At 54.9% G+C, this 71,137-nt stretch overlaps 1 long non-coding RNA gene across 1 annotated transcript; it reads right to left on the reverse strand.

The window, feature by feature from the left end:
• Positions 1-21,029: 21,029 nt before the first annotated feature.
• On the reverse strand, positions 21,030-25,585 carry LOC145527446 (uncharacterized). The gene is made up of 2 exons (XR_014069756.1): positions 24,938-25,585; positions 21,030-24,311 (listed from the first exon to the last, which is right to left on the reverse strand). It is a non-coding gene; the product is annotated as an uncharacterized LOC145527446 (long non-coding RNA).
• Between the last annotated feature and the right edge of the window lie 45,552 nt (positions 25,586-71,137).

The following is a 71,137-nucleotide window of genomic DNA, read 5'->3' on the forward strand; positions in this document are numbered from 1 at the left end:
TCCCTAACCCTGTCGACGAGCTGCGGGTGCCCGCGGGTGCACCTGCGGGCAGGGCCTCTCCCACTCGCGACCTCGCCCGCCGAGCCGGCAGCGCGCGCCCGTCGCCCGGCTGTCAGGCTGTCTGCCCCTCCCCCCCTCCTCCCCTAACTCGGCCGCAGAGCCGCTTGGAGCCGCGGGTCGACGAGCCCGACGGGGCTCTATCCCCTCCCCCCCTTCCCTAACCCTGTCGACGAGCTGCGGGTGCCCGCGGGTCCACCTGCGGGCAGGGCCTCTCCCACTCGCGACCTCGCCCGCCGAGCCGGCAGCGCGCGCCCGTCGCCCGGCTGTCAGGCTGTCTGCCCCTCCCCCACTCCTCCCCTAACTCGGCCGCAGAGCCGCTTGGGGCCGCGGGTCGACGAGCCCGACGGGGTTCTAGCCCCTCCCCCCCTTCCCTAATTCCCCCCCTTCCCTAACCCTGTCGACGAGCTGCGGGTGCCCGCGGGTGCACCTGCGGGCAGGGCCTCTCCCACTCGCGACTTCGCCCGCCGAGCCGCCAGCGCGCGCCCGTCGCCCGGCTGTCAGGCTGTCTGCCCCTCCCCCCCTTCCCTGACTCCCCCCCTTCCCTAACCCTGTCGACGAGCTGCGGGTGCCCGCGGGTCCACCTGCGGGCAGGGCCTCTCCCACTCGCGACCTCGCCCGCCGAGCCGCCAGCGCGCGCCCGTCGCCCGGCTGTCAGGCTGTCTGCCCCTCCCCCACTCCTCCCCTAACTCGGCCGCAGAGCCGCCAGGAGCCGCGGGTCGACGAGCCCGCCGGGGTTCTATCCCCTCCCCCCCTTCCCTGACTTCCCCCCTTCCCTAACTCTCGACGAGCTGCGGGTGCCCGCGTGTCCACCTGCGGGCAGGGCCTCTCCCACTCGCGACCTCGCCAGCCGAGGCGCCAGCGCGCGCCCGTCGCCCGGTTGTCAGGCTGTCTGCCCCTCCCCCCCTTCCCTCACTCTGCCGCCGAGCTGGCGGTGCCCGCGTGTCCACCTGTCGGCCGGGCCTCTCGCACTCGCGACCTCTGGCGCCGAGCCGCCAGCGCGCGCGCGTCGCCCGCCTGGCAGGGACTCCGCCCCTCCTCCCTCCTTCCCTCACTCTGCCGCCGAGCTGGCGGTGCCCGCGTGTCCACCTGTCGGCCGGGCCTCTCGCACTCGCGACCTCTGGCGCCGAGCCGCCAGCGCGCGCGCGTCGCCCGCCTGGCAGGGACTCCGCCCCTCCTCCCTCCTTCCCTCACTCTGCCGCCGAGCTGGCGGTGCCCGCGGGTCCAGCTGTCGGCCGGGCCTCTCCCACTCGCGACCTCGCCCGCCGAGCCGCCAGCGCGCGCCCGTCGCCCGGGTGTCAGGGTGTCTGCCCCTCCCCCCCCTTCCCTCACTCTGCCGCCGAGCTGGCGGTGCCCGCGTGTCCACCTGTCGGCCGGGCCTCTCGCACTCGCGACCTATGGCGCCCAGCCGCCAGCGCGCGCGCGTCGCCCGCCTGGCAGGGAGTCTGCCCCTCCCCCCCCTTCCCTAACTCGGCCACAGAGCCGCCAGGAGCCGCGGGTCGACGAGCCCGACGGGGCTCTATCCCCTCCCCCCCTTCCCTAACCCTGTCGACGAGCTGCGGGTGCCCGCGGGTCCACCTGCGGGCAGGGCCTCTCCCACTCGCGACCTCGCCCGCCGAGCCGGCAGCGCGCGCCCGTCGCCCGGCTGTCAGGCTGTCTGCCCCTCCACCCCTCCTCCCCTAACTCGGCCGCAGAGCCGCTTGGAGCCGCGGGTCGACGAGCCCGACGGGGTTCTAGCCCCTCCCCCCCTTCCCTAACTCCCCCCCTTCCCTAACCCTGTCGACGAGCTGCGGGTGCCCGCGGGTGCACCTGCGGGCAGGGCCTCTCCCACTCGCGACCTCGCCCGCCGAGCCGCCAGCGCGCGCCCGTCGCCCGGCTGTCAGGCTGTCTGCCCCTCCCCCACTCCTCCCCTAACTCGGCCGCAGAGCCGCCAGGAGCCGCGGGTCGACGAGCCCGACGGGGTTCTATCCCCTCCCCCCCTTCCCTGACTTCCCCCCTTCCCTAAATCTCCACGAGCTGCGGGTGCCCGCGTGTCCACCTGCGGGCAGGGCCTCTCCCACTCGCGACCTCGCCAGCCGAGGCGCCAGCGCGCGCCCGTCGCCCGGTTGTCAGGCTGTCTGCCCCTCCCCCCCTTCCCTCACTCTGCCGCCGAGCTGGCGGTGCCCGCGTGTCCACCTATCGGCCGGGCCTCTCGCACTCGCGACCTCTGGCGCCGAGCCGCCAGCGCGCGCGCGTCGCCCGCCTGGCAGGGACTCCGCCCCTCCTCCCTCCTTCCCTCACTCTGCCGCCGAGCTGGCGGTGCCCGCGTGTCCACCTGTCGGCCGGGCCTCTCGCACTCGCGACCTCTGCCGCCGAGCCGCCAGCGCGCGCGCGTCGCCCGCCTGGCAGGGACTCCGCCCCTCCTCCCTCCTTCCCTCACTCTGCCGCCGAGCTGGCGGTGCCCGCGGGTCCAGCTGTCGGCCGGGCCTCTCCCACTCGCGACCTCGCCCGCCGAGCCGCCAGCGCGCGCCCGTCGCCCGGGTGTCAGGGTGTCTGCCCCTCCCCCCCCTTCCCTCACTCTGCCGCCGAGCTGGCGGTGCCCGCGTGTCCACCTGTCGGCCGGGCCTCTCGCACTCGCGACCTATGGCGCCCAGCCGCCAGCGCGCGCGCGTCGCCCGCCTGGCAGGGAGTCTGCCCCTCCCCCCCTTCCCTAACTCGGCGGCAGAGCCGCCAGGAGCCGCGGGTCGACGAGCCCGACGGGGCTCTATCCCCTCCCCCCCTTCCCTAACCCTGTCGACGAGCTGCGGGTGCCCGCGGGTCCACCTGCGGGCAGGGCCTCTCCCACTCGCGACCTCGCCCGCCGAGCCGGCAGCGCGCGCCCGTCGCCCGGCTGTCAGGCTGTCTGCCCCTCCACCCCTCCTCCCCTAACTCGGCCGCAGAGCCGCTTGGAGCCGCGGGTCGACGAGCCCGACGGGGTTCTAGCCCCTCCCCCCCTTCCCTAACTCCCCCCCTTCCCTAACCCTGTCGACGAGCTGCGGGTGCCCGCGGGTGCACCTGCGGGCAGGGCCTCTCCCACTCGCGAACTCGCCCGCCGAGCCGCCAGCGCGCGCCCGTCGCCCGGCTGTCAGGCTGTCTGCCCCTCCCCCACTCCTCCCCTAACTCGGCCGCAGAGCCGCCAGGAGCCGCGGGTCGACGAGCCCGACGGGGTTCTATCCCATCCCCCACTTCCCTGACTTCCCCCCTTCCCTAACTCTCGACGAGCTGCGGGTGCCCGCGTGTCCACCTGCGGGCAGGGCCTCTCCCACTCGCGACCTCGCCAGCCGAGGCGCCAGCGCGCGCCCGTCGCCCGGTTGTCAGGCTGTCTGCCCCTCCCCCCCTTCCCTCACTCTGCCGCCGAGCTGGCGGTGCCCGCGTGTCCACCTGTCGGCCGGGCCTCTCGCACTCGCGACCTCTGGCGCCGAGCCGCCAGCGCGCGCGCGTCGCCCGCCTGGCAGGGACTCCGCCCCTCCTCCCTCCTTCCCTCACTCTGCCGCCGAGCTGGCGGTGCCCGCGTGTCCACCTGTCGGCCGGGCCTCTCGCACTCGCGACCTCTGCCGCCGAGCCGCCAGCGCGCGCGCGTCGCCCGCCTGGCAGGGACTCCGCCCCTCCTCCCTCCTTCCCTCACTCTGCCGCCGAGCTGGCGGTGCCCGCGGGTCCAGCTGTCGGCCGGGCCTCTCCCACTCGCGACCTCGCCCGCCGAGCCGCCAGCGCGCGCCCGTCGCCCGGGTGTCAGGGTGTCTGCCCCTCCCCCCCCTTCCCTCACTCTGCCGCCGAGCTGGCGGTGCCCGCGTGTCCACCTGTCGGCCGGGCCTCTCGCACTCGCGACCTATGGCGCCCAGCCGCCAGCACGCGCGCGTCGCCCGCCTGGCAGGGAGTCTGCCCCTCCCCCCCCTTCCCTAACTCGGCCGCAGAGCCGCCAGGAGCCGCGGGTCGACGAGCCCGACGGGGCTCTATCCCCTCCCCCCCTTCCCTAACCCTGTCGACGAGCTGCGGGTGCCCGCGGGTCCACCTGCGGGCAGGGCCTCTCCCACTCGCGACCTCGCCCGCCGAGCCGGCAGCGCGCGCCCGTCGCCCGGCTGTCAGGCTGTCTGCCCCTCCCCCCCTCCTCCCCTAACTCGGCCGCAGAGCCGCTTGGAGCCGCGGGTCGACGAGCCCGACGGGGTTCTAGCCCCTCCCCACCTTCCCTAACTCCCCCCCTTCCCTAACCCTGTCGACGAGCTGCGGGTGCCCGCGGGTGCACCTGCGGGCAGGGCCTCTCCCACTCGCGACCTCGCCCGCCGAGCCGCCAGCGCGCCCCCGTCGCCCGGCTGTCAGGTTGTCTGCCCCTCCCCCACTCCTCCCCTAACTCGGCCGCAGAGCCGCCAGGAGCCGCGGGTCGACGAGCCCGACGGGGTTCTATCCCCTCCCCCCCTTCCCTGACTTCCCCCCTTCCCTAACTCTCGACGAGCTGCGGGTGCCCGCGTGTCCACCTGCGGGCAGGGCCTCTCCCACTCGCGACCTCGCCAGCCGAGGCGCCAGCGCGCGCCCGTCGCCCGCTTGTCAGGCTGTCTGCCCCTCCCCCCCTTCCCTCACTCTGCCGCCGAGCTGGCGGTGCCCGCGTGTCCACCTGTCGGCCGGGCCTCTCGCACTCGCGACCTCTGGCGCCGAGCCGCCAGCGCGCGCGCGTCGCCCGCCTGGCAGGGATTCCGCCCCTCCTCCCTCCTTCCCTCACTCTGCCGCCGAGCTGGCGGTGCCCGCGTGTCCACCTGTCGGCCGGGCCTCTCGCACTCGCGACCTCTGCCGCCGAGCCGCCAGCGCGCGCGCGTCGCCCGCCTGGCAGGGACTCCGCCCCTCCTCCCTCCTTCCCTCACTCTGCCGCCGAGCTGGCGGTGCCCGCGGGTCCAGCTGTCGGCCGGGCCTCTCCCACTCGCGACCTCGCCCGCCGAGCCGCCAGCGCGCGCCCGTCGCCCGGGTGTCAGGGTGTCTGCCCCTCCCCCCCTTCCCTCACTCTGCCGCCGAGCTGGCGGTGCCCGCGTGTCCACCTGTCGGCCGGGCCTCTCGCACTCGCGACCTATGGCGCCCAGCCGCCAGCGCGCGCGCGTCGCCCGCCTGGCAGGGAGTCTGCCCCTCCCCCCCCTTCCCTAACTCGGCCGCAGAGCCGCCAGGAGCCGCGGGTCGACGAGCCCGACGGGGCTCTATCCCCTCCCCCCCTTCCCTAACCCTGTCGACGAGCTGCGGGTGCCCGCGGGTCCACCTGCGGGCAGGGCCTCTCCCACTCGCGACCTCGCCCGCCGAGCCGGCAGCGCGCGCCCGTCGCCCGGCTGTCAGGCTGTCTGCCCCTCCCCCCCTCCTCCCCTAACTCGGCCGCAGAGCCGCTTGGAGCCGCGGGTCGACGAGCCCGACGGGGTTCTAGCCCCTCCCCCCCTTCCCTAACTCCCCCCCTTCCCTAACCCTGTCGACGAGCTGCGGGTGCCCGCGGGTGCACCTGCGGGCAGGGCCTCTCCCACTCGCGACCTCGCCCCCCGAGCCGCCAGCGCGCGCCCGTCGCCCGGCTGTCAGGCTGTCTGCCCCTCCCCCACTCCTCCCCTAACTCGGCCGCAGAGCCGCCAGGAGCCGCGGGTCGACGAGCCCGACGGGGTTCTATCCCCTCCCCCCCTTCCCTGACTTCCCCCCTTCCCTAACTCTCGACGAGCTGCGGGTGCCCGCGTGTCCACCTGCGGGCAGGGCCTCTCCCACTCGCGACCTCGCCAGCCGAGGCGCCAGCGCGCGCCCGTCGCCCGGTTGTCAGGCTGTCTGCCCCTCCCCCCCTTCCCTCACTCTGCCGCCGAGCTGGCGGTGCCCGCGTGTCCACCTGTCGGCCGGGCCTCTCGCACTCGCGACCTCTGGCGCCGAGCCGCCAGCGCGCGCGCGTCGCCCGCCTGGCAGGGACTCCGCCCCTCCTCCCTCCTTCCCTCACTCTGCCGCCGAGCTGGCGGTGCCCGCGTGTCCACCTGTCGGCCGGGCCTCTCGCACTCGCGACCTCTGCCGCCGAGCCGCCAGCGCGCGCGCGTCGCCCGCCTGGCAGGGACTCCGCCCCTCCTCCCTCCTTCCCTCACTCTGCCGCCGAGCTGGCGGTGCCCGCGGGTCCAGCTGTCGGCCGGGCCTCTCCCACTCGCGACCTCGCCCGCCGAGCCGCCAGCGCGCGCCCGTCGCCCGGGTGTCAGGGTGTCTGCCCCTCCCCCCCCTTCCCTCACTCTGCCGCCGAGCTGGCGGTGCCCGCGTGTCCACCTGTCGGCCGGGCCTCTCCCACTCGCGACCTCGCCCGCCGAGCCGCCAGCGCGCGCCCGTCGCCCGGCTGTCAGGCTGTCTGCCCCTCACCCCGTTGCCTCACTCTGCCGCCGAGCTGGCGGTGCCCGCGTGTCCACCTGTCGGCCGGGCCTCTCGCACTCGCGACCTCTGGCGCCGAGCCGCCAGCGCGCGCGCGTCGCCCGCCTGGCAGGGACTCCGCCCCTCCTCCCTCCTTCCCTCACTCTGCCGCCGAGCTGGCGGTGCCCGCGGGTCCACCTGCCGGCCGGGCCTCTCCCACTCGCGACCTTGCCAGCCGAGCCGCCAGCGCGCGCGCGTCGCCCAGTTGTCAGGGTCTCCGCCCCTCCCCCCCTCCTTCCCTCACTGGGCCGCAGAGCGGCCAGCGCCCGCGGGTCGAGCACCCGGACGGACCTCTCCCACTCGCGACCTCTGCCGCCGAGCTGCCGTGTTGATCCCGCTCGACCTCACCCGAGTGGGCTCTCGGCTCGCCCTGCCTTCCGGGGTTGATCTGGTCTCGGCGACCGAGCCGCCAGATCGACCCGTTCTCTTCCGTTTGCTTTTTCTTTTTCAGGTGCGTCGGGTTTGTTGGTTGCGGTTATGTGAGGGACGAGTGCGTGCTTTTGCTTTTGAGGCGCTGCAATATGAACGCGTCGTTTCAAATCCAAGTCTCTTCATTTGTGCCGTTGCTCAACGTTGCTTTTGCCGAAAGAGCCGTCGTCCGGGTCACAAAAGGGCTTTCTCCTGGCGTGCCCAAAGATGGTGACGGGGACACGGACGGGGATGCTGGCGAGTTGTTGTTCTGGGGCGTGTGCTCACACCGTCTGACGTGGGCCTGCGATCCCCCTCGGATGGGAGTGCATTCCGCTGCTCCGTGGGTGGGGAGTCAAGAATCCTTCCCGTCCCGTCCGTCCGTGCGTCCGTCATCCCTCGCCCAGGGACGTTCTCGAGAAGTGTTGGCGGATCCCGTTCTCCTGTCTGCGCCGTTGACTGAGCGGAGAAACGCGAACTAGGATGGGCTCCGTCTGGCAACGAGTCCCCGTCGGTCGCCCACTAAGCTCCTATGCTGGGGCTGGCTCACTGGATAGCTGGTTGGGGGTCGGGCGCCACCTGCCTGTCGGGCGCTTTTTCAGAGGGTCTTGGGGCGGGGCGACCACGGATGGAGCCGGCCCGGGCCGGCTAACTCTTGAATGCCTTGAGGCTGTGGAAGGAGGCGGTGTGGGAGGGGCACCTTGGGACAGAGGTCAAGGGGGCGGGGATAGGTAGCCACTTCGGCTTTTCGGTTTGGGTGGGAAATCTTGACGAAACTTAACTGGATTCGAGAAAACGGGCATTGGATCCCAAGGGAATCGACTTCCTTCTCTCTGGCCTGATCACTTCGCATGGGGGAATCTTAGTTCTCCCGCCAAGGATGTTGAAACCAAGACGTGACAGGTCACGCGGGTCCAGTCGCTCCAGTGAGGTTCAGGGGCAGAACACAAGGGTCAAAGTTCGCCTCGTGACAACGAAACCCTGCGCACCCACCCCACTCCTCCGCCACCCCACCCCCCCCCCCCGCGCCGGCCAAATCGGAACACTCCCTTGTCTGCCCAAGACAAGTGCTGGCCGGTGGTGGCTGAGGTGAGGGGGGCAGACTCCCGTTGCACGGGAGTGAGCTTGATCCCGGAGGTGATGAGCTCAGAAAACACAAGCAAATATTCAGAAGAATATCCGTGCACGTTGTCCTTTGCTGACTGTGTCTTTCTGTCTCTGCCCGCACCACCTACACACGCTGCCCACGCCCCCAACGCGTACACACACAGCGCACGCACTCCCGCACGGCCCTACGCAGCACCCGCACACACGCCGGCCACACCCTGCACACCCACTCACACACACACACAGCGTTGTCCTTGGACTGGCTCTGTCTCTCTGCCGGCCCCCCCCCACACCCACGTGGCGCACAGACACACCACCACCCCGACACTGGCCCCCTACACACACGGCCCTATGCGCCACCGCACACAGGCACACACCCCGCACGCACACTCCCACCCGCCCCACTATGTTGTCCTTGGCCTGGCTGTGTGTCTCTCTGCCTCTGCCTCTGCCTCTGCCCCTCCCCCCACTCACAACTACGTGGGACCTGCACACAGCACAGACACACACCCCCCACACACACTGCCCTCCCCCACACGGTCCTATGGGCCACCGCACCCACGCACACACCCGGCACCCACACTGCTTCTCACCCCCCCGCCCCTCCCCCACACACTATGTTGTCCTTGGCCTGGCTGTGTGTCTCTCTGCCCGCCCCCCCCTTAACAACCACGTGGCACCCGCACACAGCACAGACACACCCCCCACCCACCCCCGCCCCTCCCCCTCCACACACTATGTTGTCCTTGGCCTGGCTGTGTGTCTCTCTGCCCGCCGCCCCCCTCACACCCACGTGGCACCCGCACACAGCAGAGACACCCCCCCCTACACACACACTGCCCCCCCCCGCGCGGTCCTAGGCGCCTCCGCACACACGCACACACCCCGCACGCACACTCCCCACCCCGCACCCCGAACCCGCCCACCCACACTACGTTGTCCTTGGCCTGGCTGTCTCTCTCTGCCTCTGTCACTGCCCGCCCCTCCCACACCCGCACCCACAGGCGCACACACCCCCGTGGCATTCGCACACAGCACAGACACAATATCCCCCCACACTGCCCCCCTACACACACGGTCCTAGGTGCCATCGCACACACGCACACACCCCGCACGCACACTCCCACCCCCCGCCCCGCCCCCCCCACACTATGTTGTCCTTGGCCTGGCTGTGTCTCTTTGCCTCTGCCTCTGCCCCTCCCCCCACTCACCCCTCCGTGGGACCTGCACACAGCACAGACACCCCCACACACACACACACTGCCCCCCCCACGGTCCTATGGGCCACCGCACACACCCCGCACCCACACTCCCCCCCGCCCCCTCCCCCACACACTACGTTGTCCTTGGCCTGGCTGTCTCTCTCTGCCGCTGTCACTGCCCGCTCCCCTCCCCCACACCCGCACCCACAGGCGCACACACCCACGTGGCACCCGCACACAGCACAGACACACCACCCCCCACACACTGCCCGCCCCCCCGCACGGTCCTAGGCGCCTCCGCACACACCCTGCACGCACACTCCCACCCCGCACCCCGACCCCGCCCACACACACTACGTTGTCCTTGGCCTGGCTGTCTCTCTCTGCCTCTGTCACTGCCCGCCCCCCCACACACCCGGACACACCCCCGTGGCATTCCCACACAGCACAGACACAACACCCCACACACGGTCCTATGTGCCGTCGCACACACGCAACACCCCACACACGGTCCTATGCGCCATCGCACACGCGCACACACCCCGCACGCACACTCCCACCCCCCCGCCCCCCCCCACTATGTTGTCCTTGGCCTGGCTGTGTCTCTCTGCCTCTGCCCCTCCCCCCACTCACACCTCCGTGGGACCTGCACACAGCACAGACACCCCCCCCCACACACACTGCCCCCCCACGGTCCTATGGGCCACCGCACACACGCACACACCCCACACCCACACTCCCACCCCCCGCCCGCTCCCCCACACACTACGTTGTCCTTGGCCTGGCTGTCTCTCTCTGCCGCTGTCACTGCCCGCTCCCCTCCCCCACACCCGCACCCACAGGCGCACACACCCACGTGGCACCCGCACACAGCACAGACACACCACCCCCCACACACTGCCCGCCCCCCCGCACAGTCCTAGGCGCCATCGCACACACGCACACACCCCGCACGCACACTCGCACCCCCCACCCCGACCCTCCCCCAAACTATGTTGTCCTTGGCCTGGCTGTGTCCCTCTGCCTCTACCTCTGCCCCTCCCCTCACTCACACTTACGTGGGATCTGCACACAGCACAGACCCACACCCCCACACACACACTGCCCCCCCCCCACGGTCCTATGGGGCACCGCACACACGCACACACCCCGCACCCACACTCCCACCCACCCCCCGCCCGCTCCGCCACACAGTACGTTGTCCTTGGCCCGGGTGTGTCTCTCTGCCCGCCCCTCCCCCCCACCCCCCGCTTAACAACCACGTGGCACCCGCACACAGCACAGACACCCCCCCACACACACACTTGCCCCCCACACACTGCCCTCCTTCACACACGGTCCTGTGCGCCACCCCCCCCACGCACACACCACGCACGCACGCACCCACCCACCCCCGCCCCTCCCCCCACACACATTATGTTATCCTTGACCTGGCTGTGTGTCTCCCTGCCTCTGCCTCTGCCCGCCTCCCCTCACACCCGCACCCACAGGCGCACACACCCACGTGGAACCCACACACGGCACAGACACGCCCCCCACACACACTGTGTGGTGTCCCTGTCCCTCACTTTCTCCTTCCCTTCTTCATCGTCCCTCTGCCCCTTCCTCCCCACCTCCAGCTTCACAGGACAGGGTGCCTCTAAGGTGCCTCTGCCTGTTAATACACCCTTGACAGGAAGATTTCTACAGTCTGACCCGTCACGCCTGTCACCTGGGGGGGGGGGGCGGGGCGGGTGCGTGGTCAAGCATCCTTGGTATGCTAGGTAGAGCTTTCTCTGTGGAAGGTAACGCTGTTTGCCACTTGGGGCATACCTTCCACGGTCCCTAGTGGTTGACACGCCACCCACTTCACTGAGCAAATCCTAGGAGCCTTCACCGAATCTCTTGCAAAATTCTTCAGAACTGTCAGTCTTCCGGTCACCCCCCATCATCATCAGGCGACGTGTAGAGGACCGATGGAAAAACGGGAGGATTGACTTCTTCCATGGGATCGGATGACCTGAGGAGTAGGATGCTCAAATGGATGCCTGACTTCTTGACGAAAATACGTTGGGGCGGGGAGGGGCAGGACGGTCCACTTAGGAGGTCGGGTTGAACGTGTACACATACGACATGTACATCATACAATCCACAAGCACCTACCAGGCAGCACAGGAAATGTAGGCTTCCTACTTTGGATTCACCTCTGAGGGAAAAGAATCTGAAAACCCGAAACGAGCACGACTTTGTAAACCCACTCTATACTTCATTTCTGCCATAAGGGTGGTGTCATCTGCATATCTGAGGGGATTGCTATTTCTCCCAGCCATTTTGATTCCAGCTTGTGCTTCATCCAGCCCAGCGTGTCTCGTGATGCTGTACTCGGCATATAAGTTAAATAAGCAGGGTGATGATAGAGAGCCTTGATGGACTCCTTACCCTATTTGGAACCAGCCTGTTGTGTTCCATGTCTAGTTCTTACCTGTTGCTTCCTGACCTGCAGAAATACAGATTTCTCACTACTTTTGTTGTTGTTGTTGTGAATTCCCTAACCTGAGTGAAAAGCGCGAGAGACAGAGAGAAGAGGGGGAGGGACAGGCAGACAGGCAGGGGGGGAAAATAATCATAATCATAAAAAAAAAAAAAAAAAAGGACCTTACCGTTAACTCTGTTGCTTTCCAGATCCAAAGAGACCACAAAGGACCGGAAAGGACACAATGTTTAAAATGGGAATTGGAAAAGACGGACATCCACTTGGTCGCTTCAAACAATAATGCCCCTGTCAGCGGAATAGAATCGTTTCTCTTTTTCTCTCTACCTGGTCCTTCCAGACTTCAGAAACTCTCAGTGAGGATTCTTCTCTCCTTGGCGAGAGAGTGATTTCCATACGTTCCTTAGGGGCCCAGAGGATGTTTCTGTGAAACGGGGATATCCACTTCTGGATGGGAGATTCCTGGGCCACGTGTGTTTGGTCCTTTGCCTGTGGTGCTTCCCCCGAAAGTGGGACTGGATCCTGAAGTTTTCTGAGTTGCCTCCGATATCGGAAGCTCTGTCAGAGGGGACAACCCTCTCTGGGGGGACATTTGCCACCATCTCTTGCCCTTCTGACGGAGAACTCAAAAGGCCCTGTGCCTGAAGCTCTGCAGATGGAAGCTAGAGTGAAGGAGGAAACAGACAGAGCTGGACTCCATCTTAGGCCAGGCTGCGAACATGAGGCTACACGCACGGTCACCCTCCCAATGGACTCTGAACTTTGTGCCCGGTGTCTATAGAAGGGGCATACCAATGGAAAACCGGACACGCACACACACACACGCAGGCGCCTGCCCGCGCGTGCGCGCGCGCGCGCACACACACACACACACACACACACCCGGATAAAACAGCCTTTGGGGCTTGTACTTGGACTCTCCGTGGCCTAAAAGAATATGCTAATTATCTCTGTCACAGAACAAAGCCATCAGTTCCATTATGTGTATCAGGATATGACCACAGGCCTGTGAATAAATGTCCACTGTGTATCTCGTCTTATAACACATGAATGATGGGGTTATCGGGATTGTCTTTACCCTTCCTTTGTTTAGGTAAGTCTCAAGGAATTTGGGGTGGTGGGTTCAGACACATACCCCTGAGGTATAAAAGATTTTCACGAATGCTGGTCGGGGTCCTTGGCTAAGAGAAGACTCTGCCTTGGGCCCGCTGGTGTAAGAAACTGCACTCCACTACCTGCATGGTCCTTCTGAGTGAGTTTGTTTCCCAGAACGCGTGGCTACAACAAGAGGACTCGGTGAACATTTCCGACAGAGCTTCCTTGGTGGCTCACACGGTCAAGAGTCTGCCTGCGATGCAGGAGACCCGGGTTCCATCCCCGGGCCAGGAAGGTCTCCTGGAGAAGGGCATGGCAACCCGCTCAAGGACCCGACCCTGACATCTAGAAATCTCCTTGACTGACTCCCCCTGCACCGACTGGTTTCGAATCCGCTCCAGGGATGAACCTGTGTGTTTCCTTGGTTTCCCTACAAGTGCCTCTGAGGAAATACCTGATTGCTTGCACCCCAGGCCTGCTTTCCCAAACCCGTCCATCGACATCACAGCCTCCTGAGAGGAGATATGAGAACTGGTTCACTGAACGGAGGATCTGTGCTCAGAGACTCTTTTCCATGACAGGGAGGCCCGTACTAACTAACCTATTTGGTCCCTCCCTCCTTCCCTCGTTCCTTCCTCCTTTCATTCTGGATTTTCTTTTCTTTTTCTTTCTTTCTTTCATTCTTTCTTTCTCTCTCTCTCTCTCCCCCTCCCTCCCTCCCTCCCTCTCTGTCTGTCTGTCTTCCTTTCTTTCTTTCTCTCTCTGTCTCTCTCTCTCTCTTTCTTTCCTTCTCTTTCTTTCTCTCTCTCTCTTTCTTTCTCTCCTTCCTTTTTCTCTTTTTCTCTCACGCACACGTGCCTTCTCTCACGGACACGCGCACATGCACGCATTCACACACACACACAGTCACCAGCTCAGCTTTTCATGGGTTCCAGGCAAGTGTCAGAGGAGGGAACGCCTGGGGTCCGGAGTAGGCCGCCGCCCCCACCCCACCCCACGCACGCACCCCTCCGTGCCCTATGGAGTGTTTTGGATTCAAGTGACTTAAGAACCGGCCAGCGCCAGCGGAACGCTCTGCCCCTCCCTCCTTTTCTGTCTCTCTGAAGGCAGGCAGGAAGGAAAAACGCCTCCCACGGAGGAAGATGTCAAGAGATGATGGCTGCTTCGACGCACGTCCGTGATCCTCACATGCATTAGCGGGGTTTCCTGGGTTACGAAAAGGAGGAGACTCCTTTGGCCTGACCCAAGGCGAGTTTGTCCCTCAGCCTCCCTCCCCCCCCCCCCCAGGCCCATTCCTCCGCGCGGTGCTGAAGGGGCAGCCTCAAGGTGGAGAAATGGGGGTGGGGTCGGGGCGGATCACCATTCAATCGAGGCAAAGTCCAAAGGCTCTTCCTTGACTGGAAAGCGTTCTGCATTTGAATGAAGCTATCCCACGAGGGGCCCTGCAGGGGGAGCGGGAGGGGGAGGGGGAGGGGAAGGGGGAGGGGAAGGGGGACGGGGGGTGGAGGGTGGCGGTGGGGGTGGGGCCCACAGACAATAGCCCCGGCCAGCGGCCGGCCTTGCCTGGCTGAGGAAGCCCTCTGGCGGCGGCGGGGCCACGCCCCCGACTCCTGCAACTCGATCCCTTCAAGGAAACTTCTGCGGTGATTCCTGTCCAGGGGAATCATCAAAGTTGGCCTGTTTCTGAAAAAGGCCTGAGTCACAGCTGTGACAGATTCTCTGGCTCTCTTGACACATGGATTGACCTGCACCCTCCCACCCTGGCAGATCCTTTGGACACGCCTGAAGAGGTCTTTGGCCTCCGTCAGAAAACAAGCCAAGATAGACACACAAATACGTGCTTGTCTAGCCTTGTTGAACAGGCCAAAAACGATGCATGGCCTTGGATTGGAGAGAAATCTGCTCCTCTCACACGCCCGAAGGCAGGAAGTTCTCAGCGGGACAGAACCTGCCTTCACGTCTCAGCGGGACCACCGGGGACGGTCCCCTGGCCCTCACCCGCCCCCAACCCCTAGAACAGCTCCCCCGACTCCTCTCCCCACCCCCCACCACCCCAGGGCCCAGCCACCGAGGGGGGCCCGGGGAGGGATGGAGGTCTCAGCCGCGGTTCTGAGAGGTCACTTGTGAAACCGCCCTAGCTAGGCCGAGACGCCTAGGAGTAATATTGTAAAACATGAAAGAGAACACAAAATGGACTGATGACTCTGAGAGAAGAATTGTAATTGGAGGACATTTCAGGACTGGCTCTGATATTGCATCCCGGAAAAAGTAAAACTCATACAGAGAGTAGAAAAGTGGTTACTAGGGCTATGGGGAGAGGTTGGTAAAAGGGAACAAATATTCAGCTATAAGATGAATAGAGACTGAGGATCTCATGTAAAACACGGCAATCTTTTTGACATGTTTTGTATAAATGAAATCTTATGAAGATAAAATCTAAGTAGGAAAGATGGAGGGAAGAAAAAAAAAAGAAGGTGAAATATGTGAGGTGATATGAATTAACTGGATGAGGAATCCTTTCACATCGTAACCACATGAAATCACCACAGTTATATTTCAATTTCTTGCAATTTTATATGTCAATTATACCTCAAAAAAGTTGAAATTTTAAAAAAGATATTACAAGATCTATGAAAAACCGTGAAGATTGTGTCTGGCTTGATAACATTGAGAACGTAGAACTCAGGCGATCCAAAACGTCCCCCTGACTAATAGAGTGTTTGTGTCATCGGTTACTCAATTCTGAATTATCATAGGTTCCAGAATTGTTGGTTGGATGCAAGATTTCAAAGCAGCCACATACTGGAAAACTTAGTTTTAATGAGTTTAGTTCTATTCTCTCAAAGCGGAGAGCTCTATTTAAAGATGATACTTTACGTGGACTTCCTTGATTTTTCCTACGTCGGATCAGAGACGGATGTAGTGAGATATCATGAAGTAATTCCCTGTTTTTCTCTTTATAATTTCCGCGACATGATCCTTCTAGTTAGTAAGAAACATTTGTGTTGCCTTGAAGAGAATTAGATGATTATCATAATAATGGAAAGGGAAAGTAGTAGGTTTATGCTTGGCCCTTTTATATTTAAAATATACCTTTTTGGCAACAGTGTGAGGCATAGGAGATCTAGATCCTGCAATCGAGGAATGAATCTGTGCCCTTTGCAATGGAAGCAAACTGTCTTAATCCCTGGAACCCTAAGGAAGTTCCTCAAAAGAGACGGTTTGCGACTAGGTCAGAAATGATAGTCTTCAAAGGCAATCCCTTTAACGTCAAAGGAACAAAATTTACTGAATGAAGAAAAGCCTCTGGGTAATAAGAATGAGGAGTCTCTGACCTATGAGCAGCCCATCAATACTCCTATTGCCGGCAATAGGAGTAAAGAGGACATCCCATGACACAGAAGGACCTGTCCCAGGAGAGAAGCCCAGGTTCATTCTGCCCGAGAGGAGAAGGCGGGCCGAGCGATGGTCTGGGAAGGGTTTAGAGACTCAGGGTGCGGGCACATGGCTACGCTTGCTGATGAGGGGTCAGATTCCCGATGAGATGAGACGACATGGCTCGCCAGCATGGTGGGGGCGTCAAGAACCCCCTCGAATCTTGCAGACCCTCTGCGACCAATGAGAGAGAGCCAGGCACCACTGCTCAGGGGCACAGCTTCTGCTCTGCTCTTGGCAGGTCCCGGTCACCTGCCACCTTCCTAGGTCTCCAGCAGAGGTAAAGTGAGGCCCAAATGCCGCCTGAGAATCCTTGAGCTCAGAATGGACACTCTCTTTTTTCAGTGGCCTGGAGTGTCATAAGCAATCCAAAGGTGAGCGGAATTAAATGCAAGTAGTCAGAATAGTGGTGAGAACAAAAGGAAACGGCAAGTCACTGTTAACAATCTATTTTGGACGTAAAGTTTTGTGAAGAGAGAGACGGAACCTAGCTTCAGAAGGGGAGGGAGGTCCAGCAAGGTCGAATGAGGCCCACTGGTGGCTGGGGACTCATCTGGAGGAACTTCTCTGAAGAAGGGCCTGGGATCCATCTGAAAGCGGGAGTGAGAACCCAGGCCCGGGAGTGAGCGTCCAGAGCTGGAATGAGAGCTCCTGGGAGACTGACTCGAGCGCGGCTGGTTTCCGGGGCACCCACCTCCCCTTCTCCTCAGCTGATGCCCGCAGGCTGGGTCACGGCCCTTGAGGGAGAAGCCTTGGCAGAAGGTCTCCCCATGGAGGGAGCCCATAGGTGTCTCAGTCTGTTATTGGCAGTTGCTCGTTTTCTCGGGCTGCCAGCCCATCTGAGCTGTTTCTGTTGGAGGGGAAATCTGCCTGAAGTTATGCCTGAGGCCTGAGCTCTCTTATTATCAAATTAGGCGAATATCTGATACATAATGTGAATACCTGGCATACTGCCATGGAGTTTCTAAATATCCGTGTGCCGAAAGCTAACTCCGTCCCCACGTGTGCGAGCTAATTCAGGTGAACTCGCTCGTGTGGTAGTAGTGGTGAGAGCAGGAGTGGATCGGGAGCGAAAGGACCAGGTGGAATTTCTCGATTCAAATCCATGAATCTCTGAGGACTTCGTGAGCACGTTACACTTTAAGTGTCATTCCTGGCCTGAGAGGGAGCACGAACAGGACTTTTCTGACGGCTTCATGGAGACGTGAGACAGGAGTCGAGATCCACAGTATGCAGCGAGCGGTATCTTTGCTTATAGGCAGATCCAGAAAAAGCTATCAGCTCACTGTTGGTTCTTTCAAAGCACGTAGTAGCTGTGTGGTTGCCCGATAATGTGAGTGCCGTCCACCTAGACTGTACACGCACCTCACGCACCGAGTATCTGTCGGCCTTGTAGATGAGGAGGTGGCTGAGGGGCGTTTGCGCAAGTGACTGGGTTTGAATCTAGACAGCACCCTTTGCTGTGGGCTTGGTGAAGTGCAGGTCCTCAGTACACAGGATTCTCATCCTTCCTGGCCTGTTTCTGGCTCCTCTTCACCATCTGGGTTCCACAAGCCTCATCTTTAGCAGCACCGGTGTGCTCTTACCACAAACCTCCGAACAGCACGTTCTTTCAAGGTGCCTCCTCGTCCTTCACCGCTGGTGCTGGGCTCAGACCGTCCCCTGCCCCACGGCCCTTTCCCGGGCCTTTCCTTTTCACTCTCCCGTGGCTAGAGCTCTGACCCATCCTCCAAGCGCGAGGCCTCTTCTCACTATTTCGCATTCCAGGCAAGCCTACTTATTCTGGGAGTTATTCCCCCTTGATACTTTCTGTCTATAACCAGGACCAGGACCAAGCACACAAATCTCTTTCCACGCAACCCCTTCTTGACGCTCAGCTCTGCCGGGCGTGTTGGTGCTGACTCTCGTACGGATGGTGAGTCGACAGGTGACCGGTGACGGGTGAGCTTTTCATGAACCACGTGAAAAGTATGGTTGGCAAGCCTCTGACACAGATTCCCCCATGGGAAAACATCGTCACCTCCTGAGACAGTCCTGGGAACAAAGTCAACGAACAGAGGATTCAGTGCTTCCGGACAAATCGAGTGCTTGTGGCAGACACAACCTGCCCCAGAGCATCCAAGGTCAAGTGTGAGGAAAGGCCTAGGAGTAGCGGGACCGGGGACTGAACAAGTCGGCTCTGCTCCTCTCCCGGCTGCAGTCCAAAGAAACGCCAAACAGGATGCCTCTTTGTTGCCATCGAGTGTCCAATTCTAAACTTTTGTTAACAATGTATACAATGTTAAGGCGCGGGAGAGCCGGCTTTACTGAAACTTGTGGATCGTGCACTTCTTATCCCTGCTACTGTTTGATACAATTAGAGTTTAAGAGCACCCTGTTTTCCAGGAAAGATACTATATAACGCAAAGGTGCGATTTCTAGTGCCACCTTAATTTCCCCAGTCTCTGGGTACGAGAGCTGAACCAAATGTTGTCTAGTATATTTTCAGGGACATGACAAGCTATTCAGATCCTTCCCGATAGATGTTCTGAAAAAGAACTACTAGCTGCAAGAACTAAATCTCAATTTCAACTCCGGTAGAGGAGAAGCTGCGCTGCTGGCAACAGTTAAGATAAACACTGTATCTTCCCAAGAATAGACTGGGTACCCCCAGCATTTACCTTGAGGCTGCAGCGAGGAAGACTAAGTCTGCCACTGAACTAGGTCCGTTTCTTTGACTTGAACCTTTATACGTGATTCCTGATATCTTCAGTTTCCGTGTGCTGCCTGTAGCCCGAGACGTACAGGGCGCACCCCTCGTCAAGGCTCAGATTTCAAGAGTCTAATACATTTCCATTCAGATACAGATAGCAATCTGCAGAAGAGAGAATAATACGTATCTCGTTGGAGCGTCACAGGAATATCATGACATGACACGTGTGGCCCCGCGCGCCCCCAACCACAAGCCCAGATCTCCCGTCTCCCCTCCGAAACCTCCCCCTCCTCCCCCCCATACCCAGCCACCGAGGGGGGCCCGGGGAGGGATGGCGGTCTCAGCCCCGGTTCCGAGAGGTCACTCGTGGAGCCGCCCTAGCTAGGCCGAGACGCCAGATGTGGCTGCCCTGCTGCTTCACGTCCATCTCCGTGAGCCATGCCCCAAAGGCACGTGAAATCATTGAGAGCAAATAGCGCCCCCAGAAAACGCAAAATGATCCTCCTGAACCCCACACGGCCGCCATCTTGGTGGATCCACGTTAGAGGTCGTTGGTAGGTATCCCCACTTGATGCCTGAATAGTACTCACACGGACTCGATTTCTTTTCGCTTTTCCTGGGTGCCCTAGCCAGAGAGATCACGTGGGCCGGAGAGCAAACACAGAACAGAACAGAGCCCCGAACCACAGCCAAGTCGAGGGCGTGCGGAACCGCAGGAACTCACAGAGCCTGTGAGGGGACCCAGATGGGGAAGAAGCGTCCGTGCTCACGTATCTCTGGGGAGGTTGGAAGGGGCGCCCGCCAGCGAGGCAGGTGCCGCGCGAGTGGCCGGAGACGTTTCTCCGTGGGATCTCTCGGGGTGTCGCAGGGTGCCGGGTGCAGGGGCACCCTGGGAGGCCCGGTCCACCGAAAAGCCCGAGAAGTCTTCATGTGGGGCAGGCACGGAATGGTTTCTTGCAGGGCCGGGCGAGGAGAATTCGGGGGCCCATACCTCCAAGCCCCACACGTCTCGAGAGGGCTCCACGTGGCATTCTGAAAGGCCGGGCGACGGAGGGAAGGGGTTCGTGGCTGCGGACAACGCCTGGCTGGAGGAATTCTTTGTCTTTGGCGACGGTTCACCCCGCAGGTCAGGTCATGCGGTTCCTCGACACCTTCCACGGGGCGGATGTTCACAGGAGGAGTGGGGACGGGACGGCGGACTCGCAGGCCACCCTCCTGTCCCCACTGCTCCCCTCCAGAACTGGAGCTCGAATCTAGATGGGCCTCTGACCGCACACATCGCTGGGTTTACGTCGTGCCGGCTTCACCTTCGAGTCTCACAAACTGGCGCTCTTGCTGCTTCTAGGAGTGTCCTAGAGAAGAAGACACCGGGTTCCGTACGAGATCAGCTTCTTGGACGCGGCCCTCTGGAGCCCGTGGCTTTGGCTTCAGGGGAAGCACGCTGCCTACGGTATAGCCTGGCCCGGAAGCTCATCCGAGGATTCCTCAGGAGTTCGCGGGCCCCGAGGATTCTGTTTCCGAAAAGCGTTTTCTGGAACCGGGCGACTTGGGGGAACGTGTCACTGGTCTGGAAAATGGAAGGCCGCTGTCAGAGGGTTCAGTGACCTTTACGCTCCCTCCTTTCACTTGAAAGGTGTCTTCTTTTTTCTCCCCACCCCGCCCCCCAACCCCCCGCAACACACACACACCCGACAGCTTGCCTGACCGTTGTTGCTGGGGAGATGAACTCTCAGGAGACGGGAGGCCAAGTCTCTTTCACACCCCGGGGAAGACGATGGGAACGGGTCCCCAGCCGTGCGATGTTTCCGTGTCTCGGCACGGCCGACAGCCTCCTCCTCGTTCTGGGTGCTCCCGTTTCCTCCACCCCCCACCCCCCACCCCATCCCATCCCATCCCATCCCATCCCACCCCATCCCATCCCATCCCAAACTAAGGGTTTAGTTTAATGCCAAACTTCTACAAAGAAATAAGCAAATTTTTGTGCAATGTCCAGTGATCTCTTTCTAGGTTGATAGACTGATCAATGCCGTGGTTAATTCCCACAGTAAGTGGATGCCACCCTGTAAATCTTCTTGGCTCATTGCCTGCCACACCCGCTCCATTGCTGGTTAGGAGTAATGTTGTAAAACATGAAAGAGAACACAAAATGGACTGATGACTCTGAGAGAAGAATTGTAATTGGAGGACATTTCAGGACTGGCTCTGATATTGCATCCCGGAAAAAGTAAAACTCATACAGAGAGTAGAAAAGTGGTTACTAGGGCTATGGGGAGAGGTTGGTAAAAGGGAACAAATATTCAGCTATAAGATGAATAGAGTCTGAGGATCTCACGTAAAACACGGCAATCTTTTTGACATGTTTTGTATAAATGAAATCTTATATGAAGATAAAAATCTAAGTAGGAAAGATGGAGGGAAGAAAAAAAAAAAGAAGGTGAAATATGTGAGGTGATATGAATTAACTGGATGAGGAATCCTTTCACATCGTAAACACATGAAATCACCACAGTTATATTTCAATTTCTTGCAATGTTGTATCTCAATTATACCTCAAAAAAGTTGAAATTTTAAAAAAGATATTACAAGATCTATGAAAAACCGTGAGGACTGTGTCTGGCTTGATAACATTGAGAACGTAGAACTCAGGCGATCCAAAACGTCCCCCTGACTAATAGAGTGTTTGTGTCATCGGTTACTCAATTCCGAATTATCATAGGTTCCAGAATTGTTGGTTGGATGCAAGATTTCAAAGCAGCCACGTGCTGGAAAACTTAGTTTTAATGAGTTTAGTTCTATTCTCTCAAAGCGGAGAGCTCTATTTAAAGATGATATTTCACGTGGACTTCCTTGATGTTTCGTACGCTGGATCAGAGACGGATATAGTGAGATATCATGAAGTAATTCCCTGTTTTTCTCTTTATAATTTCCGCGACATGATCCTTCTAGTTAGTAAGAAACATTTGTGTTGCCTTGAAGAGAATTAGATGATTATCATAATAATGGAAAGGGAAAGTAGTAGGTTTATGCTTGGCCCTTTTATATTTAAAATATACCTTTTTGGCTAGAGTGTGAGGCACAGGAGATCTAGATCCTGCAATCGAGGAATGAATCTGTGCCCTTTGCAATGGAAGCAAACTGTCTTTCTTAATCCCTGGAACCCTAAGGAAGTTCCTCAAAAGAGACGGTTTGCGACTAGGTCAGAAATGATAGTCTTCAAAGGCAATCCCTTTAACGTCAAAGGAACAAAATTTACTGACTGAAGAGAAGCCTCTGGGTAATACGAATGAGGAGTCTCTGACCTATGAGCAGCCCATCAATACTCCTATTGCCGGCAATAGGAGTAAAGAGGACATCCCATGACACAGAAGGACCTGTCCCAGGAGAGAAGCCCAGGTTCATTCTGCCCGAGAGGAGAAGGCGGGCCGAGCGATGGTCTGGGAAGGGTTTAGAGACTCAGGGTGCGGGCACATGGCTACGCTTGCTGATGAGGGGTCAGATTCCCGATGAGATGAGACGACACGGCTCGCCAGCATGGTGGGGCCGTCAAGAACCCCCTCGAATCTTGCAGACCCTCTGCGACCAATGAGAGAGAGCCAGGCACCACTGCTCAGGGGCACAGCTTCTGCTCTGCTCTTGGCAGGTCCCGGTCACCTGCCACCTTCCTGTCTCCAGCAGAGGTAAAGTGAGGCCCAAATGCCGCCTGAGGATCTTTGAGCTCAGAACGGAAACTCTCTTTTTTCCGGTGGCCTGGAGTGTCATAAGCAATCCGAAGGTGAGCGGAATTAAATGCAAGTAGTCAGAATAATGGTGAGAACAAAAGGAAACGGCAAGTCACTGTTAACAATCTATTTTGGACGTAAAGTTTTGTGAAGAGAGAGACGGAACCTAGCTTCAGAAGGGGAGGGAGGTCCCGCAAGGTCGAATGAGGCCCACTGGTGGCTGGGGACTCATCTGGAGGAACTTCTCTGAAGAAGGGCCTGGGATCCATCTGAAAGCGGGAGTGGGAACCCAGGCCCGGGAGTGAGCGTCCAGAGCTGGAATGAGAGCTCCTGGGAGACTGACTCGAGCGCGGCTGGTTTCCGGGGCACCCACCTCCCCTTCTCCTCAGCTGATGCCCGCAGGCTGGGTCACGGCCCTTGAGGGAGAAGCCTTGGCAGAAGGTCTCCCCGCGGAGGGAGCCCATGGGTGTCTCAGTCTGTCAGTGGCAGTTGCTCGTTTTCTCGGGCTGCCAGCCCATCTGAGCTGTTTCTGTTGGAGGGGAAATCTGCCTGAAGTTACGCCTGAGGCCTGAGCTCTCTTATTATCAAATTAGGCGAATATCCGATACATAATGTGAATACCTGGCCTACTGCCATGGAATTTCTAAATATCCGTGTGCCGAAAGCTAACTCCGTCCCCACGTGTGCAAGCTAATTCAGGGGAACTCGCTCGTGTCTGACCCGTGTGGTAGTAGCGGTGAGAGCAGGAGTGGATCGGGAGCGAAAGGACCAGGTGGAATTTCTCGATTCAAATCCATGAATCTCTGAGGACTTCGTGAGCACGTTACACTTTAAGTGTCATTCCTGGCCTGAGAGGGAGCACGAACAGGACTTTTCTGACGGCTTCATGGAGACGTGAGACAGGAGTCGAGATCCACAGTATGCAGCGAGCGGTATCTTTGCTTATAGGCAGATCCAGAAAAAGCTATCAGCTCACTGTTGGTTCTTTCAAAGCACGTAGTAGCTGTGTGGTTGCCCGATAATGTGAGTGCCGTCCACCTAGACTGTACACGCACCTCACGCACCGAGTATCTGTCGGCCTTGTAGATGAGGAGGTGGCTGAGGGGCGTTTGCGCAAGTGACTGGGTTTGAATCTAGACAGCACCCTTTGCTGTGGGCTTGGTGAAGTGCAGGTCCTCAGTACACAGGATTCTCATCCTTCCTGGCCTGTTTCTGGCTCCTCTTCACCATCTGGGTTCCACAAGCCTCATCTTTAGCAGCACCGGTGTGCTCTTACCACAAACCTCCGAACAGCACGTTCTTTCAAGGTGCCTCCTCGTCCTTCACCGCTGGTGCTGGGCTCAGACCGTCCCCTGCCCCACGGCCCTTTCCCGGGCCTTTCCTTTTCACTCTCCCGTGGCTAGAGCTCTGACCCATCCTCCAAGCGCGAGGCCTCTTCTCACTATTTCGCATTCCAGGCAAGCCTACTTATTCTGGGAGTTATTCCCCCTTGATACTTTCTGTCTATAACCAGGACCAGGACCAAGCACACAAATCTCTTTCCACGCAACCCCTTCTTGACGCTCAGCTCTGCCGGGCGTGTTGGTGCTGACTCTCGTACGGATGGTGAGTCGACAGGTGACCGGTGACGGGTGAGCTTTTCATGAACCACGTGAAAAGTATGGTTGGCAAGCCTCTGACACAGATTCCCCCATGGGAAAACATCGTCACCTCCTGAGACAGTCCTGGGAACAAAGTCAACGAACAGAGGATTCAGTGCTTCCGGACAAATCGAGTGCTTGTGGCAGACACAACCTGCCCCAGAGCATCCAAGGTCAAGTGTGAGGAAAGGCCTAGGAGTAGCGGGACCGGGGACTGAACAAGTCGGCTCTGCTCCTCTCCCGGCTGCAGTCCAAAGAAACGCCAAACAGGATGCCTCTTTGTTGCCATCGAGTGTCCAATTCTAAACTTTTGTTAACAATGTATACAATGTTAAGGCGCGGGAGAGCCGGCTTTACTGAAACTTGTGGATCGTGCACTTCTTACCCCTGCTACTGTTTGATACAATTAGAGTTTAAGAGCACCCTGTTTTCCAGGAAAGATACTATATAACGCAAAGGTGCGATTTCTAGTGCCACCTTAATTTCCCCAGTCTCTGGGTACGAGAGCTGAACCAAATGTTGTCTAGTATATTTTCAGGGACATGACAAGCTATTCAGATCCTTCCCGATAGATGTTCTGAAAAAGAACTACTAGCTGCAAGAACTAAATCTCAATTTCAACTCCGGTAGAGGAGAAGCTGCGCTGCTGGCAACAGTTAAGATAAACACTGTATCTTCCCAAGAATAGACTGGGTACCCCCAGCATTTACCTTGAGGCTGCAGCGAGGAAGACTAAGTCTGCCACTGAACTAGGTCCGTTTCTTTGACTTGAACCTTTATACGTGATTCCTGATATCTTCAGTTTCCGTGTGCTGCCTGTAGCCCGAGACGTACAGGGCGCACCCCTCGTCAAGGCTCAGATTTCAAGAGTCTAATACATTTCCATTCAGATACAGATAGCAATCTGCAGAAGAGAGAATAACACGTATCTCGTTGGAGCGTCACAGGAATATCATGACATGACACGTGTGGCCCCGCGCGCCCCCAACCACAAGCCCAGATCTCCCGTCTCCCCTCCGAAACCTCCCCCTCCTCCCCCCCATACCCAGCCACCGAGGGGGGCCCGGGGAGGGATGGCGGTCTCAGCCCCGGTTCCGAGAGGTCACTCGTGGAGCCGCCCTAGCTAGGCCGAGACGCCAGATGTGGCTGCCCTGCTGCTTCACGTCCATCTCCGTGAGCCATGCCCCAAAGGCACGTGAAATCATTGAGAGCAAATAGCGCCCCCAGAAAACGCAAAATGATCCTCCTGAACCCCACACGGCCGCCATCTTGGTGGATCCACGTTAGAGGTCGTTGGTAGGTATCCCCACTTGATGCCTGAATAGTACTCACACGGACTCGATTTCTTTTCGCTTTTCCTGGGTGCCCTAGCCAGAGAGATCACGTGGGCCGGAGAGCAAACACAGAACAGAACAGAGCCCCGAACCACAGCCAAGTCGAGGGCGTGCGGAACCGCAGGAACTCACAGAGCCTGTGAGGGGACCCAGATGGGGAAGAAGCGTCCGTGCTCACGTATCTCTGGGGAGGTTGGAAGGGGCGCCCGCCAGCGAGGCAGGTGCCGCGCGAGTGGCCGGAGACGTTTCTCCGTGGGATCTCTCGGGGTGTCGCAGGGTGCCGGGTGCAGGGGCACCCTGGGAGGCCCGGTCCACCGAAAAGCCCGAGAAGTCTTCATGTGGGGCAGGCACGGAATGGTTTCTTGCAGGGCCGGGCGAGGAGAATTCGGGGGCCCATACCTCCAAGCCCCACACGTCTCGAGAGGGCTCCACGTGGCATTCTGAAAGGCCGGGCGACGGAGGGAAGGGGTTCGTGGCTGCGGACAACGCCTGGCTGGAGGAATTCTTTGTCTTTGGCGACGGTTCACCCCGCAGGTCAGGTCATGCGGTTCCTCGACACCTTCCACGGGGCGGATGTTCACAGGAGGAGTGGGGACGGGACGGCGGACTCGCAGGCCACCCTCCTGTCCCCACTGCTCCCCTCCAGAACTGGAGCTCGAATCTAGATGGGCCTCTGACCGCACACATCGCTGGGTTTACGTCGTGCCGGCTTCACCTTCGAGTCTCACAAACTGGCGCTCTTGCTGCTTCTAGGAGTGTCCTAGAGAAGAAGACACCGGGTTCCGTACGAGATCAGCTTCTTGGACGCGGCCCTCTGGAGCCCGTGGCTTTGGCTTCAGGGGAAGCACGCTGCCTACGGTATAGCCTGGCCCGGAAGCTCATCCGAGGATTCCTCAGGAGTTCGCGGGCCCCGAGGATTCTGTTTCCGAAAAGCGTTTTCTGGAACCGGGCGACTTGGGGGAACGTGTCACTGGTCTGGAAAATGGAAGGCCGCTGTCAGAGGGTTCAGTGACCTTTACGCTCCCTCCTTTCACTTGAAAGGTGTCTTCTTTTTTCTCCCCACCCCGCCCCCCAACCCCCCGCAACACACACACACCCGACAGCTTGCCTGACCGTTGTTGCTGGGGAGATGAACTCTCAGGAGACGGGAGGCCAAGTCTCTTTCACACCCCGGGGAAGACGATGGGAACGGGTCCCCAGCCGTGCGATGTTTCCGTGTCTCGGCACGGCCGACAGCCTCCTCCTCGTTCTGGGTGCTCCCGTTTCCTCCACCCCCCACCCCCCACCCCATCCCATCCCATCCCATCCCATCCCACCCCATCCCATCCCATCCCAAACTAAGGGTTTAGTTTAATGCCAAACTTCTACAAAGAAATAAGCAAATTTTTGTGCAATGTCCAGTGATCTCTTTCTAGGTTGATAGACTGATCAATGCCGTGGTTAATTCCCACAGTAAGTGGATGCCACCCTGTAAATCTTCTTGGCTCATTGCCTGCCACACCCGCTCCATTGCTGGTTAGGAGTAATGTTGTAAAACATGAAAGAGAACACAAAATGGACTGATGACTCTGAGAGAAGAATTGTAATTGGAGGACATTTCAGGACTGGCTCTGATATTGCATCCCGGAAAAAGTAAAACTCATACAGAGAGTAGAAAAGTGGTTACTAGGGCTATGGGGAGAGGTTGGTAAAAGGGAACAAATATTCAGCTATAAGATGAATAGAGTCTGAGGATCTCACGTAAAACACGGCAATCTTTTTGACATGTTTTGTATAAATGAAATCTTATATGAAGATAAAAATCTAAGTAGGAAAGATGGAGGGAAGAAAAAAAAAAAGAAGGTGAAATATGTGAGGTGATATGAATTAACTGGATGAGGAATCCTTTCACATCGTAAACACATGAAATCACCACAGTTATATTTCAATTTCTTGCAATGTTGTATCTCAATTATACCTCAAAAAAGTTGAAATTTTAAAAAAGATATTACAAGATCTATGAAAAACCGTGAGGACTGTGTCTGGCTTGATAACATTGAGAACGTAGAACTCAGGCGATCCAAAACGTCCCCCTGACTAATAGAGTGTTTGTGTCATCGGTTACTCAATTCCGAATTATCATAGGTTCCAGAATTGTTGGTTGGATGCAAGATTTCAAAGCAGCCACGTGCTGGAAAACTTAGTTTTAATGAGTTTAGTTCTATTCTCTCAAAGCGGAGAGCTCTATTTAAAGATGATATTTCACGTGGACTTCCTTGATGTTTCGTACGCTGGATCAGAGACGGATATAGTGAGATATCATGAAGTAATTCCCTGTTTTTCTCTTTATAATTTCCGCGACATGATCCTTCTAGTTAGTAAGAAACATTTGTGTTGCCTTGAAGAGAATTAGATGATTATCATAATAATGGAAAGGGAAAGTAGTAGGTTTATGCTTGGCCCTTTTATATTTAAAATATACCTTTTTGGCTAGAGTGTGAGGCACAGGAGATCTAGATCCTGCAATCGAGGAATGAATCTGTGCCCTTTGCAATGGAAGCAAACTGTCTTTCTTAATCCCTGGAACCCTAAGGAAGTTCCTCAAAAGAGACGGTTTGCGACTAGGTCAGAAATGATAGTCTTCAAAGGCAATCCCTTTAACGTCAAAGGAACAAAATTTACTGACTGAAGAGAAGCCTCTGGGTAATACGAATGAGGAGTCTCTGACCTATGAGCAGCCCATCAATACTCCTATTGCCGGCAATAGGAGTAAAGAGGACATCCCATGACACAGAAGGACCTGTCCCAGGAGAGAAGCCCAGGTTCATTCTGCCCGAGAGGAGAAGGCGGGCCGAGCGATGGTCTGGGAAGGGTTTAGAGACTCAGGGTGCGGGCACATGGCTACGCTTGCTGATGAGGGGTCAGATTCCCGATGAGATGAGACGACACGGCTCGCCAGCATGGTGGGGCCGTCAAGAACCCCCTCGAATCTTGCAGACCCTCTGCGACCAATGAGAGAGAGCCAGGCACCACTGCTCAGGGGCACAGCTTCTGCTCTGCTCTTGGCAGGTCCCGGTCACCTGCCACCTTCCTGTCTCCAGCAGAGGTAAAGTGAGGCCCAAATGCCGCCTGAGGATCTTTGAGCTCAGAACGGAAACTCTCTTTTTTCCGGTGGCCTGGAGTGTCATAAGCAATCCGAAGGTGAGCGGAATTAAATGCAAGTAGTCAGAATAATGGTGAGAACAAAAGGAAACGGCAAGTCACTGTTAACAATCTATTTTGGACGTAAAGTTTTGTGAAGAGAGAGACGGAACCTAGCTTCAGAAGGGGAGGGAGGTCCCGCAAGGTCGAATGAGGCCCACTGGTGGCTGGGGACTCATCTGGAGGAACTTCTCTGAAGAAGGGCCTGGGATCCATCTGAAAGCGGGAGTGGGAACCCAGGCCCGGGAGTGAGCGTCCAGAGCTGGAATGAGAGCTCCTGGGAGACTGACTCGAGCGCGGCTGGTTTCCGGGGCACCCACCTCCCCTTCTCCTCAGCTGATGCCCGCAGGCTGGGTCACGGCCCTTGAGGGAGAAGCCTTGGCAGAAGGTCTCCCCGCGGAGGGAGCCCATGGGTGTCTCAGTCTGTCAGTGGCAGTTGCTCGTTTTCTCGGGCTGCCAGCCCATCTGAGCTGTTTCTGTTGGAGGGGAAATCTGCCTGAAGTTACGCCTGAGGCCTGAGCTCTCTTATTATCAAATTAGGCGAATATCCGATACATAATGTGAATACCTGGCCTACTGCCATGGAATTTCTAAATATCCGTGTGCCGAAAGCTAACTCCGTCCCCACGTGTGCAAGCTAATTCAGGGGAACTCGCTCGTGTCTGACCCGTGTGGTAGTAGCGGTGAGAGCAGGAGTGGATCGGGAGCGAAAGGACCAGGTGGAATTTCTCGATTCAAATCCATGAATCTCTGAGGACTTCGTGAGCACGTTACACTTTAAGTGTCATTCCTGGCCTGAGAGGGAGCACGAACAGGACTTTTCTGACGGCTTCATGGAGACGTGAGACAGGAGTCGAGATCCACAGTATGCAGCGAGCGGTATCTTTGCTTATAGGCAGATCCAGAAAAAGCTATCAGCTCACTGTTGGTTCTTTCAAAGCACGTAGTAGCTGTGTGGTTGCCCGATAATGTGAGTGCCGTCCACCTAGACTGTACACGCACCTCACGCACCGAGTATCTGTCGGCCTTGTAGATGAGGAGGTGGCTGAGGGGCGTTTGCGCAAGTGACTGGGTTTGAATCTAGACAGCACCCTTTGCTGTGGGCTTGGTGAAGTGCAGGTCCTCAGTACACAGGATTCTCATCCTTCCTGGCCTGTTTCTGGCTCCTCTTCACCATCTGGGTTCCACAAGCCTCATCTTTAGCAGCACCGGTGTGCTCTTACCACAAACCTCCGAACAGCACGTTCTTTCAAGGTGCCTCCTCGTCCTTCACCGCTGGTGCTGGGCTCAGACCGTCCCCTGCCCCACGGCCCTTTCCCGGGCCTTTCCTTTTCACTCTCCCGTGGCTAGAGCTCTGACCCATCCTCCAAGCGCGAGGCCTCTTCTCACTATTTCGCATTCCAGGCAAGCCTACTTATTCTGGGAGTTATTCCCCCTTGATACTTTCTGTCTATAACCAGGACCAGGACCAAGCACACAAATCTCTTTCCACGCAACCCCTTCTTGACGCTCAGCTCTGCCGGGCGTGTTGGTGCTGACTCTCGTACGGATGGTGAGTCGACAGGTGACCGGTGACGGGTGAGCTTTTCATGAACCACGTGAAAAGTATGGTTGGCAAGCCTCTGACACAGATTCCCCCATGGGAAAACATCGTCACCTCCTGAGACAGTCCTGGGAACAAAGTCAACGAACAGAGGATTCAGTGCTTCCGGACAAATCGAGTGCTTGTGGCAGACACAACCTGCCCCAGAGCATCCAAGGTCAAGTGTGAGGAAAGGCCTAGGAGTAGCGGGACCGGGGACTGAACAAGTCGGCTCTGCTCCTCTCCCGGCTGCAGTCCAAAGAAACGCCAAACAGGATGCCTCTTTGTTGCCATCGAGTGTCCAATTCTAAACTTTTGTTAACAATGTATACAATGTTAAGGCGCGGGAGAGCCGGCTTTACTGAAACTTGTGGATCGTGCACTTCTTATCCCTGCTACTGTTTGATACAATTAGAGTTTAAGAGCACCCTGTTTTCCAGGAAAGATACTATATAACGCAAAGGTGCGATTTCTAGTGCCACCTTAATTTCCCCAGTCTCTGGGTACGAGAGCTGAACCAAATGTTGTCTAGTATATTTTCAGGGACATGACAAGCTATTCAGATCCTTCCCGATAGATGTTCTGAAAAAGAACTACTAGCTGCAAGAACTAAATCTCAATTTCAACTCCGGTAGAGGAGAAGCTGCGCTGCTGGCAACAGTTAAGATAAACACTGTATCTTCCCAAGAATAGACTGGGTACCCCCAGCATTTACCTTGAGGCTGCAGCGAGGAAGACTAAGTCTGCCACTGAACTAGGTCCGTTTCTTTGACTTGAACCTTTATACGTGATTCCTGATATCTTCAGTTTCCGTGTGCTGCCTGTAGCCCGAGACGTACAGGGCGCACCCCTCGTCAAGGCTCAGATTTCAAGAGTCTAATACATTTCCATTCAGATACAGATAGCAATCTGCAGAAGAGAGAATAACACGTATCTCGTTGGAGCGTCACAGGAATATCATGACATGACACGTGTGGCCCCGCGCGCCCCCAACCACAAGCCCAGATCTCCCGTCTCCCCTCCGAAACCTCCCCCTCCTCCCCCCCATACCCAGCCACCGAGGGGGGCCCGGGGAGGGATGGCGGTCTCAGCCCCGGTTCCGAGAGGTCACTCGTGGAGCCGCCCTAGCTAGGCCGAGACGCCAGATGTGGCTGCCCTGCTGCTTCACGTCCATCTCCGTGAGCCATGCCCCAAAGGCACGTGAAATCATTGAGAGCAAATAGCGCCCCCAGAAAACGCAAAATGATCCTCCTGAACCCCACACGGCCGCCATCTTGGTGGATCCACGTTAGAGGTCGTTGGTAGGTATCCCCACTTGATGCCTGAATAGTACTCACACGGACTCGATTTCTTTTCGCTTTTCCTGGGTGCCCTAGCCAGAGAGATCACGTGGGCCGGAGAGCAAACACAGAACAGAACAGAGCCCCGAACCACAGCCAAGTCGAGGGCGTGCGGAACCGCAGGAACTCACAGAGCCTGTGAGGGGACCCAGATGGGGAAGAAGCGTCCGTGCTCACGTATCTCTGGGGAGGTTGGAAGGGGCGCCCGCCAGCGAGGCAGGTGCCGCGCGAGTGGCCGGAGACGTTTCTCCGTGGGATCTCTCGGGGTGTCGCAGGGTGCCGGGTGCAGGGGCACCCTGGGAGGCCCGGTCCACCGAAAAGCCCGAGAAGTCTTCATGTGGGGCAGGCACGGAATGGTTTCTTGCAGGGCCGGGCGAGGAGAATTCGGGGGCCCATACCTCCAAGCCCCACACGTCTCGAGAGGGCTCCACGTGGCATTCTGAAAGGCCGGGCGACGGAGGGAAGGGGTTCGTGGCTGCGGACAACGCCTGGCTGGAGGAATTCTTTGTCTTTGGCGATGGTTCACCCCGCAGGTCAGGTCATGCGGTTCCTCGACACCTTCCACGGGGCGGATGTTCACAGGAGGAGTGGGGACGGGACGGCGGACTCGCAGGCCACCCTCCTGTCCCCACTGCTCCCCTCCAGAACTGGAGCTCGAATCTAGATGGGCCTCTGACCGCACACATCGCTGGGTTTACGTCGTGCCGGCTTCACCTTCGAGTCTCACAAACTGGCGCTCTTGCTGCTTCTAGGAGTGTCCTAGAGAAGAAGACACCGGGTTCCGTACGAGATCAGCTTCTTGGACGCGGCCCTCTGGAGCCCGTGGCTTTGGCTTCAGGGGAAGCACGCTGCCTACGGTATAGCCTGGCCCGGAAGCTCATCCGAGGATTCCTCAGGAGTTCGCGGGCCCCGAGGATTCTGTTTCCGAAAAGCGTTTTCTGGAACCGGGCGACTTGGGGGAACGTGTCACTGGTCTGGAAAATGGAAGGCCGCTGTCAGAGGGTTCAGTGACCTTTACGCTCCCTCCTTTCACTTGAAAGGTGTCTTCTTTTTTCTCCCCACCCCGCCCCCCAACCCCCCGCAACACACACACACCCGACAGCTTGCCTGACCGTTGTTGCTGGGGAGATGAACTCTCAGGAGACGGGAGGCCAAGTCTCTTTCACACCCCGGGGAAGACGATGGGAACGGGTCCCCAGCCGTGCGATGTTTCCGTGTCTCGGCACGGCCGACAGCCTCCTCCTCGTTCTGGGTGCTCCCGTTTCCTCCACCCCCCACCCCCCACCCCATCCCATCCCATCCCATCCCATCCCACCCCATCCCATCCCATCCCAAACTAAGGGTTTAGTTTAATGCCAAACTTCTACAAAGAAATAAGCAAATTTTTGTGCAATGTCCAGTGATCTCTTTCTAGGTTGATAGACTGATCAATGCCGTGGTTAATTCCCACAGTAAGTGGATGCCACCCTGTAAATCTTCTTGGCTCATTGCCTGCCACACCCGCTCCATTGCTGGTTAGGAGTAATGTTGTAAAACATGAAAGAGAACACAAAATGGACTGATGACTCTGAGAGAAGAATTGTAATTGGAGGACATTTCAGGACTGGCTCTGATATTGCATCCCGGAAAAAGTAAAACTCATACAGAGAGTAGAAAAGTGGTTACTAGGGCTATGGGGAGAGGTTGGTAAAAGGGAACAAATATTCAGCTATAAGATGAATAGAGTCTGAGGATCTCACGTAAAACACGGCAATCTTTTTGACATGTTTTGTATAAATGAAATCTTATATGAAGATAAAAATCTAAGTAGGAAAGATGGAGGGAAGAAAAAAAAAAAGAAGGTGAAATATGTGAGGTGATATGAATTAACTGGATGAGGAATCCTTTCACATCGTAAACACATGAAATCACCACAGTTATATTTCAATTTCTTGCAATGTTGTATCTCAATTATACCTCAAAAAAGTTGAAATTTTAAAAAAGATATTACAAGATCTATGAAAAACCGTGAGGACTGTGTCTGGCTTGATAACATTGAGAACGTAGAACTCAGGCGATCCAAAACGTCCCCCTGACTAATAGAGTGTTTGTGTCATCGGTTACTCAATTCCGAATTATCATAGGTTCCAGAATTGTTGGTTGGATGCAAGATTTCAAAGCAGCCACGTGCTGGAAAACTTAGTTTTAATGAGTTTAGTTCTATTCTCTCAAAGCGGAGAGCTCTATTTAAAGATGATATTTCACGTGGACTTCCTTGATGTTTCGTACGCTGGATCAGAGACGGATATAGTGAGATATCATGAAGTAATTCCCTGTTTTTCTCTTTATAATTTCCGCGACATGATCCTTCTAGTTAGTAAGAAACATTTGTGTTGCCTTGAAGAGAATTAGATGATTATCATAATAATGGAAAGGGAAAGTAGTAGGTTTATGCTTGGCCCTTTTATATTTAAAATATACCTTTTTGGCTAGAGTGTGAGGCACAGGAGATCTAGATCCTGCAATCGAGGAATGAATCTGTGCCCTTTGCAATGGAAGCAAACTGTCTTTCTTAATCCCTGGAACCCTAAGGAAGTTCCTCAAAAGAGACGGTTTGCGACTAGGTCAGAAATGATAGTCTTCAAAGGCAATCCCTTTAACGTCAAAGGAACAAAATTTACTGACTGAAGAGAAGCCTCTGGGTAATACGAATGAGGAGTCTCTGACCTATGAGCAGCCCATCAATACTCCTATTGCCGGCAATAGGAGTAAAGAGGACATCCCATGACACAGAAGGACCTGTCCCAGGAGAGAAGCCCAGGTTCATTCTGCCCGAGAGGAGAAGGCGGGCCGAGCGATGGTCTGGGAAGGGTTTAGAGACTCAGGGTGCGGGCACATGGCTACGCTTGCTGATGAGGGGTCAGATTCCCGATGAGATGAGACGACACGGCTCGCCAGCATGGTGGGGCCGTCAAGAACCCCCTCGAATCTTGCAGACCCTCTGCGACCAATGAGAGAGAGCCAGGCACCACTGCTCAGGGGCACAGCTTCTGCTCTGCTCTTGGCAGGTCCCGGTCACCTGCCACCTTCCTGTCTCCAGCAGAGGTAAAGTGAGGCCCAAATGCCGCCTGAGGATCTTTGAGCTCAGAACGGAAACTCTCTTTTTTCCGGTGGCCTGGAGTGTCATAAGCAATCCGAAGGTGAGCGGAATTAAATGCAAGTAGTCAGAATAATGGTGAGAACAAAAGGAAACGGCAAGTCACTGTTAACAATCTATTTTGGACGTAAAGTTTTGTGAAGAGAGAGACGGAACCTAGCTTCAGAAGGGGAGGGAGGTCCCGCAAGGTCGAATGAGGCCCACTGGTGGCTGGGGACTCATCTGGAGGAACTTCTCTGAAGAAGGGCCTGGGATCCATCTGAAAGCGGGAGTGGGAACCCAGGCCCGGGAGTGAGCGTCCAGAGCTGGAATGAGAGCTCCTGGGAGACTGACTCGAGCGCGGCTGGTTTCCGGGGCACCCACCTCCCCTTCTCCTCAGCTGATGCCCGCAGGCTGGGTCACGGCCCTTGAGGGAGAAGCCTTGGCAGAAGGTCTCCCCGCGGAGGGAGCCCATGGGTGTCTCAGTCTGTCAGTGGCAGTTGCTCGTTTTCTCGGGCTGCCAGCCCATCTGAGCTGTTTCTGTTGGAGGGGAAATCTGCCTGAAGTTACGCCTGAGGCCTGAGCTCTCTTATTATCAAATTAGGCGAATATCCGATACATAATGTGAATACCTGGCCTACTGCCATGGAATTTCTAAATATCCGTGTGCCGAAAGCTAACTCCGTCCCCACGTGTGCAAGCTAATTCAGGGGAACTCGCTCGTGTCTGACCCGTGTGGTAGTAGCGGTGAGAGCAGGAGTGGATCGGGAGCGAAAGGACCAGGTGGAATTTCTCGATTCAAATCCATGAATCTCTGAGGACTTCGTGAGCACGTTACACTTTAAGTGTCATTCCTGGCCTGAGAGGGAGCACGAACAGGACTTTTCTGACGGCTTCATGGAGACGTGAGACAGGAGTCGAGATCCACAGTATGCAGCGAGCGGTATCTTTGCTTATAGGCAGATCCAGAAAAAGCTATCAGCTCACTGTTGGTTCTTTCAAAGCACGTAGTAGCTGTGTGGTTGCCCGATAATGTGAGTGCCGTCCACCTAGACTGTACACGCACCTCACGCACCGAGTATCTGTCGGCCTTGTAGATGAGGAGGTGGCTGAGGGGCGTTTGCGCAAGTGACTGGGTTTGAATCTAGACAGCACCCTTTGCTGTGGGCTTGGTGAAGTGCAGGTCCTCAGTACACAGGATTCTCATCCTTCCTGGCCTGTTTCTGGCTCCTCTTCACCATCTGGGTTCCACAAGCCTCATCTTTAGCAGCACCGGTGTGCTCTTACCACAAACCTCCGAACAGCACGTTCTTTCAAGGTGCCTCCTCGTCCTTCACCGCTGGTGCTGGGCTCAGACCGTCCCCTGCCCCACGGCCCTTTCCCGGGCCTTTCCTTTTCACTCTCCCGTGGCTAGAGCTCTGACCCATCCTCCAAGCGCGAGGCCTCTTCTCACTATTTCGCATTCCAGGCAAGCCTACTTATTCTGGGAGTTATTCCCCCTTGATACTTTCTGTCTATAACCAGGACCAGGACCAAGCACACAAATCTCTTTCCACGCAACCCCTTCTTGACGCTCAGCTCTGCCGGGCGTGTTGGTGCTGACTCTCGTACGGATGGTGAGTCGACAGGTGACCGGTGACGGGTGAGCTTTTCATGAACCACGTGAAAAGTATGGTTGGCAAGCCTCTGACACAGATTCCCCCATGGGAAAACATCGTCACCTCCTGAGACAGTCCTGGGAACAAAGTCAACGAACAGAGGATTCAGTGCTTCCGGACAAATCGAGTGCTTGTGGCAGACACAACCTGCCCCAGAGCATCCAAGGTCAAGTGTGAGGAAAGGCCTAGGAGTAGCGGGACCGGGGACTGAACAAGTCGGCTCTGCTCCTCTCCCGGCTGCAGTCCAAAGAAACGCCAAACAGGATGCCTCTTTGTTGCCATCGAGTGTCCAATTCTAAACTTTTGTTAACAATGTATACAATGTTAAGGCGCGGGAGAGCCGGCTTTACTGAAACTTGTGGATCGTGCACTTCTTATCCCTGCTACTGTTTGATACAATTAGAGTTTAAGAGCACCCTGTTTTCCAGGAAAGATACTATATAACGCAAAGGTGCGATTTCTAGTGCCACCTTAATTTCCCCAGTCTCTGGGTACGAGAGCTGAACCAAATGTTGTCTAGTATATTTTCAGGGACATGACAAGCTATTCAGATCCTTCCCGATAGATGTTCTGAAAAAGAACTACTAGCTGCAAGAACTAAATCTCAATTTCAACTCCGGTAGAGGAGAAGCTGCGCTGCTGGCAACAGTTAAGATAAACACTGTATCTTCCCAAGAATAGACTGGGTACCCCCAGCATTTACCTTGAGGCTGCAGCGAGGAAGACTAAGTCTGCCACTGAACTAGGTCCGTTTCTTTGACTTGAACCTTTATACGTGATTCCTGATATCTTCAGTTTCCGTGTGCTGCCTGTAGCCCGAGACGTACAGGGCGCACCCCTCGTCAAGGCTCAGATTTCAAGAGTCTAATACATTTCCATTCAGATACAGATAGCAATCTGCAGAAGAGAGAATAACACGTATCTCGTTGGAGCGTCACAGGAATATCATGACATGACACGTGTGGCCCCGCGCGCCCCCAACCACAAGCCCAGATCTCCCGTCTCCCCTCCGAAACCTCCCCCTCCTCCCCCCCATACCCAGCCACCGAGGGGGGCCCGGGGAGGGATGGCGGTCTCAGCCCCGGTTCCGAGAGGTCACTCGTGGAGCCGCCCTAGCTAGGCCGAGACGCCAGATGTGGCTGCCCTGCTGCTTCACGTCCATCTCCGTGAGCCATGCCCCAAAGGCACGTGAAATCATTGAGAGCAAATAGCGCCCCCAGAAAACGCAAAATGATCCTCCTGAACCCCACACGGCCGCCATCTTGGTGGATCCACGTTAGAGGTCGTTGGTAGGTATCCCCACTTGATGCCTGAATAGTACTCACACGGACTCGATTTCTTTTCGCTTTTCCTGGGTGCCCTAGCCAGAGAGATCACGTGGGCCGGAGAGCAAACACAGAACAGAACAGAGCCCCGAACCACAGCCAAGTCGAGGGCGTGCGGAACCGCAGGAACTCACAGAGCCTGTGAGGGGACCCAGATGGGGAAGAAGCGTCCGTGCTCACGTATCTCTGGGGAGGTTGGAAGGGGCGCCCGCCAGCGAGGCAGGTGCCGCGCGAGTGGCCGGAGACGTTTCTCCGTGGGATCTCTCGGGGTGTCGCAGGGTGCCGGGTGCAGGGGCACCCTGGGAGGCCCGGTCCACCGAAAAGCCCGAGAAGTCTTCATGTGGGGCAGGCACGGAATGGTTTCTTGCAGGGCCGGGCGAGGAGAATTCGGGGGCCCATACCTCCAAGCCCCACACGTCTCGAGAGGGCTCCACGTGGCATTCTGAAAGGCCGGGCGACGGAGGGAAGGGGTTCGTGGCTGCGGACAACGCCTGGCTGGAGGAATTCTTTGTCTTTGGCGACGGTTCACCCCGCAGGTCAGGTCATGCGGTTCCTCGACACCTTCCACGGGGCGGATGTTCACAGGAGGAGTGGGGACGGGACGGCGGACTCGCAGGCCACCCTCCTGTCCCCACTGCTCCCCTCCAGAACTGGAGCTCGAATCTAGATGGGCCTCTGACCGCACACATCGCTGGGTTTACGTCGTGCCGGCTTCACCTTCGAGTCTCACAAACTGGCGCTCTTGCTGCTTCTAGGAGTGTCCTAGAGAAGAAGACACCGGGTTCCGTACGAGATCAGCTTCTTGGACGCGGCCCTCTGGAGCCCGTGGCTTTGGCTTCAGGGGAAGCACGCTGCCTACGGTATAGCCTGGCCCGGAAGCTCATCCGAGGATTCCTCAGGAGTTCGCGGGCCCCGAGGATTCTGTTTCCGAAAAGCGTTTTCTGGAACCGGGCGACTTGGGGGAACGTGTCACTGGTCTGGAAAATGGAAGGCCGCTGTCAGAGGGTTCAGTGACCTTTACGCTCCCTCCTTTCACTTGAAAGGTGTCTTCTTTTTTCTCCCCACCCCGCCCCCCAACCCCCCGCAACACACACACACCCGACAGCTTGCCTGACCGTTGTTGCTGGGGAGATGAACTCTCAGGAGACGGGAGGCCAAGTCTCTTTCACACCCCGGGGAAGACGATGGGAACGGGTCCCCAGCCGTGCGATGTTTCCGTGTCTCGGCACGGCCGACAGCCTCCTCCTCGTTCTGGGTGCTCCCGTTTCCTCCACCCCCCACCCCCCACCCCATCCCATCCCATCCCATCCCATCCCACCCCATCCCATCCCATCCCAAACTAAGGGTTTAGTTTAATGCCAAACTTCTACAAAGAAATAAGCAAATTTTTGTGCAATGTCCAGTGATCTCTTTCTAGGTTGATAGACTGATCAATGCCGTGGTTAATTCCCACAGTAAGTGGATGCCACCCTGTAAATCTTCTTGGCTCATTGCCTGCCACACCCGCTCCATTGCTGGTTAGGAGTAATGTTGTAAAACATGAAAGAGAACACAAAATGGACTGATGACTCTGAGAGAAGAATTGTAATTGGAGGACATTTCAGGACTGGCTCTGATATTGCATCCCGGAAAAAGTAAAACTCATACAGAGAGTAGAAAAGTGGTTACTAGGGCTATGGGGAGAGGTTGGTAAAAGGGAACAAATATTCAGCTATAAGATGAATAGAGTCTGAGGATCTCACGTAAAACACGGCAATCTTTTTGACATGTTTTGTATAAATGAAATCTTATATGAAGATAAAAATCTAAGTAGGAAAGATGGAGGGAAGAAAAAAAAAAAGAAGGTGAAATATGTGAGGTGATATGAATTAACTGGATGAGGAATCCTTTCACATCGTAAACACATGAAATCACCACAGTTATATTTCAATTTCTTGCAATGTTGTATCTCAATTATACCTCAAAAAAGTTGAAATTTTAAAAAAGATATTACAAGATCTATGAAAAACCGTGAGGACTGTGTCTGGCTTGATAACATTGAGAACGTAGAACTCAGGCGATCCAAAACGTCCCCCTGACTAATAGAGTGTTTGTGTCATCGGTTACTCAATTCCGAATTATCATAGGTTCCAGAATTGTTGGTTGGATGCAAGATTTCAAAGCAGCCACGTGCTGGAAAACTTAGTTTTAATGAGTTTAGTTCTATTCTCTCAAAGCGGAGAGCTCTATTTAAAGATGATATTTCACGTGGACTTCCTTGATGTTTCGTACGCTGGATCAGAGACGGATATAGTGAGATATCATGAAGTAATTCCCTGTTTTTCTCTTTATAATTTCCGCGACATGATCCTTCTAGTTAGTAAGAAACATTTGTGTTGCCTTGAAGAGAATTAGATGATTATCATAATAATGGAAAGGGAAAGTAGTAGGTTTATGCTTGGCCCTTTTATATTTAAAATATACCTTTTTGGCTAGAGTGTGAGGCACAGGAGATCTAGATCCTGCAATCGAGGAATGAATCTGTGCCCTTTGCAATGGAAGCAAACTGTCTTTCTTAATCCCTGGAACCCTAAGGAAGTTCCTCAAAAGAGACGGTTTGCGACTAGGTCAGAAATGATAGTCTTCAAAGGCAATCCCTTTAACGTCAAAGGAACAAAATTTACTGACTGAAGAGAAGCCTCTGGGTAATACGAATGAGGAGTCTCTGACCTATGAGCAGCCCATCAATACTCCTATTGCCGGCAATAGGAGTAAAGAGGACATCCCATGACACAGAAGGACCTGTCCCAGGAGAGAAGCCCAGGTTCATTCTGCCCGAGAGGAGAAGGCGGGCCGAGCGATGGTCTGGGAAGGGTTTAGAGACTCAGGGTGCGGGCACATGGCTACGCTTGCTGATGAGGGGTCAGATTCCCGATGAGATGAGACGACACGGCTCGCCAGCATGGTGGGGCCGTCAAGAACCCCCTCGAATCTTGCAGACCCTCTGCGACCAATGAGAGAGAGCCAGGCACCACTGCTCAGGGGCACAGCTTCTGCTCTGCTCTTGGCAGGTCCCGGTCACCTGCCACCTTCCTGTCTCCAGCAGAGGTAAAGTGAGGCCCAAATGCCGCCTGAGGATCTTTGAGCTCAGAACGGAAACTCTCTTTTTTCCGGTGGCCTGGAGTGTCATAAGCAATCCGAAGGTGAGCGGAATTAAATGCAAGTAGTCAGAATAATGGTGAGAACAAAAGGAAACGGCAAGTCACTGTTAACAATCTATTTTGGACGTAAAGTTTTGTGAAGAGAGAGACGGAACCTAGCTTCAGAAGGGGAGGGAGGTCCCGCAAGGTCGAATGAGGCCCACTGGTGGCTGGGGACTCATCTGGAGGAACTTCTCTGAAGAAGGGCCTGGGATCCATCTGAAAGCGGGAGTGGGAACCCAGGCCCGGGAGTGAGCGTCCAGAGCTGGAATGAGAGCTCCTGGGAGACTGACTCGAGCGCGGCTGGTTTCCGGGGCACCCACCTCCCCTTCTCCTCAGCTGATGCCCGCAGGCTGGGTCACGGCCCTTGAGGGAGAAGCCTTGGCAGAAGGTCTCCCCGCGGAGGGAGCCCATGGGTGTCTCAGTCTGTCAGTGGCAGTTGCTCGTTTTCTCGGGCTGCCAGCCCATCTGAGCTGTTTCTGTTGGAGGGGAAATCTGCCTGAAGTTACGCCTGAGGCCTGAGCTCTCTTATTATCAAATTAGGCGAATATCCGATACATAATGTGAATACCTGGCCTACTGCCATGGAATTTCTAAATATCCGTGTGCCGAAAGCTAACTCCGTCCCCACGTGTGCAAGCTAATTCAGGGGAACTCGCTCGTGTCTGACCCGTGTGGTAGTAGCGGTGAGAGCAGGAGTGGATCGGGAGCGAAAGGACCAGGTGGAATTTCTCGATTCAAATCCATGAATCTCTGAGGACTTCGTGAGCACGTTACACTTTAAGTGTCATTCCTGGCCTGAGAGGGAGCACGAACAGGACTTTTCTGACGGCTTCATGGAGACGTGAGACAGGAGTCGAGATCCACAGTATGCAGCGAGCGGTATCTTTGCTTATAGGCAGATCCAGAAAAAGCTATCAGCTCACTGTTGGTTCTTTCAAAGCACGTAGTAGCTGTGTGGTTGCCCGATAATGTGAGTGCCGTCCACCTAGACTGTACACGCACCTCACGCACCGAGTATCTGTCGGCCTTGTAGATGAGGAGGTGGCTGAGGGGCGTTTGCGCAAGTGACTGGGTTTGAATCTAGACAGCACCCTTTGCTGTGGGCTTGGTGAAGTGCAGGTCCTCAGTACACAGGATTCTCATCCTTCCTGGCCTGTTTCTGGCTCCTCTTCACCATCTGGGTTCCACAAGCCTCATCTTTAGCAGCACCGGTGTGCTCTTACCACAAACCTCCGAACAGCACGTTCTTTCAAGGTGCCTCCTCGTCCTTCACCGCTGGTGCTGGGCTCAGACCGTCCCCTGCCCCACGGCCCTTTCCCGGGCCTTTCCTTTTCACTCTCCCGTGGCTAGAGCTCTGACCCATCCTCCAAGCGCGAGGCCTCTTCTCACTATTTCGCATTCCAGGCAAGCCTACTTATTCTGGGAGTTATTCCCCCTTGATACTTTCTGTCTATAACCAGGACCAGGACCAAGCACACAAATCTCTTTCCACGCAACCCCTTCTTGACGCTCAGCTCTGCCGGGCGTGTTGGTGCTGACTCTCGTACGGATGGTGAGTCGACAGGTGACCGGTGACGGGTGAGCTTTTCATGAACCACGTGAAAAGTATGGTTGGCAAGCCTCTGACACAGATTCCCCCATGGGAAAACATCGTCACCTCCTGAGACAGTCCTGGGAACAAAGTCAACGAACAGAGGATTCAGTGCTTCCGGACAAATCGAGTGCTTGTGGCAGACACAACCTGCCCCAGAGCATCCAAGGTCAAGTGTGAGGAAAGGCCTAGGAGTAGCGGGACCGGGGACTGAACAAGTCGGCTCTGCTCCTCTCCCGGCTGCAGTCCAAAGAAACGCCAAACAGGATGCCTCTTTGTTGCCATCGAGTGTCCAATTCTAAACTTTTGTTAACAATGTATACAATGTTAAGGCGCGGGAGAGCCGGCTTTACTGAAACTTGTGGATCGTGCACTTCTTATCCCTGCTACTGTTTGATACAATTAGAGTTTAAGAGCACCCTGTTTTCCAGGAAAGATACTATATAACGCAAAGGTGCGATTTCTAGTGCCACCTTAATTTCCCCAGTCTCTGGGTACGAGAGCTGAACCAAATGTTGTCTAGTATATTTTCAGGGACATGACAAGCTATTCAGATCCTTCCCGATAGATGTTCTGAAAAAGAACTACTAGCTGCAAGAACTAAATCTCAATTTCAACTCCGGTAGAGGAGAAGCTGCGCTGCTGGCAACAGTTAAGATAAACACTGTATCTTCCCAAGAATAGACTGGGTACCCCCAGCATTTACCTTGAGGCTGCAGCGAGGAAGACTAAGTCTGCCACTGAACTAGGTCCGTTTCTTTGACTTGAACCTTTATACGTGATTCCTGATATCTTCAGTTTCCGTGTGCTGCCTGTAGCCCGAGACGTACAGGGCGCACCCCTCGTCAAGGCTCAGATTTCAAGAGTCTAATACATTTCCATTCAGATACAGATAGCAATCTGCAGAAGAGAGAATAACACGTATCTCGTTGGAGCGTCACAGGAATATCATGACATGACACGTGTGGCCCCGCGCGCCCCCAACCACAAGCCCAGATCTCCCGTCTCCCCTCCGAAACCTCCCCCTCCTCCCCCCCATACCCAGCCACCGAGGGGGGCCCGGGGAGGGATGGCGGTCTCAGCCCCGGTTCCGAGAGGTCACTCGTGGAGCCGCCCTAGCTAGGCCGAGACGCCAGATGTGGCTGCCCTGCTGCTTCACGTCCATCTCCGTGAGCCATGCCCCAAAGGCACGTGAAATCATTGAGAGCAAATAGCGCCCCCAGAAAACGCAAAATGATCCTCCTGAACCCCACACGGCCGCCATCTTGGTGGATCCACGTTAGAGGTCGTTGGTAGGTATCCCCACTTGATGCCTGAATAGTACTCACACGGACTCGATTTCTTTTCGCTTTTCCTGGGTGCCCTAGCCAGAGAGATCACGTGGGCCGGAGAGCAAACACAGAACAGAACAGAGCCCCGAACCACAGCCAAGTCGAGGGCGTGCGGAACCGCAGGAACTCACAGAGCCTGTGAGGGGACCCAGATGGGGAAGAAGCGTCCGTGCTCACGTATCTCTGGGGAGGTTGGAAGGGGCGCCCGCCAGCGAGGCAGGTGCCGCGCGAGTGGCCGGAGACGTTTCTCCGTGGGATCTCTCGGGGTGTCGCAGGGTGCCGGGTGCAGGGGCACCCTGGGAGGCCCGGTCCACCGAAAAGCCCGAGAAGTCTTCATGTGGGGCAGGCACGGAATGGTTTCTTGCAGGGCCGGGCGAGGAGAATTCGGGGGCCCATACCTCCAAGCCCCACACGTCTCGAGAGGGCTCCACGTGGCATTCTGAAAGGCCGGGCGACGGAGGGAAGGGGTTCGTGGCTGCGGACAACGCCTGGCTGGAGGAATTCTTTGTCTTTGGCGACGGTTCACCCCGCAGGTCAGGTCATGCGGTTCCTCGACACCTTCCACGGGGCGGATGTTCACAGGAGGAGTGGGGACGGGACGGCGGACTCGCAGGCCACCCTCCTGTCCCCACTGCTCCCCTCCAGAACTGGAGCTCGAATCTAGATGGGCCTCTGACCGCACACATCGCTGGGTTTACGTCGTGCCGGCTTCACCTTCGAGTCTCACAAACTGGCGCTCTTGCTGCTTCTAGGAGTGTCCTAGAGAAGAAGACACCGGGTTCCGTACGAGATCAGCTTCTTGGACGCGGCCCTCTGGAGCCCGTGGCTTTGGCTTCAGGGGAAGCACGCTGCCTACGGTATAGCCTGGCCCGGAAGCTCATCCGAGGATTCCTCAGGAGTTCGCGGGCCCCGAGGATTCTGTTTCCGAAAAGCGTTTTCTGGAACCGGGCGACTTGGGGGAACGTGTCACTGGTCTGGAAAATGGAAGGCCGCTGTCAGAGGGTTCAGTGACCTTTACGCTCCCTCCTTTCACTTGAAAGGTGTCTTCTTTTTTCTCCCCACCCCGCCCCCCAACCCCCCGCAACACACACACACCCGACAGCTTGCCTGACCGTTGTTGCTGGGGAGATGAACTCTCAGGAGACGGGAGGCCAAGTCTCTTTCACACCCCGGGGAAGACGATGGGAACGGGTCCCCAGCCGTGCGATGTTTCCGTGTCTCGGCACGGCCGACAGCCTCCTCCTCGTTCTGGGTGCTCCCGTTTCCTCCACCCCCCACCCCCCACCCCATCCCATCCCATCCCATCCCATCCCACCCCATCCCATCCCATCCCAAACTAAGGGTTTAGTTTAATGCCAAACTTCTACAAAGAAATAAGCAAATTTTTGTGCAATGTCCAGTGATCTCTTTCTAGGTTGATAGACTGATCAATGCCGTGGTTAATTCCCACAGTAAGTGGATGCCACCCTGTAAATCTTCTTGGCTCATTGCCTGCCACACCCGCTCCATTGCTGGTTAGGAGTAATGTTGTAAAACATGAAAGAGAACACAAAATGGACTGATGACTCTGAGAGAAGAATTGTAATTGGAGGACATTTCAGGACTGGCTCTGATATTGCATCCCGGAAAAAGTAAAACTCATACAGAGAGTAGAAAAGTGGTTACTAGGGCTATGGGGAGAGGTTGGTAAAAGGGAACAAATATTCAGCTATAAGATGAATAGAGTCTGAGGATCTCACGTAAAACACGGCAATCTTTTTGACATGTTTTGTATAAATGAAATCTTATATGAAGATAAAAATCTAAGTAGGAAAGATGGAGGGAAGAAAAAAAAAAGAAGGTGAAATATGTGAGGTGATATGAATTAACTGGATGAGGAATCCTTTCACATCGTAAACACATGAAATCACCACAGTTATATTTCAATTTCTTGCAATGTTGTATCTCAATTATACCTCAAAAAAGTTGAAATTTTAAAAAAGATATTACAAGATCTATGAAAAACCGTGAGGACTGTGTCTGGCTTGATAACATTGAGAACGTAGAACTCAGGCGATCCAAAACGTCCCCCTGACTAATAGAGTGTTTGTGTCATCGGTTACTCAATTCCGAATTATCATAGGTTCCAGAATTGTTGGTTGGATGCAAGATTTCAAAGCAGCCACGTGCTGGAAAACTTAGTTTTAATGAGTTTAGTTCTATTCTCTCAAAGCGGAGAGCTCTATTTAAAGATGATATTTCACGTGGACTTCCTTGATGTTTCGTACGCTGGATCAGAGACGGATATAGTGAGATATCATGAAGTAATTCCCTGTTTTTCTCTTTATAATTTCCGCGACATGATCCTTCTAGTTAGTAAGAAACATTTGTGTTGCCTTGAAGAGAATTAGATGATTATCATAATAATGGAAAGGGAAAGTAGTAGGTTTATGCTTGGCCCTTTTATATTTAAAATATACCTTTTTGGCTAGAGTGTGAGGCACAGGAGATCTAGATCCTGCAATCGAGGAATGAATCTGTGCCCTTTGCAATGGAAGCAAACTGTCTTTCTTAATCCCTGGAACCCTAAGGAAGTTCCTCAAAAGAGACGGTTTGCGACTAGGTCAGAAATGATAGTCTTCAAAGGCAATCCCTTTAACGTCAAAGGAACAAAATTTACTGACTGAAGAGAAGCCTCTGGGTAATACGAATGAGGAGTCTCTGACCTATGAGCAGCCCATCAATACTCCTATTGCCGGCAATAGGAGTAAAGAGGACATCCCATGACACAGAAGGACCTGTCCCAGGAGAGAAGCCCAGGTTCATTCTGCCCGAGAGGAGAAGGCGGGCCGAGCGATGGTCTGGGAAGGGTTTAGAGACTCAGGGTGCGGGCACATGGCTACGCTTGCTGATGAGGGGTCAGATTCCCGATGAGATGAGACGACACGGCTCGCCAGCATGGTGGGGCCGTCAAGAACCCCCTCGAATCTTGCAGACCCTCTGCGACCAATGAGAGAGAGCCAGGCACCACTGCTCAGGGGCACAGCTTCTGCTCTGCTCTTGGCAGGTCCCGGTCACCTGCCACCTTCCTGTCTCCAGCAGAGGTAAAGTGAGGCCCAAATGCCGCCTGAGGATCTTTGAGCTCAGAACGGAAACTCTCTTTTTTCCGGTGGCCTGGAGTGTCATAAGCAATCCGAAGGTGAGCGGAATTAAATGCAAGTAGTCAGAATAATGGTGAGAACAAAAGGAAACGGCAAGTCACTGTTAACAATCTATTTTGGACGTAAAGTTTTGTGAAGAGAGAGACGGAACCTAGCTTCAGAAGGGGAGGGAGGTCCCGCAAGGTCGAATGAGGCCCACTGGTGGCTGGGGACTCATCTGGAGGAACTTCTCTGAAGAAGGGCCTGGGATCCATCTGAAAGCGGGAGTGGGAACCCAGGCCCGGGAGTGAGCGTCCAGAGCTGGAATGAGAGCTCCTGGGAGACTGACTCGAGCGCGGCTGGTTTCCGGGGCACCCACCTCCCCTTCTCCTCAGCTGATGCCCGCAGGCTGGGTCACGGCCCTTGAGGGAGAAGCCTTGGCAGAAGGTCTCCCCGCGGAGGGAGCCCATGGGTGTCTCAGTCTGTCAGTGGCAGTTGCTCGTTTTCTCGGGCTGCCAGCCCATCTGAGCTGTTTCTGTTGGAGGGGAAATCTGCCTGAAGTTACGCCTGAGGCCTGAGCTCTCTTATTATCAAATTAGGCGAATATCCGATACATAATGTGAATACCTGGCCTACTGCCATGGAATTTCTAAATATCCGTGTGCCGAAAGCTAACTCCGTCCCCACGTGTGCAAGCTAATTCAGGGGAACTCGCTCGTGTCTGACCCGTGTGGTAGTAGCGGTGAGAGCAGGAGTGGATCGGGAGCGAAAGGACCAGGTGGAATTTCTCGATTCAAATCCATGAATCTCTGAGGACTTCGTGAGCACGTTACACTTTAAGTGTCATTCCTGGCCTGAGAGGGAGCACGAACAGGACTTTTCTGACGGCTTCATGGAGACGTGAGACAGGAGTCGAGATCCACAGTATGCAGCGAGCGGTATCTTTGCTTATAGGCAGATCCAGAAAAAGCTATCAGCTCACTGTTGGTTCTTTCAAAGCACGTAGTAGCTGTGTGGTTGCCCGATAATGTGAGTGCCGTCCACCTAGACTGTACACGCACCTCACGCACCGAGTATCTGTCGGCCTTGTAGATGAGGAGGTGGCTGAGGGGCGTTTGCGCAAGTGACTGGGTTTGAATCTAGACAGCACCCTTTGCTGTGGGCTTGGTGAAGTGCAGGTCCTCAGTACACAGGATTCTCATCCTTCCTGGCCTGTTTCTGGCTCCTCTTCACCATCTGGGTTCCACAAGCCTCATCTTTAGCAGCACCGGTGTGCTCTTACCACAAACCTCCGAACAGCACGTTCTTTCAAGGTGCCTCCTCGTCCTTCACCGCTGGTGCTGGGCTCAGACCGTCCCCTGCCCCACGGCCCTTTCCCGGGCCTTTCCTTTTCACTCTCCCGTGGCTAGAGCTCTGACCCATCCTCCAAGCGCGAGGCCTCTTCTCACTATTTCGCATTCCAGGCAAGCCTACTTATTCTGGGAGTTATTCCCCCTTGATACTTTCTGTCTATAACCAGGACCAGGACCAAGCACACAAATCTCTTTCCACGCAACCCCTTCTTGACGCTCAGCTCTGCCGGGCGTGTTGGTGCTGACTCTCGTACGGATGGTGAGTCGACAGGTGACCGGTGACGGGTGAGCTTTTCATGAACCACGTGAAAAGTATGGTTGGCAAGCCTCTGACACAGATTCCCCCATGGGAAAACATCGTCACCTCCTGAGACAGTCCTGGGAACAAAGTCAACGAACAGAGGATTCAGTGCTTCCGGACAAATCGAGTGCTTGTGGCAGACACAACCTGCCCCAGAGCATCCAAGGTCAAGTGTGAGGAAAGGCCTAGGAGTAGCGGGACCGGGGACTGAACAAGTCGGCTCTGCTCCTCTCCCGGCTGCAGTCCAAAGAAACGCCAAACAGGATGCCTCTTTGTTGCCATCGAGTGTCCAATTCTAAACTTTTGTTAACAATGTATACAATGTTAAGGCGCGGGAGAGCCGGCTTTACTGAAACTTGTGGATCGTGCACTTCTTATCCCTGCTACTGTTTGATACAATTAGAGTTTAAGAGCACCCTGTTTTCCAGGAAAGATACTATATAACGCAAAGGTGCGATTTCTAGTGCCACCTTAATTTCCCCAGTCTCTGGGTACGAGAGCTGAACCAAATGTTGTCTAGTATATTTTCAGGGACATGACAAGCTATTCAGATCCTTCCCGATAGATGTTCTGAAAAAGAACTACTAGCTGCAAGAACTAAATCTCAATTTCAACTCCGGTAGAGGAGAAGCTGCGCTGCTGGCAACAGTTAAGATAAACACTGTATCTTCCCAAGAATAGACTGGGTACCCCCAGCATTTACCTTGAGGCTGCAGCGAGGAAGACTAAGTCTGCCACTGAACTAGGTCCGTTTCTTTGACTTGAACCTTTATACGTGATTCCTGATATCTTCAGTTTCCGTGTGCTGCCTGTAGCCCGAGACGTACAGGGCGCACCCCTCGTCAAGGCTCAGATTTCAAGAGTCTAATACATTTCCATTCAGATACAGATAGCAATCTGCAGAAGAGAGAATAACACGTATCTCGTTGGAGCGTCACAGGAATATCATGACATGACACGTGTGGCCCCGCGCGCCCCCAACCACAAGCCCAGATCTCCCGTCTCCCCTCCGAAACCTCCCCCTCCTCCCCCCCATACCCAGCCACCGAGGGGGGCCCGGGGAGGGATGGCGGTCTCAGCCCCGGTTCCGAGAGGTCACTCGTGGAGCCGCCCTAGCTAGGCTGAGACGCCAGATGTGGCTGCCCTGCTGCTTCACGTCCATCTCCGTGAGCCATGCCCCAAAGGCACGTGAAATCATTGAGAGCAAATAGCGCCCCCAGAAAACGCAAAATGATCCTCCTGAACCCCACACGGCCGCCATCTTGGTGGATCCACGTTAGAGGTCGTTGGTAGGTATCCCCACTTGATGCCTGAATAGTACTCACACGGACTCGATTTCTTTTCGCTTTTCCTGGGTGCCCTAGCCAGAGAGATCACGTGGGCCGGAGAGCAAACACAGAACAGAACAGAGCCCCGAACCACAGCCAAGTCGAGGGCGTGCGGAACCGCAGGAACTCACAGAGCCTGTGAGGGGACCCAGATGGGGAAGAAGCGTCCGTGCTCACGTATCTCTGGGGAGGTTGGAAGGGGCGCCCGCCAGCGAGGCAGGTGCCGCGCGAGTGGCCGGAGACGTTTCTCCGTGGGATCTCTCGGGGTGTCGCAGGGTGCCGGGTGCAGGGGCACCCTGGGAGGCCCGGTCCACCGAAAAGCCCGAGAAGTCTTCATGTGGGGCAGGCACGGAATGGTTTCTTGCAGGGCCGGGCGAGGAGAATTCGGGGGCCCATACCTCCAAGCCCCACACGTCTCGAGAGGGCTCCACGTGGCATTCTGAAAGGCCGGGCGACGGAGGGAAGGGGTTCGTGGCTGCGGACAACGCCTGGCTGGAGGAATTCTTTGTCTTTGGCGACGGTTCACCCCGCAGGTCAGGTCATGCGGTTCCTCGACACCTTCCACGGGGCGGATGTTCACAGGAGGAGTGGGGACGGGACGGCGGACTCGCAGGCCACCCTCCTGTCCCCACTGCTCCCCTCCAGAACTGGAGCTCGAATCTAGATGGGCCTCTGACCGCACACATCGCTGGGTTTACGTCGTGCCGGCTTCACCTTCGAGTCTCACAAACTGGCGCTCTTGCTGCTTCTAGGAGTGTCCTAGAGAAGAAGACACCGGGTTCCGTACGAGATCAGCTTCTTGGACGCGGCCCTCTGGAGCCCGTGGCTTTGGCTTCAGGGGAAGCACGCTGCCTACGGTATAGCCTGGCCCGGAAGCTCATCCGAGGATTCCTCAGGAGTTCGCGGGCCCCGAGGATTCTGTTTCCGAAAAGCGTTTTCTGGAACCGGGCGACTTGGGGGAACGTGTCACTGGTCTGGAAAATGGAAGGCCGCTGTCAGAGGGTTCAGTGACCTTTACGCTCCCTCCTTTCACTTGAAAGGTGTCTTCTTTTTTCTCCCCACCCCGCCCCCCAACCCCCCGCAACACACACACACCCGACAGCTTGCCTGACCGTTGTTGCTGGGGAGATGAACTCTCAGGAGACGGGAGGCCAAGTCTCTTTCACACCCCGGGGAAGACGATGGGAACGGGTCCCCAGCCGTGCGATGTTTCCGTGTCTCGGCACGGCCGACAGCCTCCTCCTCGTTCTGGGTGCTCCCGTTTCCTCCACCCCCCACCCCCCACCCCATCCCATCCCATCCCATCCCATCCCACCCCATCCCATCCCATCCCAAACTAAGGGTTTAGTTTAATGCCAAACTTCTACAAAGAAATAAGCAAATTTTTGTGCAATGTCCAGTGATCTCTTTCTAGGTTGATAGACTGATCAATGCCGTGGTTAATTCCCACAGTAAGTGGATGCCACCCTGTAAATCTTCTTGGCTCATTGCCTGCCACACCCGCTCCATTGCTGGTTAGGAGTAATGTTGTAAAACATGAAAGAGAACACAAAATGGACTGATGACTCTGAGAGAAGAATTGTAATTGGAGGACATTTCAGGACTGGCTCTGATATTGCATCCCGGAAAAAGTAAAACTCATACAGAGAGTAGAAAAGTGGTTACTAGGGCTATGGGGAGAGGTTGGTAAAAGGGAACAAATATTCAGCTATAAGATGAATAGAGTCTGAGGATCTCACGTAAAACACGGCAATCTTTTTGACATGTTTTGTATAAATGAAATCTTATATGAAGATAAAAATCTAAGTAGGAAAGATGGAGGGAAGAAAAAAAAAAAGAAGGTGAAATATGTGAGGTGATATGAATTAACTGGATGAGGAATCCTTTCACATCGTAAACACATGAAATCACCACAGTTATATTTCAATTTCTTGCAATGTTGTATCTCAATTATACCTCAAAAAAGTTGAAATTTTAAAAAAGATATTACAAGATCTATGAAAAACCGTGAGGACTGTGTCTGGCTTGATAACATTGAGAACGTAGAACTCAGGCGATCCAAAACGTCCCCCTGACTAATAGAGTGTTTGTGTCATCGGTTACTCAATTCCGAATTATCATAGGTTCCAGAATTGTTGGTTGGATGCAAGATTTCAAAGCAGCCACGTGCTGGAAAACTTAGTTTTAATGAGTTTAGTTCTATTCTCTCAAAGCGGAGAGCTCTATTTAAAGATGATATTTCACGTGGACTTCCTTGATGTTTCGTACGCTGGATCAGAGACGGATATAGTGAGATATCATGAAGTAATTCCCTGTTTTTCTCTTTATAATTTCCGCGACATGATCCTTCTAGTTAGTAAGAAACATTTGTGTTGCCTTGAAGAGAATTAGATGATTATCATAATAATGGAAAGGGAAAGTAGTAGGTTTATGCTTGGCCCTTTTATATTTAAAATATACCTTTTTGGCTAGAGTGTGAGGCACAGGAGATCTAGATCCTGCAATCGAGGAATGAATCTGTGCCCTTTGCAATGGAAGCAAACTGTCTTTCTTAATCCCTGGAACCCTAAGGAAGTTCCTCAAAAGAGACGGTTTGCGACTAGGTCAGAAATGATAGTCTTCAAAGGCAATCCCTTTAACGTCAAAGGAACAAAATTTACTGACTGAAGAGAAGCCTCTGGGTAATACGAATGAGGAGTCTCTGACCTATGAGCAGCCCATCAATACTCCTATTGCCGGCAATAGGAGTAAAGAGGACATCCCATGACACAGAAGGACCTGTCCCAGGAGAGAAGCCCAGGTTCATTCTGCCCGAGAGGAGAAGGCGGGCCGAGCGATGGTCTGGGAAGGGTTTAGAGACTCAGGGTGCGGGCACATGGCTACGCTTGCTGATGAGGGGTCAGATTCCCGATGAGATGAGACGACACGGCTCGCCAGCATGGTGGGGCCGTCAAGAACCCCCTCGAATCTTGCAGACCCTCTGCGACCAATGAGAGAGAGCCAGGCACCACTGCTCAGGGGCACAGCTTCTGCTCTGCTCTTGGCAGGTCCCGGTCACCTGCCACCTTCCTGTCTCCAGCAGAGGTAAAGTGAGGCCCAAATGCCGCCTGAGGATCTTTGAGCTCAGAACGGAAACTCTCTTTTTTCCGGTGGCCTGGAGTGTCATAAGCAATCCGAAGGTGAGCGGAATTAAATGCAAGTAGTCAGAATAATGGTGAGAACAAAAGGAAACGGCAAGTCACTGTTAACAATCTATTTTGGACGTAAAGTTTTGTGAAGAGAGAGACGGAACCTAGCTTCAGAAGGGGAGGGAGGTCCCGCAAGGTCGAATGAGGCCCACTGGTGGCTGGGGACTCATCTGGAGGAACTTCTCTGAAGAAGGGCCTGGGATCCATCTGAAAGCGGGAGTGGGAACCCAGGCCCGGGAGTGAGCGTCCAGAGCTGGAATGAGAGCTCCTGGGAGACTGACTCGAGCGCGGCTGGTTTCCGGGGCACCCACCTCCCCTTCTCCTCAGCTGATGCCCGCAGGCTGGGTCACGGCCCTTGAGGGAGAAGCCTTGGCAGAAGGTCTCCCCGCGGAGGGAGCCCATGGGTGTCTCAGTCTGTCAGTGGCAGTTGCTCGTTTTCTCGGGCTGCCAGCCCATCTGAGCTGTTTCTGTTGGAGGGGAAATCTGCCTGAAGTTACGCCTGAGGCCTGAGCTCTCTTATTATCAAATTAGGCGAATATCCGATACATAATGTGAATACCTGGCCTACTGCCATGGAATTTCTAAATATCCGTGTGCCGAAAGCTAACTCCGTCCCCACGTGTGCAAGCTAATTCAGGGGAACTCGCTCGTGTCTGACCCGTGTGGTAGTAGCGGTGAGAGCAGGAGTGGATCGGGAGCGAAAGGACCAGGTGGAATTTCTCGATTCAAATCCATGAATCTCTGAGGACTTCGTGAGCACGTTACACTTTAAGTGTCATTCCTGGCCTGAGAGGGAGCACGAACAGGACTTTTCTGACGGCTTCATGGAGACGTGAGACAGGAGTCGAGATCCACAGTATGCAGCGAGCGGTATCTTTGCTTATAGGCAGATCCAGAAAAAGCTATCAGCTCACTGTTGGTTCTTTCAAAGCACGTAGTAGCTGTGTGGTTGCCCGATAATGTGAGTGCCGTCCACCTAGACTGTACACGCACCTCACGCACCGAGTATCTGTCGGCCTTGTAGATGAGGAGGTGGCTGAGGGGCGTTTGCGCAAGTGACTGGGTTTGAATCTAGACAGCACCCTTTGCTGTGGGCTTGGTGAAGTGCAGGTCCTCAGTACACAGGATTCTCATCCTTCCTGGCCTGTTTCTGGCTCCTCTTCACCATCTGGGTTCCACAAGCCTCATCTTTAGCAGCACCGGTGTGCTCTTACCACAAACCTCCGAACAGCACGTTCTTTCAAGGTGCCTCCTCGTCCTTCACCGCTGGTGCTGGGCTCAGACCGTCCCCTGCCCCACGGCCCTTTCCCGGGCCTTTCCTTTTCACTCTCCCGTGGCTAGAGCTCTGACCCATCCTCCAAGCGCGAGGCCTCTTCTCACTATTTCGCATTCCAGGCAAGCCTACTTATTCTGGGAGTTATTCCCCCTTGATACTTTCTGTCTATAACCAGGACCAGGACCAAGCACACAAATCTCTTTCCACGCAACCCCTTCTTGACGCTCAGCTCTGCCGGGCGTGTTGGTGCTGACTCTCGTACGGATGGTGAGTCGACAGGTGACCGGTGACGGGTGAGCTTTTCATGAACCACGTGAAAAGTATGGTTGGCAAGCCTCTGACACAGATTCCCCCATGGGAAAACATCGTCACCTCCTGAGACAGTCCTGGGAACAAAGTCAACGAACAGAGGATTCAGTGCTTCCGGACAAATCGAGTGCTTGTGGCAGACACAACCTGCCCCAGAGCATCCAAGGTCAAGTGTGAGGAAAGGCCTAGGAGTAGCGGGACCGGGGACTGAACAAGTCGGCTCTGCTCCTCTCCCGGCTGCAGTCCAAAGAAACGCCAAACAGGATGCCTCTTTGTTGCCATCGAGTGTCCAATTCTAAACTTTTGTTAACAATGTATACAATGTTAAGGCGCGGGAGAGCCGGCTTTACTGAAACTTGTGGATCGTGCACTTCTTATCCCTGCTACTGTTTGATACAATTAGAGTTTAAGAGCACCCTGTTTTCCAGGAAAGATACTATATAACGCAAAGGTGCGATTTCTAGTGCCACCTTAATTTCCCCAGTCTCTGGGTACGAGAGCTGAACCAAATGTTGTCTAGTATATTTTCAGGGACATGACAAGCTATTCAGATCCTTCCCGATAGATGTTCTGAAAAAGAACTACTAGCTGCAAGAACTAAATCTCAATTTCAACTCCGGTAGAGGAGAAGCTGCGCTGCTGGCAACAGTTAAGATAAACACTGTATCTTCCCAAGAATAGACTGGGTACCCCCAGCATTTACCTTGAGGCTGCAGCGAGGAAGACTAAGTCTGCCACTGAACTAGGTCCGTTTCTTTGACTTGAACCTTTATACGTGATTCCTGATATCTTCAGTTTCCGTGTGCTGCCTGTAGCCCGAGACGTACAGGGCGCACCCCTCGTCAAGGCTCAGATTTCAAGAGTCTAATACATTTCCATTCAGATACAGATAGCAATCTGCAGAAGAGAGAATAACACGTATCTCGTTGGAGCGTCACAGGAATATCATGACATGACACGTGTGGCCCCGCGCGCCCCCAACCACAAGCCCAGATCTCCCGTCTCCCCTCCGAAACCTCCCCCTCCTCCCCCCCATACCCAGCCACCGAGGGGGGCCCGGGGAGGGATGGCGGTCTCAGCCCCGGTTCCGAGAGGTCACTCGTGGAGCCGCCCTAGCTAGGCCGAGACGCCAGATGTGGCTGCCCTGCTGCTTCACGTCCATCTCCGTGAGCCATGCCCCAAAGGCACGTGAAATCATTGAGAGCAAATAGCGCCCCCAGAAAACGCAAAATGATCCTCCTGAACCCCACACGGCCGCCATCTTGGTGGATCCACGTTAGAGGTCGTTGGTAGGTATCCCCACTTGATGCCTGAATAGTACTCACACGGACTCGATTTCTTTTCGCTTTTCCTGGGTGCCCTAGCCAGAGAGATCACGTGGGCCGGAGAGCAAACACAGAACAGAACAGAGCCCCGAACCACAGCCAAGTCGAGGGCGTGCGGAACCGCAGGAACTCACAGAGCCTGTGAGGGGACCCAGATGGGGAAGAAGCGTCCGTGCTCACGTATCTCTGGGGAGGTTGGAAGGGGCGCCCGCCAGCGAGGCAGGTGCCGCGCGAGTGGCCGGAGACGTTTCTCCGTGGGATCTCTCGGGGTGTCGCAGGGTGCCGGGTGCAGGGGCACCCTGGGAGGCCCGGTCCACCGAAAAGCCCGAGAAGTCTTCATGTGGGGCAGGCACGGAATGGTTTCTTGCAGGGCCGGGCGAGGAGAATTCGGGGGCCCATACCTCCAAGCCCCACACGTCTCGAGAGGGCTCCACGTGGCATTCTGAAAGGCCGGGCGACGGAGGGAAGGGGTTCGTGGCTGCGGACAACGCCTGGCTGGAGGAATTCTTTGTCTTTGGCGACGGTTCACCCCGCAGGTCAGGTCATGCGGTTCCTCGACACCTTCCACGGGGCGGATGTTCACAGGAGGAGTGGGGACGGGACGGCGGACTCGCAGGCCACCCTCCTGTCCCCACTGCTCCCCTCCAGAACTGGAGCTCGAATCTAGATGGGCCTCTGACCGCACACATCGCTGGGTTTACGTCGTGCCGGCTTCACCTTCGAGTCTCACAAACTGGCGCTCTTGCTGCTTCTAGGAGTGTCCTAGAGAAGAAGACACCGGGTTCCGTACGAGATCAGCTTCTTGGACGCGGCCCTCTGGAGCCCGTGGCTTTGGCTTCAGGGGAAGCACGCTGCCTACGGTATAGCCTGGCCCGGAAGCTCATCCGAGGATTCCTCAGGAGTTCGCGGGCCCCGAGGATTCTGTTTCCGAAAAGCGTTTTCTGGAACCGGGCGACTTGGGGGAACGTGTCACTGGTCTGGAAAATGGAAGGCCGCTGTCAGAGGGTTCAGTGACCTTTACGCTCCCTCCTTTCACTTGAAAGGTGTCTTCTTTTTTCTCCCCACCCCGCCCCCCAACCCCCCGCAACACACACACACCCGACAGCTTGCCTGACCGTTGTTGCTGGGGAGATGAACTCTCAGGAGACGGGAGGCCAAGTCTCTTTCACACCCCGGGGAAGACGATGGGAACGGGTCCCCAGCCGTGCGATGTTTCCGTGTCTCGGCACGGCCGACAGCCTCCTCCTCGTTCTGGGTGCTCCCGTTTCCTCCACCCCCCACCCCCCACCCCATCCCATCCCATCCCATCCCATCCCACCCCATCCCATCCCATCCCAAACTAAGGGTTTAGTTTAATGCCAAACTTCTACAAAGAAATAAGCAAATTTTTGTGCAATGTCCAGTGATCTCTTTCTAGGTTGATAGACTGATCAATGCCGTGGTTAATTCCCACAGTAAGTGGATGCCACCCTGTAAATCTTCTTGGCTCATTGCCTGCCACACCCGCTCCATTGCTGGTTAGGAGTAATGTTGTAAAACATGAAAGAGAACACAAAATGGACTGATGACTCTGAGAGAAGAATTGTAATTGGAGGACATTTCAGGACTGGCTCTGATATTGCATCCCGGAAAAAGTAAAACTCATACAGAGAGTAGAAAAGTGGTTACTAGGGCTATGGGGAGAGGTTGGTAAAAGGGAACAAATATTCAGCTATAAGATGAATAGAGTCTGAGGATCTCACGTAAAACACGGCAATCTTTTTGACATGTTTTGTATAAATGAAATCTTATATGAAGATAAAAATCTAAGTAGGAAAGATGGAGGGAAGAAAAAAAAAAAGAAGGTGAAATATGTGAGGTGATATGAATTAACTGGATGAGGAATCCTTTCACATCGTAAACACATGAAATCACCACAGTTATATTTCAATTTCTTGCAATGTTGTATCTCAATTATACCTCAAAAAAGTTGAAATTTTAAAAAAGATATTACAAGATCTATGAAAAACCGTGAGGACTGTGTCTGGCTTGATAACATTGAGAACGTAGAACTCAGGCGATCCAAAACGTCCCCCTGACTAATAGAGTGTTTGTGTCATCGGTTACTCAATTCCGAATTATCATAGGTTCCAGAATTGTTGGTTGGATGCAAGATTTCAAAGCAGCCACGTGCTGGAAAACTTAGTTTTAATGAGTTTAGTTCTATTCTCTCAAAGCGGAGAGCTCTATTTAAAGATGATATTTCACGTGGACTTCCTTGATGTTTCGTACGCTGGATCAGAGACGGATATAGTGAGATATCATGAAGTAATTCCCTGTTTTTCTCTTTATAATTTCCGCGACATGATCCTTCTAGTTAGTAAGAAACATTTGTGTTGCCTTGAAGAGAATTAGATGATTATCATAATAATGGAAAGGGAAAGTAGTAGGTTTATGCTTGGCCCTTTTATATTTAAAATATACCTTTTTGGCTAGAGTGTGAGGCACAGGAGATCTAGATCCTGCAATCGAGGAATGAATCTGTGCCCTTTGCAATGGAAGCAAACTGTCTTTCTTAATCCCTGGAACCCTAAGGAAGTTCCTCAAAAGAGACGGTTTGCGACTAGGTCAGAAATGATAGTCTTCAAAGGCAATCCCTTTAACGTCAAAGGAACAAAATTTACTGACTGAAGAGAAGCCTCTGGGTAATACGAATGAGGAGTCTCTGACCTATGAGCAGCCCATCAATACTCCTATTGCCGGCAATAGGAGTAAAGAGGACATCCCATGACACAGAAGGACCTGTCCCAGGAGAGAAGCCCAGGTTCATTCTGCCCGAGAGGAGAAGGCGGGCCGAGCGATGGTCTGGGAAGGGTTTAGAGACTCAGGGTGCGGGCACATGGCTACGCTTGCTGATGAGGGGTCAGATTCCCGATGAGATGAGACGACACGGCTCGCCAGCATGGTGGGGCCGTCAAGAACCCCCTCGAATCTTGCAGACCCTCTGCGACCAATGAGAGAGAGCCAGGCACCACTGCTCAGGGGCACAGCTTCTGCTCTGCTCTTGGCAGGTCCCGGTCACCTGCCACCTTCCTGTCTCCAGCAGAGGTAAAGTGAGGCCCAAATGCCGCCTGAGGATCTTTGAGCTCAGAACGGAAACTCTCTTTTTTCCGGTGGCCTGGAGTGTCATAAGCAATCCGAAGGTGAGCGGAATTAAATGCAAGTAGTCAGAATAATGGTGAGAACAAAAGGAAACGGCAAGTCACTGTTAACAATCTATTTTGGACGTAAAGTTTTGTGAAGAGAGAGACGGAACCTAGCTTCAGAAGGGGAGGGAGGTCCCGCAAGGTCGAATGAGGCCCACTGGTGGCTGGGGACTCATCTGGAGGAACTTCTCTGAAGAAGGGCCTGGGATCCATCTGAAAGCGGGAGTGGGAACCCAGGCCCGGGAGTGAGCGTCCAGAGCTGGAATGAGAGCTCCTGGGAGACTGACTCGAGCGCGGCTGGTTTCCGGGGCACCCACCTCCCCTTCTCCTCAGCTGATGCCCGCAGGCTGGGTCACGGCCCTTGAGGGAGAAGCCTTGGCAGAAGGTCTCCCCGCGGAGGGAGCCCATGGGTGTCTCAGTCTGTCAGTGGCAGTTGCTCGTTTTCTCGGGCTGCCAGCCCATCTGAGCTGTTTCTGTTGGAGGGGAAATCTGCCTGAAGTTACGCCTGAGGCCTGAGCTCTCTTATTATCAAATTAGGCGAATATCCGATACATAATGTGAATACCTGGCCTACTGCCATGGAATTTCTAAATATCCGTGTGCCGAAAGCTAACTCCGTCCCCACGTGTGCAAGCTAATTCAGGGGAACTCGCTCGTGTCTGACCCGTGTGGTAGTAGCGGTGAGAGCAGGAGTGGATCGGGAGCGAAAGGACCAGGTGGAATTTCTCGATTCAAATCCATGAATCTCTGAGGACTTCGTGAGCACGTTACACTTTAAGTGTCATTCCTGGCCTGAGAGGGAGCACGAACAGGACTTTTCTGACGGCTTCATGGAGACGTGAGACAGGAGTCGAGATCCACAGTATGCAGCGAGCGGTATCTTTGCTTATAGGCAGATCCAGAAAAAGCTATCAGCTCACTGTTGGTTCTTTCAAAGCACGTAGTAGCTGTGTGGTTGCCCGATAATGTGAGTGCCATCCACCTAGACTGTACACGCACCTCACGCACCGAGTATCTGTCGGCCTTGTAGATGAGGAGGTGGCTGAGGGGCGTTTGCGCAAGTGACTGGGTTTGAATCTAGACAGCACCCTTTGCTGTGGGCTTGGTGAAGTGCAGGTCCTCAGTACACAGGATTCTCATCCTTCCTGGCCTGTTTCTGGCTCCTCTTCACCATCTGGGTTCCACAAGCCTCATCTTTAGCAGCACCGGTGTGCTCTTACCACAAACCTCCGAACAGCACGTTCTTTCAAGGTGCCTCCTCGTCCTTCACCGCTGGTGCTGGGCTCAGACCGTCCCCTGCCCCACGGCCCTTTCCCGGGCCTTTCCTTTTCACTCTCCCGTGGCTAGAGCTCTGACCCATCCTCCAAGCGCGAGGCCTCTTCTCACTATTTCGCATTCCAGGCAAGCCTACTTATTCTGGGAGTTATTCCCCCTTGATACTTTCTGTCTATAACCAGGACCAGGACCAAGCACACAAATCTCTTTCCACGCAACCCCTTCTTGACGCTCAGCTCTGCCGGGCGTGTTGGTGCTGACTCTCGTACGGATGGTGAGTCGACAGGTGACCGGTGACGGGTGAGCTTTTCATGAACCACGTGAAAAGTATGGTTGGCAAGCCTCTGACACAGATTCCCCCATGGGAAAACATCGTCACCTCCTGAGACAGTCCTGGGAACAAAGTCAACGAACAGAGGATTCAGTGCTTCCGGACAAATCGAGTGCTTGTGGCAGACACAACCTGCCCCAGAGCATCCAAGGTCAAGTGTGAGGAAAGGCCTAGGAGTAGCGGGACCGGGGACTGAACAAGTCGGCTCTGCTCCTCTCCCGGCTGCAGTCCAAAGAAACGCCAAACAGGATGCCTCTTTGTTGCCATCGAGTGTCCAATTCTAAACTTTTGTTAACAATGTATACAATGTTAAGGCGCGGGAGAGCCGGCTTTACTGAAACTTGTGGATCGTGCACTTCTTATCCCTGCTACTGTTTGATACAATTAGAGTTTAAGAGCACCCTGTTTTCCAGGAAAGATACTATATAACGCAAAGGTGCGATTTCTAGTGCCACCTTAATTTCCCCAGTCTCTGGGTACGAGAGCTGAACCAAATGTTGTCTAGTATATTTTCAGGGACATGACAAGCTATTCAGATCCTTCCCGATAGATGTTCTGAAAAAGAACTACTAGCTGCAAGAACTAAATCTCAATTTCAACTCCGGTAGAGGAGAAGCTGCGCTGCTGGCAACAGTTAAGATAAACACTGTATCTTCCCAAGAATAGACTGGGTACCCCCAGCATTTACCTTGAGGCTGCAGCGAGGAAGACTAAGTCTGCCACTGAACTAGGTCCGTTTCTTTGACTTGAACCTTTATACGTGATTCCTGATATCTTCAGTTTCCGTGTGCTGCCTGTAGCCCGAGACGTACAGGGCGCACCCCTCGTCAAGGCTCAGATTTCAAGAGTCTAATACATTTCCATTCAGATACAGATAGCAATCTGCAGAAGAGAGAATAACACGTATCTCGTTGGAGCGTCACAGGAATATCATGACATGACACGTGTGGCCCCGCGCGCCCCCAACCACAAGCCCAGATCTCCCGTCTCCCCTCCGAAACCTCCCCCTCCTCCCCCCCATACCCAGCCACCGAGGGGGGCCCGGGGAGGGATGGCGGTCTCAGCCCCGGTTCCGAGAGGTCACTCGTGGAGCCGCCCTAGCTAGGCCGAGACGCCAGATGTGGCTGCCCTGCTGCTTCACGTCCATCTCCGTGAGCCATGCCCCAAAGGCACGTGAAATCATTGAGAGCAAATAGCGCCCCCAGAAAACGCAAAATGATCCTCCTGAACCCCACACGGCCGCCATCTTGGTGGATCCACGTTAGAGGTCGTTGGTAGGTATCCCCACTTGATGCCTGAATAGTACTCACACGGACTCGATTTCTTTTCGCTTTTCCTGGGTGCCCTAGCCAGAGAGATCACGTGGGCCGGAGAGCAAACACAGAACAGAACAGAGCCCCGAACCACAGCCAAGTCGAGGGCGTGCGGAACCGCAGGAACTCACAGAGCCTGTGAGGGGACCCAGATGGGGAAGAAGCGTCCGTGCTCACGTATCTCTGGGGAGGTTGGAAGGGGCGCCCGCCAGCGAGGCAGGTGCCGCGCGAGTGGCCGGAGACGTTTCTCCGTGGGATCTCTCGGGGTGTCGCAGGGTGCCGGGTGCAGGGGCACCCTGGGAGGCCCGGTCCACCGAAAAGCCCGAGAAGTCTTCATGTGGGGCAGGCACGGAATGGTTTCTTGCAGGGCCGGGCGAGGAGAATTCGGGGGCCCATACCTCCAAGCCCCACACGTCTCGAGAGGGCTCCACGTGGCATTCTGAAAGGCCGGGCGACGGAGGGAAGGGGTTCGTGGCTGCGGACAACGCCTGGCTGGAGGAATTCTTTGTCTTTGGCGACGGTTCACCCCGCAGGTCAGGTCATGCGGTTCCTCGACACCTTCCACGGGGCGGATGTTCACAGGAGGAGTGGGGACGGGACGGCGGACTCGCAGGCCACCCTCCTGTCCCCACTGCTCCCCTCCAGAACTGGAGCTCGAATCTAGATGGGCCTCTGACCGCACACATCGCTGGGTTTACGTCGTGCCGGCTTCACCTTCGAGTCTCACAAACTGGCGCTCTTGCTGCTTCTAGGAGTGTCCTAGAGAAGAAGACACCGGGTTCCGTACGAGATCAGCTTCTTGGACGCGGCCCTCTGGAGCCCGTGGCTTTGGCTTCAGGGGAAGCACGCTGCCTACGGTATAGCCTGGCCCGGAAGCTCATCCGAGGATTCCTCAGGAGTTCGCGGGCCCCGAGGATTCTGTTTCCGAAAAGCGTTTTCTGGAACCGGGCGACTTGGGGGAACGTGTCACTGGTCTGGAAAATGGAAGGCCGCTGTCAGAGGGTTCAGTGACCTTTACGCTCCCTCCTTTCACTTGAAAGGTGTCTTCTTTTTTCTCCCCACCCCGCCCCCCAACCCCCCGCAACACACACACACCCGACAGCTTGCCTGACCGTTGTTGCTGGGGAGATGAACTCTCAGGAGACGGGAGGCCAAGTCTCTTTCACACCCCGGGGAAGACGATGGGAACGGGTCCCCAGCCGTGCGATGTTTCCGTGTCTCGGCACGGCCGACAGCCTCCTCCTCGTTCTGGGTGCTCCCGTTTCCTCCACCCCCCACCCCCCACCCCATCCCATCCCATCCCATCCCATCCCACCCCATCCCATCCCATCCCAAACTAAGGGTTTAGTTTAATGCCAAACTTCTACAAAGAAATAAGCAAATTTTTGTGCAATGTCCAGTGATCTCTTTCTAGGTTGATAGACTGATCAATGCCGTGGTTAATTCCCACAGTAAGTGGATGCCACCCTGTAAATCTTCTTGGCTCATTGCCTGCCACACCCGCTCCATTGCTGGTTAGGAGTAATGTTGTAAAACATGAAAGAGAACACAAAATGGACTGATGACTCTGAGAGAAGAATTGTAATTGGAGGACATTTCAGGACTGGCTCTGATATTGCATCCCGGAAAAAGTAAAACTCATACAGAGAGTAGAAAAGTGGTTACTAGGGCTATGGGGAGAGGTTGGTAAAAGGGAACAAATATTCAGCTATAAGATGAATAGAGTCTGAGGATCTCACGTAAAACACGGCAATCTTTTTGACATGTTTTGTATAAATGAAATCTTATATGAAGATAAAAATCTAAGTAGGAAAGATGGAGGGAAGAAAAAAAAAAAGAAGGTGAAATATGTGAGGTGATATGAATTAACTGGATGAGGAATCCTTTCACATCGTAAACACATGAAATCACCACAGTTATATTTCAATTTCTTGCAATGTTGTATCTCAATTATACCTCAAAAAAGTTGAAATTTTAAAAAAGATATTACAAGATCTATGAAAAACCGTGAGGACTGTGTCTGGCTTGATAACATTGAGAACGTAGAACTCAGGCGATCCAAAACGTCCCCCTGACTAATAGAGTGTTTGTGTCATCGGTTACTCAATTCCGAATTATCATAGGTTCCAGAATTGTTGGTTGGATGCAAGATTTCAAAGCAGCCACGTGCTGGAAAACTTAGTTTTAATGAGTTTAGTTCTATTCTCTCAAAGCGGAGAGCTCTATTTAAAGATGATATTTCACGTGGACTTCCTTGATGTTTCGTACGCTGGATCAGAGACGGATATAGTGAGATATCATGAAGTAATTCCCTGTTTTTCTCTTTATAATTTCCGCGACATGATCCTTCTAGTTAGTAAGAAACATTTGTGTTGCCTTGAAGAGAATTAGATGATTATCATAATAATGGAAAGGGAAAGTAGTAGGTTTATGCTTGGCCCTTTTATATTTAAAATATACCTTTTTGGCTAGAGTGTGAGGCACAGGAGATCTAGATCCTGCAATCGAGGAATGAATCTGTGCCCTTTGCAATGGAAGCAAACTGTCTTTCTTAATCCCTGGAACCCTAAGGAAGTTCCTCAAAAGAGACGGTTTGCGACTAGGTCAGAAATGATAGTCTTCAAAGGCAATCCCTTTAACGTCAAAGGAACAAAATTTACTGACTGAAGAGAAGCCTCTGGGTAATACGAATGAGGAGTCTCTGACCTATGAGCAGCCCATCAATACTCCTATTGCCGGCAATAGGAGTAAAGAGGACATCCCATGACACAGAAGGACCTGTCCCAGGAGAGAAGCCCAGGTTCATTCTGCCCGAGAGGAGAAGGCGGGCCGAGCGATGGTCTGGGAAGGGTTTAGAGACTCAGGGTGCGGGCACATGGCTACGCTTGCTGATGAGGGGTCAGATTCCCGATGAGATGAGACGACACGGCTCGCCAGCATGGTGGGGCCGTCAAGAACCCCCTCGAATCTTGCAGACCCTCTGCGACCAATGAGAGAGAGCCAGGCACCACTGCTCAGGGGCACAGCTTCTGCTCTGCTCTTGGCAGGTCCCGGTCACCTGCCACCTTCCTGTCTCCAGCAGAGGTAAAGTGAGGCCCAAATGCCGCCTGAGGATCTTTGAGCTCAGAACGGAAACTCTCTTTTTTCCGGTGGCCTGGAGTGTCATAAGCAATCCGAAGGTGAGCGGAATTAAATGCAAGTAGTCAGAATAATGGTGAGAACAAAAGGAAACGGCAAGTCACTGTTAACAATCTATTTTGGACGTAAAGTTTTGTGAAGAGAGAGACGGAACCTAGCTTCAGAAGGGGAGGGAGGTCCCGCAAGGTCGAATGAGGCCCACTGGTGGCTGGGGACTCATCTGGAGGAACTTCTCTGAAGAAGGGCCTGGGATCCATCTGAAAGCGGGAGTGGGAACCCAGGCCCGGGAGTGAGCGTCCAGAGCTGGAATGAGAGCTCCTGGGAGACTGACTCGAGCGCGGCTGGTTTCCGGGGCACCCACCTCCCCTTCTCCTCAGCTGATGCCCGCAGGCTGGGTCACGGCCCTTGAGGGAGAAGCCTTGGCAGAAGGTCTCCCCGCGGAGGGAGCCCATGGGTGTCTCAGTCTGTCAGTGGCAGTTGCTCGTTTTCTCGGGCTGCCAGCCCATCTGAGCTGTTTCTGTTGGAGGGGAAATCTGCCTGAAGTTACGCCTGAGGCCTGAGCTCTCTTATTATCAAATTAGGCGAATATCCGATACATAATGTGAATACCTGGCCTACTGCCATGGAATTTCTAAATATCCGTGTGCCGAAAGCTAACTCCGTCCCCACGTGTGCAAGCTAATTCAGGGGAACTCGCTCGTGTCTGACCCGTGTGGTAGTAGCGGTGAGAGCAGGAGTGGATCGGGAGCGAAAGGACCAGGTGGAATTTCTCGATTCAAATCCATGAATCTCTGAGGACTTCGTGAGCACGTTACACTTTAAGTGTCATTCCTGGCCTGAGAGGGAGCACGAACAGGACTTTTCTGACGGCTTCATGGAGACGTGAGACAGGAGTCGAGATCCACAGTATGCAGCGAGCGGTATCTTTGCTTATAGGCAGATCCAGAAAAAGCTATCAGCTCACTGTTGGTTCTTTCAAAGCACGTAGTAGCTGTGTGGTTGCCCGATAATGTGAGTGCCGTCCACCTAGACTGTACACGCACCTCACGCACCGAGTATCTGTCGGCCTTGTAGATGAGGAGGTGGCTGAGGGGCGTTTGCGCAAGTGACTGGGTTTGAATCTAGACAGCACCCTTTGCTGTGGGCTTGGTGAAGTGCAGGTCCTCAGTACACAGGATTCTCATCCTTCCTGGCCTGTTTCTGGCTCCTCTTCACCATCTGGGTTCCACAAGCCTCATCTTTAGCAGCACCGGTGTGCTCTTACCACAAACCTCCGAACAGCACGTTCTTTCAAGGTGCCTCCTCGTCCTTCACCGCTGGTGCTGGGCTCAGACCGTCCCCTGCCCCACGGCCCTTTCCCGGGCCTTTCCTTTTCACTCTCCCGTGGCTAGAGCTCTGACCCATCCTCCAAGCGCGAGGCCTCTTCTCACTATTTCGCATTCCAGGCAAGCCTACTTATTCTGGGAGTTATTCCCCCTTGATACTTTCTGTCTATAACCAGGACCAGGACCAAGCACACAAATCTCTTTCCACGCAACCCCTTCTTGACGCTCAGCTCTGCCGGGCGTGTTGGTGCTGACTCTCGTACGGATGGTGAGTCGACAGGTGACCGGTGACGGGTGAGCTTTTCATGAACCACGTGAAAAGTATGGTTGGCAAGCCTCTGACACAGATTCCCCCATGGGAAAACATCGTCACCTCCTGAGACAGTCCTGGGAACAAAGTCAACGAACAGAGGATTCAGTGCTTCCGGACAAATCGAGTGCTTGTGGCAGACACAACCTGCCCCAGAGCATCCAAGGTCAAGTGTGAGGAAAGGCCTAGGAGTAGCGGGACCGGGGACTGAACAAGTCGGCTCTGCTCCTCTCCCGGCTGCAGTCCAAAGAAACGCCAAACAGGATGCCTCTTTGTTGCCATCGAGTGTCCAATTCTAAACTTTTGTTAACAATGTATACAATGTTAAGGCGCGGGAGAGCCGGCTTTACTGAAACTTGTGGATCGTGCACTTCTTATCCCTGCTACTGTTTGATACAATTAGAGTTTAAGAGCACCCTGTTTTCCAGGAAAGATACTATATAACGCAAAGGTGCGATTTCTAGTGCCACCTTAATTTCCCCAGTCTCTGGGTACGAGAGCTGAACCAAATGTTGTCTAGTATATTTTCAGGGACATGACAAGCTATTCAGATCCTTCCCGATAGATGTTCTGAAAAAGAACTACTAGCTGCAAGAACTAAATCTCAATTTCAACTCCGGTAGAGGAGAAGCTGCGCTGCTGGCAACAGTTAAGATAAACACTGTATCTTCCCAAGAATAGACTGGGTACCCCCAGCATTTACCTTGAGGCTGCAGCGAGGAAGACTAAGTCTGCCACTGAACTAGGTCCGTTTCTTTGACTTGAACCTTTATACGTGATTCCTGATATCTTCAGTTTCCGTGTGCTGCCTGTAGCCCGAGACGTACAGGGCGCACCCCTCGTCAAGGCTCAGATTTCAAGAGTCTAATACATTTCCATTCAGATACAGATAGCAATCTGCAGAAGAGAGAATAACACGTATCTCGTTGGAGCGTCACAGGAATATCATGACATGACACGTGTGGCCCCGCGCGCCCCCAACCACAAGCCCAGATCTCCCGTCTCCCCTCCGAAACCTCCCCCTCCTCCCCCCCATACCCAGCCACCGAGGGGGGCCCGGGGAGGGATGGCGGTCTCAGCCCCGGTTCCGAGAGGTCACTCGTGGAGCCGCCCTAGCTAGGCCGAGACGCCAGATGTGGCTGCCCTGCTGCTTCACGTCCATCTCCGTGAGCCATGCCCCAAAGGCACGTGAAATCATTGAGAGCAAATAGCGCCCCCAGAAAACGCAAAATGATCCTCCTGAACCCCACACGGCCGCCATCTTGGTGGATCCACGTTAGAGGTCGTTGGTAGGTATCCCCACTTGATGCCTGAATAGTACTCACACGGACTCGATTTCTTTTCGCTTTTCCTGGGTGCCCTAGCCAGAGAGATCACGTGGGCCGGAGAGCAAACACAGAACAGAACAGAGCCCCGAACCACAGCCAAGTCGAGGGCGTGCGGAACCGCAGGAACTCACAGAGCCTGTGAGGGGACCCAGATGGGGAAGAAGCGTCCGTGCTCACGTATCTCTGGGGAGGTTGGAAGGGGCGCCCGCCAGCGAGGCAGGTGCCGCGCGAGTGGCCGGAGACGTTTCTCCGTGGGATCTCTCGGGGTGTCGCAGGGTGCCGGGTGCAGGGGCACCCTGGGAGGCCCGGTCCACCGAAAAGCCCGAGAAGTCTTCATGTGGGGCAGGCACGGAATGGTTTCTTGCAGGGCCGGGCGAGGAGAATTCGGGGGCCCATACCTCCAAGCCCCACACGTCTCGAGAGGGCTCCACGTGGCATTCTGAAAGGCCGGGCGACGGAGGGAAGGGGTTCGTGGCTGCGGACAACGCCTGGCTGGAGGAATTCTTTGTCTTTGGCGACGGTTCACCCCGCAGGTCAGGTCATGCGGTTCCTCGACACCTTCCACGGGGCGGATGTTCACAGGAGGAGTGGGGACGGGACGGCGGACTCGCAGGCCACCCTCCTGTCCCCACTGCTCCCCTCCAGAACTGGAGCTCGAATCTAGATGGGCCTCTGACCGCACACATCGCTGGGTTTACGTCGTGCCGGCTTCACCTTCGAGTCTCACAAACTGGCGCTCTTGCTGCTTCTAGGAGTGTCCTAGAGAAGAAGACACCGGGTTCCGTACGAGATCAGCTTCTTGGACGCGGCCCTCTGGAGCCCGTGGCTTTGGCTTCAGGGGAAGCACGCTGCCTACGGTATAGCCTGGCCCGGAAGCTCATCCGAGGATTCCTCAGGAGTTCGCGGGCCCCGAGGATTCTGTTTCCGAAAAGCGTTTTCTGGAACCGGGCGACTTGGGGGAACGTGTCACTGGTCTGGAAAATGGAAGGCCGCTGTCAGAGGGTTCAGTGACCTTTACGCTCCCTCCTTTCACTTGAAAGGTGTCTTCTTTTTTCTCCCCACCCCGCCCCCCAACCCCCCGCAACACACACACACCCGACAGCTTGCCTGACCGTTGTTGCTGGGGAGATGAACTCTCAGGAGACGGGAGGCCAAGTCTCTTTCACACCCCGGGGAAGACGATGGGAACGGGTCCCCAGCCGTGCGATGTTTCCGTGTCTCGGCACGGCCGACAGCCTCCTCCTCGTTCTGGGTGCTCCCGTTTCCTCCACCCCCCACCCCCCACCCCATCCCATCCCATCCCATCCCATCCCACCCCATCCCATCCCATCCCAAACTAAGGGTTTAGTTTAATGCCAAACTTCTACAAAGAAATAAGCAAATTTTTGTGCAATGTCCAGTGATCTCTTTCTAGGTTGATAGACTGATCAATGCCGTGGTTAATTCCCACAGTAAGTGGATGCCACCCTGTAAATCTTCTTGGCTCATTGCCTGCCACACCCGCTCCATTGCTGGTTAGGAGTAATGTTGTAAAACATGAAAGAGAACACAAAATGGACTGATGACTCTGAGAGAAGAATTGTAATTGGAGGACATTTCAGGACTGGCTCTGATATTGCATCCCGGAAAAAGTAAAACTCATACAGAGAGTAGAAAAGTGGTTACTAGGGCTATGGGGAGAGGTTGGTAAAAGGGAACAAATATTCAGCTATAAGATGAATAGAGTCTGAGGATCTCACGTAAAACACGGCAATCTTTTTGACATGTTTTGTATAAATGAAATCTTATATGAAGATAAAAATCTAAGTAGGAAAGATGGAGGGAAGAAAAAAAAAAAGAAGGTGAAATATGTGAGGTGATATGAATTAACTGGATGAGGAATCCTTTCACATCGTAAACACATGAAATCACCACAGTTATATTTCAATTTCTTGCAATGTTGTATCTCAATTATACCTCAAAAAAGTTGAAATTTTAAAAAAGATATTACAAGATCTATGAAAAACCGTGAGGACTGTGTCTGGCTTGATAACATTGAGAACGTAGAACTCAGGCGATCCAAAACGTCCCCCTGACTAATAGAGTGCTTGTGTCATCGGTTACTCAATTCCGAATTATCATAGGTTCCAGAATTGTTGGTTGGATGCAAGATTTCAAAGCAGCCACGTGCTGGAAAACTTAGTTTTAATGAGTTTAGTTCTATTCTCTCAAAGCGGAGAGCTCTATTTAAAGATGATATTTCACGTGGACTTCCTTGATGTTTCGTACGCTGGATCAGAGACGGATATAGTGAGATATCATGAAGTAATTCCCTGTTTTTCTCTTTATAATTTCCGCGACATGATCCTTCTAGTTAGTAAGAAACATTTGTGTTGCCTTGAAGAGAATTAGATGATTATCATAATAATGGAAAGGGAAAGTAGTAGGTTTATGCTTGGCCCTTTTATATTTAAAATATACCTTTTTGGCTAGAGTGTGAGGCACAGGAGATCTAGATCCTGCAATCGAGGAATGAATCTGTGCCCTTTGCAATGGAAGCAAACTGTCTTTCTTAATCCCTGGAACCCTAAGGAAGTTCCTCAAAAGAGACGGTTTGCGACTAGGTCAGAAATGATAGTCTTCAAAGGCAATCCCTTTAACGTCAAAGGAACAAAATTTACTGACTGAAGAGAAGCCTCTGGGTAATACGAATGAGGAGTCTCTGACCTATGAGCAGCCCATCAATACTCCTATTGCCGGCAATAGGAGTAAAGAGGACATCCCATGACACAGAAGGACCTGTCCCAGGAGAGAAGCCCAGGTTCATTCTGCCCGAGAGGAGAAGGCGGGCCGAGCGATGGTCTGGGAAGGGTTTAGAGACTCAGGGTGC

Source organism: Giraffa tippelskirchi, chromosome 11 (genome assembly GCF_054371585.1).
Source record: "Giraffa tippelskirchi isolate mGirTip1 chromosome 11, T2T-mGirTip1v1.2.pri, whole genome shotgun sequence".
NCBI classification, from domain to species: domain Eukaryota; kingdom Metazoa; phylum Chordata; class Mammalia; order Artiodactyla; family Giraffidae; genus Giraffa; species Giraffa tippelskirchi.